The sequence below is a fragment of the Carcharhinus amblyrhynchos genome, unplaced genomic scaffold, assembly GCF_965287045.1.
Source record: "Carcharhinus amblyrhynchos unplaced genomic scaffold, sCarAmb.v2.hapA chromosome_102, whole genome shotgun sequence".
NCBI classification, from domain to species: domain Eukaryota; kingdom Metazoa; phylum Chordata; class Chondrichthyes; order Carcharhiniformes; family Carcharhinidae; genus Carcharhinus; species Carcharhinus amblyrhynchos.
The window spans coordinates 444285-515137 of NW_027649842.1; the positions used below are offsets into that span (position 1 = coordinate 444285).

At 51.7% G+C, this 70853-nt stretch overlaps 2 protein-coding genes across 3 annotated transcripts in view; one reads left to right on the plus strand and one right to left on the minus strand.

Moving 5' to 3' along the window:
* Positions 1–17469: 17469 nt before the first annotated feature.
* On the plus strand, positions 17470–56821 carry LOC145338579 (PDZ domain-containing protein 4-like). 2 transcript variants are annotated; one of them, XM_080182929.1, is made up of 9 exons: positions 17470–17570; positions 44302–44358; positions 45520–45773; positions 46548–46638; positions 50747–50845; positions 51935–51997; positions 52684–52785; positions 54374–54481; positions 55184–56821. In XM_080182929.1, the coding sequence occupies exons 1-9, from the start codon at positions 17523–17525 to the stop codon at positions 56675–56677; spliced, it is 2316 nt and encodes a 771-aa protein (XP_080039055.1). In that variant the 5' UTR covers positions 17470–17522; the 3' UTR covers positions 56678–56821. The 2 variants fall into 2 exon arrangements, with proteins under 2 accessions (XP_080039055.1, XP_080039054.1); XM_080182928.1 differs by having other exon boundaries at positions 17474–17582.
* A 10276-nt stretch (positions 56822–67097) lies between these two features.
* Positions 67098–70853, minus strand: part of LOC145338580 (catechol O-methyltransferase A-like) — a 17550-nt gene continuing 13794 nt past the window's right edge. Inside the window, 1 exon segment of the mRNA XM_080182931.1 lies at positions 67098–67528. Within this exon segment, the coding sequence (XP_080039057.1) occupies positions 67349–67528 (180 nt within the window). The 3' untranslated portion in view covers positions 67098–67348.

A 70853-nucleotide genomic window follows, 5' to 3' on the forward strand; every position in this document is an offset into this window, starting at 1 on the left:
CTCAGGGAGATATCTGTACACTGACTGGTGTCTCTCAGTCCCCTCTCTCTCTCAGGGAGATATCTGTACACTGACTGGTGTCTCTCAGTCCTCTCTCTCTCAGGGAGATATCTGTACACTGACTGGTGTCTCTCAGTCCTCTCTCTCTCAGGGAGATATCTGTACACTGACTGGTGTCTCTCAGTCCCCTCTCTCTCTCTCAGGGAGATGTCTGTACACTGACTGGTGTCTCTCAGTCCCCTCTCTCTCTCAGGGAGATATCTGTACACTGACTGGTGTCTCTCAGTCCCCTCTCTCTCTCAGGGAGATATCTGTACACTGACTGGTGTCTCTCAGTCCTCTCTCTCTCAGGGAGATATCTGTACACTGACTGGTGTCTCTCAGTCCTCTCTCTCTCAGGGAGATATCTGTACACTGACTGGTGTCTCTCAGTCCCCTCTCTCTCTCTCTCTGGGAGATATCTGTACACTGACTGGTGTCTCTCAGTCCTCTCTCTCTCTCTCTCAGGGAGATATCTGTGGCAGTAAGTGTTACCTGAGCAAGTTTAGGAGTGACAGTTTCATGATGGAGTGAAACAGAGTGTGAATAAAAACTGCGCAGGCATGTGTGTACCAATCATGTATTAATAACGCGTTCAGTTTAAAAATGTCAGGATGATGGGCTGGACTGAGTTGTTTTGTTGTGGCTATCAGAGATTGGAACTGGCAGGTAGAGTGAGAGAGAGAGAGAAAGTTCTGGAAAATGTTGGTAGAGATATGGAGAGAGGGAGCGCCGCACTGTGGGAGGGTCGGTGCCGAGGGAGCGCCGCACTGTGGGAGGGTCGGTGCCGAGGGAGCGCCGCACTGTGGGAGGGTCGGTGCCGAGGGAGCGCCGCACTGTGGGAGGGTCGGTGCCGAGGGAGCGCCGCACTGTGGGAGGGTCGGTGCCGAGGGAGCGCCGCACTGTGGGAGGGTCGGTGCCGAGGGAGCGCCGCACTGTGGGAGGGTCGGTGCCGAGGGAGCGCCGCACTGTGGGAGGGTCGGTGCCGAGGGAGCGCCACACTGTGGGAGGGTCGGTGCCGAGGGAGCGCCGCAGTGTGGGAGCGCTGCTGCTCCTGCTGTGTATATACACTGGGGGAGTTCAGAAGTTTTGATGGAATTTTTCAACAAAGGTTCTACTGAACTTGGACAAGACACGAGTTAAACCTCAGCTGGAATACTGAGCACAGTTCTGGGTGTCACACTTGGGAAGAATGTGAACACCTTGGAGGGCACGCGAAAGAGGTTTACAAGAAAGATTCCAGCAATGAGGAACTTCAGTTAGGAGAATGAGATCGGAGAGATTGTGACTGTTGTCCTTGGAGAGCAGAAGGTGATTGGATTGAGATCGTCAATTTCACGGGGGGCGGTGCACAGATTAGAGAGGGAGAAACTGTTCCCGCTTGGAAAAGGATAGAGAATGGGGGGACACACACAGATTTATGAGATTTAGAAAAAGAAGCAAATGTGATGTGAGAGTAAAAACCCTCACCGAGCGAGGGTTTTGGGTCTGGAATGTTCCGCCTGGGAGCCAGGTTCATTCGAGAAGACGTTCAATGATTATCTGGATAAAGGCAATGTGTCGGGGGTGGGGGTGGGGTGGTGGGGGGGGCAGGGGAGTGGCACTATGTCAGCCCACTCATTTGGAGAGATGGTGCAGACAAGATGAGGCACCCCCCCCCCCCTCCCCCCCCTTGTAATTATCAACTCTGCCCTGGGAAAAAGCTTCCAACCCTCGTAATTTTATCAACTTCTGTCCAGTCGCTCCCTCAACCTCCGTCGTTCCAGGGAGAACAGCCCCAGTTTATTCAATCTCTTCTCATAGCTAATACCCTCCCTGGGTAAACCTCTTTCTGTACCCTCTCCAAAAGCCTCCGCGTCCTTCTGTTAGTGTGGTGACCAGAACGGGACACTATATTCCAATGTTTTATACAACTGTAACTATTTACCAACTTTTCTACTGGCTGGCCCATCCCGATGAAGACAAACGTGGTATATTCCTTCTTCACCACCTTCTCCACCAGCGCTGCCGCTTTTAAGGATCTGTGGACCCAGGTGTCTGCGTGTGTCACCAGGGAGCTTTAATCAAACAGAGTTGATTTAAGAATAGTTAACGTGTAGGAAGGAAATTAGTAAGAAGTTTTACCAATTACAAGCAAAAGAAACAGAAAACAACCACAATAACTTATTAACTCTTGATTGAATATTAAAGCTGTTCCAACAAACCAAAACCTTTCGTAGACAAACCCCCTTTCACAGGGTTAATTCAGCATAGATTAAAATCTAACTGGATTGGAAAGTGTATTTAAGAATACAGTTAACGTGTATAGAAAGAAAAAAACTTTTACCAATTACGAACCAGAAAAAAAATCATGGTATTGAATAAATCTTAACAGCTAAATGCGCTGTTCCAACAGAGTCACAGAGGTTTACAGCAGGGAAACAGGCCCTTCGGCCCAACTTGTCCATGCCGCCCTTTTTTTTAAACCTCTAAGCTAGTCTCAATTGCCCACATTTGCCCCATATCCCTCTATACCCATCGTACCCATGTAACTGTCTAAATGTCTTTTATAAGACAATATTGTACCTGCCTCTACTACTACCTCTGGCAGTTTGTTCCAGACACTCACCACCCTCTGTGTGAAAAAAATTGCCCCTCTGAACCCTTTTGTATCTCTTCCCTCTCACCTTAAACCTCTGCCCTCTAGTTTTAGACTCCCCTACCTTTGGGAAAAGATATTGACTATCTAGCTGATCTGTGCCCCTCATTATTTTATAGACCTCTATAAGATCACCCCTCAGCCTCCTACACTCCAGAGAAAAAAGTCCCAGTCTCTCCAGCCTCTCCTTTTAACTCAATCCATCAAGTCCCAGTAACATCCTAGTAAATCTTTTCTGCACTCTTTCTAGTTTAATAATATTCTTTCTATAATAGGGTGACCAGAATTGTACACAGTATTCCAAGTGCGGCCTTACCAATGTCTTGTACAACTTCAACAAGACGTCCCAACTCCTGTATTCAATGTTCTGACCAGTGAAACCAAGCATGCTGAATGCCTTCTTCACCACTCTGTCTCCCTGTGACTCCACTTTCAAGGAGCTATGAACCTGTACAATAAACCTCCGGGCAAACATACAACTGTCTCAGGTTTAGCACAGAAAATACGGATGCTCACGTGGTTTTGGAACTCAGCCATGCTTGCTGTGAATTAGTCCTTTGGATAGGGAATTGAAACTCTGCCTTCTCAGCCTTGAAGCTCCCAGCGCCTCGAAGCGGGATTCTCACTGCGGGAAGGCAAGAAAGACTGCTTTCAACAAAGCAGAGCTCCTAGTACCAGCGAAAGAGACAAAAAACTGCATCCAGCTTGGAGTCAGCAGCCAAAACTGAAAGAAAAGAACTCTTGTGTGAAAAACAAACTGTCCCACCTGACCTGTCAATCATTCTTTCCCCCGAACTATTCAAAAAAGTCGAAAAACTCCAGGATATCACTTTAGGCTGAGAATAATTCATAAAAGGCTTATTATACAACTCTCCAATAATAAAAGATTCCAATACAGACATCACGGTGCCAGTAACAGAAAGAAACAGGGTTCTTTACAAACTGCAGAGATCATGATTTAAAATATACTTCTTAAAGTCACAGTGGAACGTGTGGGACCTTCTCCAAAAGACAAGAATGCGGCACCAACATATCCTCACCTTCCTCATGACAGGGAACACTGAGTCCCTGGAAACCCCTTCCCATCGGAACAGGGCAGCCGGGGGAGGGGCGAACACCATCCCTCTCTCGACATCAGCTCCCCAAACCCGTCAAGTGTCATTTGTACAACTTCTCAGCGAGTCGTCTGGAGATGGAGTGGTTAAACATCCTCAGCACACCTGGGCGGCACAGTGGGTTAGCACTGCTGTCTCACAGCGCCAGGGACCCGGGTTCAATTCCAGCCTTGGGTCACTGTCCACATGGAGTCTGCACGTTGCTCGCTGGAGTGAGGGTTGTACAGAGTAAAGGTAAGCAATTACCTTTGTAAAGATTTTCCCGGGCTTTTTAACGGTATTTCTGCTTTAAAGTGGGCCACGGGGCTTTGTGGGAAGGGATTTTTTTTACCGCGCAAAGTATAAAAGGAGGATTGCTGTAGACAGCGGGCAACGGAGTGAGAGGGAAGCAGAGTGAGCTGTAAGGGCTTTGGATAACAGGGCTAGGGAGAAAAGGGCAAGGTAAGTTTAAATTCTTAACTGTGTTTAGAAATCACTAGGAGACTGAGATGGAGGGGTATGTGATGTGCTGTTTCTGTATGATGTGGGAGCTGGTGGACCCCAAGGTCCTTCCCAGTGACCATGTCTGCAGAAAGTGCTGGTTGCTGGAGGAGCTCCAACTCAAAGTAGACGAGCTGAACTCTGAGCTTCAGACACTGAGGCTCATCAGGGAGAGGGAGTGTAACCTGGACAACGGGGTACAAGAGAGATTCACACCCCCTAGACTGGCTAACTCTGAGGGTCAGGAACAAGAGGGTGCTGCTGGGGGGAGGAAGGGGGAGAGAGGAAGGAGGGGGCAGTGGGGAGGAAGGAGGGGGGAGTGGGGAGGAAGGAGGGGGGAGTGGGGAGGAAGGAGTGGGGAGAAAGGAGGGGGGGACCCAAAGGCCTCAGCCTCTCATCTGCACAATAGGTTTGAGGTTCTTGCTCCCAGTGCGGACAAGAATGAGGGCTGTAAGGTTTATGAGCAAACTGCCCACGGTACAGTGGTGCAGACACAGGACAAAGAGGAAGAAGTAAAGAGGAATGTAGTGGTAATTGGGGATAGTGTAGTTAGGGGTATAGACACTGTCTTTTGTCACAGTGATAAAGAACACAGAAGGGTGTGTTGTCTGCCTGGTGCTCGGGTCCAGGATGTCTCATCTGGGCTGCAGAGGAACCTGGAGTGGGAGGGTGAGAATCCGGTCATTGTGGTACATGTGGGTGCCAACGACATAGGCAAAATGGGAACTAAGGATCTGCAGAGGGAGTATGCAAAGCTGGGAATCAAATTAAAAAGCAGAACCGACAAAGTGGTTATCTCTGGATTACTACCTGAACCACATGCAAATTGGCGCAGGGTAAATAGGATTAAGGAGATGAAATGGGTGGCTCAGGGATTGGTGTGGGAGGAATGGGTTTGAATTTATGGGGCATTGGCACCAGTATTGGGGCAGATGGGACCTGTTCACTTGGGATGGTCTTCGTCTGAACTGTGCTGGGACCAGAGTCCTGGCGAATCGTATAAATAGGACTGTAGACAGGGCTTTAAACTAATTGGGGGGGGGGAGGGTGCAAGGGTAGGAGAAATTACAATGTCTAAAGTAAGAGAGAGGGTACGGGCACAGGAAAATTTTGAGGATGACCCAATAATAAAGGGAGTAGGGGGCATGAGAAAGGTTAGTAGCGTTCCTTCAAATAAGGTCCAGATAAAGGCTGGGATAAAGACACTTTACCTGAATGCACGAAGCATTTGGAACAAAGTGAATGAGCTGGTGGCACAGATCAGCACAAATGGATATGATCTGGTGGCCATTACAGAGACGTGGCTGCAAGGTGACAGGGACTGGGAGCTGAATGTCCAGGGGTATCAAGTGTTTAGGAAGGATAGACGGGAGGAAAAAGGTGGGGGGTGTAGCTCTGCTGATTAAGGATAATATCAGGGCGGTAGTAAGGGAAGATATAGGCTCCAAAGAGCAAAACGTGGAATCGTGGGTGGAGATAAGGAATAGCAAGGGGAGGAAGACACTGGTGGATGTGGTCTATCGGCCCCCAAATAATAACTTGGAGGTGGGACGGGCTATAAACAAGCAAATAAATAAGAACATAAGAAATAGGAGCAGGAGTAGGCCATCTAGCCCCTCGAGCCTGCCCCGCCATTCAATAAGATCACGGCTGATCTGTCGTGTCTCAGTTCCACTTTCCCGCCCTCTCCCCATAACCCTTAATTTCCTCTCTTATCAAAAACCCATCAACCCGCGTCTTAAAAATATTTAGCGAGGCAGCCTCCACCACTTCAACGGGCAGAGAATTCCAGAGATTCACCACCCTTTGAGTGAAGAAGTTCTTCCTCAACTCCGTTCTAAACCGCCCCCCCTTTATCTTGAGGTTGTGCCCCCTAGTCCTACTGTCCTTTCTGAGCGGGAAGAGTCTCTCCACCTCTATCCTATCCATCCCATTCATCATCTTATACGTCTCAATGAGATCTCCCCTCATTCTTCTAAACTCTAACGAGTACAAGCCTAATTTATTCAGCCTCTCCTCATAGCTCAACCCCCTCAACTCCGGTATCAGCCTAGTAAACCTCCTCTGCACTCCCTCCAAGGCCAAAATATCCTTGCGTAAGTACGGCGCCCAAAACTGCACACAGTACTCCAGCTGCAGCCTCAACAATGCCCTATACAGCCGCAGCAAGACCTCCCTACTTTTATATTCAATCCCCCTCGCTATGAAGGCCAGCATCCCATTCGCCTTCCTGACCACCTGCTGCACCTGCAGGCTGGGTTTTTGTGACTCATGCACAAGGACCCCGAGGTCCCTCTGCACCGTCGCCTGCTGCAGTTTTTCGCCACGTAAGTAATAGTCCTTCCTACCATTATTCCTACCAAAGTGGACCACCTCGCACTTGCCAACATTAAATTCCATTTGCCAGTTGCTGGCCCATTCGCCCAGCCTATCTAGATCCTTCTGCAGACTCTCCACACCCTCCGCGCAATTTGCCGTTCCACCAATCTTGGTGTCATCAGCAAATTTCGACACCATACACTCGGTTCCCTCCTCCAGATCATCTATATAAATGGTAAATAGCTGAGGCCCCAGCACCGACCCCTGGGGCACTCCACTAGTCACCAACCGCCAATCCAAATAGCACCCGTTAACCCCCACTCTCTGCCTCCTATTTGACAACCAGTCCTCTATCCACGCTAACACCCTACCCCCAACTCCCTGTCCCCTGACCTTCTGCAATAACATCTTGTGAGGTACCTTGTCAAACGCCTTCTGAAAATCAAGAAACACCACATCCACCGGCTCTCCTCTATCTACCGCACTAGACACATCCTCATAGAACTCCAATAAATAAATGATGTGTGCAGAAACGGAACAGCGATAATTATGGGGGATTTCAATCTGCATGTTGATTGGTTGACCCATGTCGGATGCGTGGGTTTGAGGAAGAGTTCTTGGAATGCTGCCGGGATAGTTTCCTTGAACAGTGTGTGCTGGAGCTGACGAGGGAGCGAGCTATCTTAGATCTGGTGTTATGTAACGAGGCAGGTAGAATTAGGGATCTTGTTGTGAGGGATCGTCTTGGGACGAGCGATCACTGTATGGTTGAGTTTTTGATGCAGATGGAGGATGAGAAAGTAGAGTGCCGGACCTGTGTCCTCTGTTTGAACAGAGGGGAGTACGATAGGATGAGAGAGGAATTGGCAAATGTAGATTGGGGGCGCAGATTGGTTGGTAGGACTGCTGAGGAACAGTGGAGGATCTTTAAGGAGATCTTTTTCGGTGCTCAGCAGAAATATATTCCGATGGTAAAGAAGGAATGCAGGAGAAGGGATAATCAGCTGTGGTTATCGAAGGAAATAAAGGAGAGTATTAAATTAAAAGCTGATGCATTCAGAATGGCTAAAAGTAGTGGGCGATTAGAAGATTGGGAAAGATTTAAAAATGAACAAAGAATGACTAAGAAGTTGATAAAGAAAGGAAGGATAAACTATGAAGCTAAACTAGCTCTAAATATGAAAAAGGACAGTAAGACTTTTACAAATATATAAAGAGAAGGAGGCTGGCTGGAGTGAATGTTGGACCCTTAGAGGACGAGAGGGGGGATTCAGTGGTGGGAGATGAGGAAATGGCTGAGGCCTTAAATAAGTTTTTTGCCTCGGTCTTCACGGAGGAGGACGCGAATAGTTTGCTGGATCTTAAAGATAGAAGGATGGTAGGAGTTGAGGGCCTGAATGCGATTACTGTCACTAGAGAGGTGGTGCTTGATAGACTAACAGGACTGATGGTGGACAAGTCCCCAGGACCGGATGGAATGCATCCCAGGGTTCTGAAGGAAATGGCAGAGGTGATAGTGGATGCCTTAGTGATTATTTACCAAACCTCGCTGGATTCCGGGGAAGTGCCGGAAGATTGGAAAACGGCTAATGTTACGCCGCTGTTTAAAAAAGGTAGCAGGCAAAAGGCAGGGCCAGTTAGTTTAACGTCTGTAGTTGGAAAAATGTTTGAATCCGTCATCAAAGAAGAAATAGCGAGGCACCTGGAAAGGAATGGTTTGATCGAGCAGACGCAGCACGGATTTGTTAAGGGGAAGTCGTGTTTGACAAATTTATTGGAATTCTATGAGGATGTGACTAGTGCGGTAGACAGAGGGGAACCGGTGGATGTGGTGTTTCTCGATTTTCAAAAGGCGTTTGATAAGGTGCCGCACAAAAGGTTGCTTCAGAAAGTTAGGGTGCATGGAGTTGGGGGTAAGGTGTTAGCGTGGATAGAGGATTGGCTGTCTAATAGGAAGCAGAGAGTTGGTATCAATGGGTGCTATTCTGATTGGCGGTTGGTGACTAGTGGAGTGCCGCAGGGATCGGTGCTGGGGCCTCAGCTATTTACCATTTATATAGATGATCTGGAGGAGGGGGCTGAGTGTAGGGTGACGAAATTTGCTGATGACACAAAGATGAGTGGAAAAGCAAATTGCGTGGAGGGTGTGGAAAGTCTGCAGAGGGATCTGGATAGGCTGAGCGAGTGGGCAAAGACCTGGCAGATGGAGTATAATGTTAGCAAGCATGAGGTTATCCACTTTGGCAGAAATAATAGTAGGAGGGATTACTATTTAAAGGGCAAAAAGCTGCAGCATGCTACGGTGCAGAGGGACCTGGGGGTCCTTGTGCACGAGTCGCAAAAACCCAGCCTGCAGGTGCAGCAGGTGATCAAGAAGGCGAATGGGATGCTGGCCTTCATAGCGAGGGGGATAGAATATAAAAGCAGGGAGGTCTTGCTGCAACTGTACAGGGCACTGGTGAGGCCGCAGCTGGAGTACTGTGTGCAGTTTTGGTTGCCGCACTTGCGCAACGATATTTTGGCCTTGGAGGGAGTGCAGAGGAGGTTTACTAGGCTGATACCGGAGATGAGGGGGTTGGTCTATGAAGAGAGACTTAATAGGCTGGGTCTGTACTCGTTGGAGTTTAGAAGGATGAGAGGGGATCTTATAGAGACGTATAAGATAATGAAGGGGGATGGATAGGGTAGAGGTAGAGAGATTCTTCCCGCTTAGAAAGGACAGTAGGACTAGAGGGCACTGCCTCAAGATAAGTGGGGGGCAGTTTAGATCAGAGTTGAGGAGGAACTTCTTCACTCAAAGGGTGGTGAATCTCTGGAATTCTCTGCCTGTTGAAGTGGTGGAGGCTGCCTCGCTAAATATATTTAAGTCACGGGTAGATAGGTTTCTGACAGACAAGGGGATTAAGGGTTATGGGGAGAAAGCGGGAAAGTGGAACTGATCCACTTCAGATCAGCCATGATCTTATTGAATGGCGGGGCAGGCTCGAAGGGCTAGATGGCCTACTCCTGCTCCTATTTCTTATGTTCTTATGTTCTTATTCTCCCCGTGGCTTTGTGGGTTTTCTCCGGGTGCTCCAGTTTCCTCCCACAGCCTGAAAACTGTGCAGGTTAGGTGGATTGGCCATGCTAAATTACCCCATAGTGTCCAAAGACGTGCAGGTTAGGTGGATTAGTGGAGTAAATATCTGGGGTTATGGGGATAGGGCTTGGGTGCGATTGTTGTTGGTGTAGATGATGGGCCGAATGACCTCTTTCTGCACTGTTGGGATGATATGAAATCCACCCATTCACAAACACAAAGGGGTCTGAGGGATGAAACCAATCCAATACCCACAAGCCCCCTCTGCTGAATTGGGGGCCATTCTGTCAATGCTATCACTCATTGGGGCAAGAGGATGGGGGGGGGGTGGGTGAGGCAAGGGGCTGATGGGAATCGATTTGGCTTTACCATTGGTATTGATCCCAATGACTCGGTTGGTCTGGGTCTCTCTGAGTTTTGTCCCTGGACATGAGGCGAGAAGACATCTAGAGGTGGTCCAGGAAAGGTTTTGGCCAGGGGAACTTGCAAACGCACCCATGAAGGAAAAGTTAGTCAAAGCACGTCAAAATTGGAACCTCCAAACAGGGCCATGCTAGTCTCCACAGGGACACCCATAAGACCATAAGACATAGAAGCAGGATTAGGCCACTCGGTCCATCGAGTCTGCTCCCCCATTCAATCATGGCTGATATTTTTCTCATCCCCATTCTCCTGCCTTTTCCCCATAACCCCTGATCCCCTTATTAATCAGGAACCGATCTATCTCTGTCTTAAAGACACTCAGTGACCCGGCCTCCTCTGCGGCAAAGAGTTCCACACGTTCCCCACTCTCTGGCTGAAGAAATTCCTCCTCATCTCTGTTTTAAAGGATCGTCCCTTTACCCTGAGGTTGTTCCCTCTGGTTCTAGTTTTTCCTACTAGTGGAAACATCCTCTCCATGTCCACTCTATCCAGGGCCTCGCAGTATCCTGTAAGTTTCAATAAGATCCCCCCCCTCATCCTTCTAAACTCCCAACGAGTACAGACCCAGAATCTTCAACCCGTTCCTCACACAACAAGCTCTTCATTCCAGGGATCATTCTTGTGAACCTCCTCTGGATCCTTTCCAAGGCCGGCAGATCCTTCCTTAGATACGGGGCCTAAAACTGCTCTCAATTCTCCAAATGGGGTCTGACCCAGAGCCTTATACAGCCTCAGGAGTCCATCCCTGTTCCTGTATTCTAACCCTCTCGACATGAATGCTAACATTGTATTTGTCTTCCTAACTGCCGACTGAACCTGCACGTTAACCTTAAGAGAATCTTGAACAATGATTCCTGAGTCCCTTTGTGTTTCTGATTTCCTGAGCATTTTCCCATTTAGAAAATAGTCTCTGTCTCCATTCCTCTTTCCAAAGTGCAGAACCTCACACTTTTCCACATTGTATTCCATCTGCCCCTTCTTTGCCCACTCTCCTAACCTGTCCAAGTCCTTCTGCAGCCCCCCTGCTTCCTCAATACTACCTGTCCCTCTACATATCTTTGTATCATCTACAAACTTAGTAACAGTTCTTTCAGTTCCTTCCTCTAAATCGTTAGTGTATATTGTGAAAAGTTGTGGTCCCAGCACTGACCCCTGAGGCAGACCACTAGTCACCAGCTGCCATCCTGAGGAAGACCCCTTTATCCCCACTCTCTGCCTTCTGCCAGTCAGCCTCTATCCATGCCAGGATCTTACCCTGAACACCATGGGCACTTATTTAACAGTCTCCTTTGTGGCACCTTGTCAAAGGCCTTCTGGAAATGTAAATAAGTCACATCTACTGGTTCTCCTTTATCTAACTTCCTTGTTGCTTCCTCAAAGATCTCTAACAGATTTGTCAGACAGGACCTCCCCTTGACAAAACCTTGCTGACTCAGTCCTACTTGATCATGCATTTCCAAATACTCTGCAATCTCATCTTTAATAAAGGGCTCTAAAATCTTACCAATGAATGAAGTCAGGCTAACCTATAATTTCCTGTCTGCTGCCTCCCTCCCTTCTCCCAGCGGTGTTACATTCACTACTTTCCAGTCCTCTGGGACCCTCCCTGCCTCCACTGAAAGATTACCACCGATGTCTCCACAATTTCCTCAGCTATCTCTTTTCGAACCCTGGGGTGTAGTCCATCCGCTCCAGGTGATTTATCCACCTTCAGACCTTTCAGTTTCCCCAGAACCTTCTCCTTAGTGATGGTCACTACACCCACCTGTGCCCCCTGACTCTCCTGGAGATCTGGCACCTCACTGGTGTCTTCCACCATGGAGACTGATGCAAAGTAACTGTTCAGTTCCTCTGTCATTGCTTTGATTCCTATTATTATTTCTCCAGCCTCATTTTCCAGTGGTTCAATGGCTATTTTTGCCTCTTTCTCACCTTTTATATATTGAAAAATACTCTTTCTATCTTCTACATTACTAGATAGCTTCCACTCATATTTCATCTTCTCCCCCCCAGCTTATTGCTTTTTTAGTTGTCCTCTGCTCACTTTTAAAGGCTTCCTGTAATCCTCACCACTTTGTGAGCTTTTTCTTTTGCTTTTATACTGTCAAAGAACAAAAAACAAAACAGCCTGGGAAACAGGCCCTTCGGCCCAACGAGCCCGCGGCGCCATTTTAACATTGTGAGTCCCCTCTTCCACCTGTGATCCTTGTCTACGCTTATGGCACTCCACATTGGAAACCAGATTGAGGGGAGACTAATTTAGGGACAATTTGATTACACTAATCAGCCTAAGAGCACATCTTTGGGGTGTGGGAGGAAACTGGAGCACCCGGAGAAAACCCATGCAACCACGGGGAGAATGTGCAAACTCCCGCAGACACCGGCCCAAATCCATGTGTCTGCACAGCAAACAGCGATAGTCACTGAGCTGTCGTCTTGCCCAGCATCTGGTCCAGTTTAAGCACACACTAACGACGTGAAGCACTAGGCTACTCTGGAAACATCCAAGAGCAGCCCTCGTACGACCCACTGCGGGTATGCCCCTTGTTAGACAACAAGGTGGACCAAATCACCTGTGGAGTAAAAGAGAAAAACATCAATAACAAGTCCTCGACTTCCCTCGTCAGCCACTGATGCCTCGTCCTCCCCTTAGCACGTTTCCTCCTCCTTGGGATGAATTTCTGTTGTGCCTCCCGAATAACTCTCAAAAACTCCTGCTATTGCTGTCCTTCCCTGCTCGGCTCCCTTTCCAATCAACACTGGGCCAGCTCCTCCCTCCTGTCTTTGTAGTCACCTTTATTTAATTGTAATTCCATCTAATTCCAGCTTCTCCCTCTCACACTGCAGGGTAAATTCTATCATATTGTGGTCACTGCTCCCGAAGGGTTCCTTCACCTTAAGTTCCCTGATCAAGTCTGCCTCATTACACATCACCAAATCCAGCATTGCCTGTTCCCTGATGGGCTCTGTCACAAGCTGCTCTGAAAAAACCATCTTAGACATTCCACAAATTCCTTTTCTTGGGATCCACTCCCTACCTGATGTTCCCAGTCCACCTGTATATCGAAGTTCCCCATGATTATTGTGATATTGTCTTTTTTAGATGCCTTTTCTATCTTTATTTCCTGCCCCACATCCTGACTACTGCTAGGAGACCCGTATATAACTCCCATCAGGGTCTTCTTACCTTTGCCATTCCTCAACCCTACCCACAGAGATTCTATCCCTTCCTTGCTATCGTTTTTAACTTCATTTCTTACTAAACAACGTAACCTTGTCCCTTTTGCCCACTCGCTAAGACAACACAACAACGTTCTCACGAATCACTCCCCAGAACGGTCCACTTAATACATCACGGGAAAGAGAATTCCCCCTGTCGCATCAAAATGTTGAACAAGAATAGTTCAGAATCAGATCAGACACTCCAGTGAAGTTACCTCAGACCCCGAGTTTTGAGTTTGATTCAGGGTGACCGCAGTGGAGGAAATCCTCCTGTCTACATCAACGGGGATGAAGTAGAAAGGATCGAGAGCTTCAAGTTTTTAGGTGTCCAGATCACCTGTCCTGGTGCCCCCCAATGCCGATACTATAGTTAAGAAAGCCCCACCAATGCCTCTACTTTCTCAGAAGACTGAGGAAATTTGGCATGTCAGCTATGACTCTCACCAACTTTTACAGATGCCCCATAAGACACAGGAGCAGAATTAGGCCACTCGGCCCATCGAGTCTGCTCCCCCATTCAATCATGGCTGATATTTTTCTCATCCCTATTCTCCTGCCTTTTCCCCATAACCCCTGATCTCCCTATTAATCAAGAACCTATCTATCTCTGTCAGTGCCCTGCCCTCCACAGCCTTCTGCAGCAAAGAGTTCCACAGATTCCCCACTCTCTGGCTGGAGAAATTCCTCCTCATCTCTGTTTTAAAGGATCGTCCCTTTAGCCTGAGGTTGTTCCCTCTGGTTCTAGTTTTTCCAACTAGTGGAAACATCCTCTCCACGTCCACTCTATCCAGGGCCCTCCCAGTATCCTGTAAGTTTCAATAAGATCCCCCCTCATCCTTCTAAACTCCAACGAGTACAGACCCAGAGTCCTCAACCGTTCCTCATATGACAAGCTCTTCATTCCATAGAAAGCATTCTTTCTGGTTGTATCACAGCTTGGTCTGGGCTCCTGCTCTGCCCAAGACTGCAAGGAACTACAAAAGGGTCGTGAATGTGGCCCAATCCATCACACAAACCAGTCTCCCATCCTGTCTACACTTCCCGCTGCCTCGGGAAAAGCAGCCAGTATAATTAAGGACCCCACACACCCCTGACATTCTCTCTTCCACCTTCTTCCATGGGGAAAAAGATACAAAAGTCTGAGGTCACGTACCGACTGACTCAAGAACAGCTTCTTCCCTGCTGCCGTCAGACTTTTGAATGGACCTACCTCGCATTAAGCTGATCTTTCTCTACACCCTCGCTGTGACTGTAACACTACGTTCTGCACCCTCTCCTTTCCTTCTCTATGAACGGTATGCTTTGTCTGTATAGTACGCAAGAAACAATACTTTTCACTGTACATTAATACAGGTGACAATAATAAATCAAACCAAATCAAATCAAAAATCAAACCATAATCTGATTCACGCCAGGTATGATACAAGTGACCCACAGGGAAGCTTTTATCAAACAAAGTTTATTTAAGAACACAGTTAGAATATAACAAGAAGAATGAGGATGACTTTAACCAATGATAAGAGTTACAGTGTAACTCCTAACAGCTAGCTACCTCTGTTGTTCCAGTTTAGAGCGATATGCCATAGTCTCACACCCTTCCGCAGAATTAGTTAGAACTAAAACAAGTCTGCTCATATGATGTTGAATTTTAACATTTTTGGACAACGATCCCAACAAGAGTTTTGCAGAGAAATTTATAGCAAAATCCCAGAGAGGCAAACCCTCTCCCAGTTTCCAGACCCCAGAGAGGGGAAAAGTGAGAGATTACACGCCCTAAACTCAAATGCAGCACTGAGACACCAGCACTTAGATAGTAAAACTCCAAGTCCAGAGAGGGGAAAACTCTGCTGTTTCTCTCAGCTCCAAGCAGCTTTTGAAAACAAAATTCAAACTGGACTTCTCCCTGAAGCCTAGCTGTCCCCAGTCATATGATCTGACCTGTCAATAAGCCCCAATCAAGCTCTACTCTGCCGTACCAGGGGAACATAAAAAACAGCAGAACACTGCATTAGTTCAGACTAAAACAAAGGTGAAGTCAATTATACTGCTTCAGTAACAATAAAGAACACGGACTGCAGACAACACGGCACCACCAGAACATCCTCCAGAAAAACACACAATATTGTCACAATATACCCCCTCCCTATCTCTGTAACCTCCTCCAGCCCCTACACCTCCTCCCTATCTGTGTAACCTCCTACAGCCCCTACACCCCCTCCCTATCTCTGCACCCTCCTCCAGCCCCTACCCCCCTCCCTATCTCTGTAACCTCCTCCAGCCCCTACACCCCCTCCCTATCTCTGTAACCTCCTCCAGCCCCTACACCCCCTCCCTATCTCTGTAACCTCCTCCAGCCCCTACCCCCCTCCCTATCTCTGTAACCTCCTCCAGCCCCTACACCCCCTCCCTATCTCTGTAACCTACTCCAGCCCCTACACCCCTCCCTACCTCTGTAATGTCCTCCAGCCCCTACACCCGTCCCTATCTCTGTAACCTCCTCCAGCCTATACAGCCTGTCCTTATCTCTGTAACCCCTTCCAGCGCTGACAAACTTCCCTGTCTCTGTAACCACCTCCAGTCCCTACATCCGCACTGTGGGAGGGTCAGTACCGAGGGAGCGCCGCACTGTGGGAGGGTCAGTACCGAGGGAGCGCCGCACTGTGGGAGTGTCAGTGGCAAGGGAGCACCGCACTGTGGGAGGGTCAGTGCCGAGGGAACGCCGCACTGTGGGAGGGTCAGTGCCGAGGGAGCGCCGCACTGTGGGAGGGTCAGTGCCGAGGGAGCGCCGCACTGTGGGAGGGTCAGTGCCGAGGGAGCGCCGCACTGTGGGAGGGTCAGTGCCGAGGGAGCGCCGCACTGTGGGAGGGTCAGTGCCGAGGGAGCGCCGCACTGTGGGAGGGTCAGTGCCGAGGGAGCGCCGCACTGTGGGAGGGTCAGTGCCGAGGGAGCGCCGCACTGTGGGAGGGTCAGTGCCGAGGGAGCGCCGCACTGTGGGAGGGTCAGTGCCGAGGGAGCGCCGCACTATGGGAGGGTCAGTGCTGATCCCTTCGATAATCTCTCCCTGTGTCAACTTTCTATCTTCATTTCTCTCTCTCCCTCTGTGTCCTTCTTCATCCCTCTCTGTCTCTCTCTCTCTCTCTTTCCCTCTGCCTCTCTTTGTCTCTCTCTGTCTTTGTCTCTCTCTCTCTCTGCCTCACCGTCTTACTCTCTCTGTCTCTCTGTCTCTCTCTCTGTCTCACTGTCTGTCTGTCTGTCTCTCTCTCTGTTTGTCTCTCTGTCTGCCTCTCTCTGTCTCTCTCTCTGTGCCTCTCTCTCTGTCTCTCTCTGTCTTTCTCTGTTTTTCTCTCTCTCTCCATCTCTCTCCATCTGTCTATCTTTCTCTCTCGCTCTCTCTCTTTCTCCCTCTCTCTGTCTTTTTTTTCTCTCTGTCTCTCCCTCTCTCTGTCTCTCTCTTTGTCTGTCTGTCTGTCTCTCTCTCTGTCTGTCTTTCTCTCTCTGTTTTTCTCTCTCTCTCCCTCTCCCTCCCCACTCTCAGTCAGTGTGAGATATGAATTTTCTGATGTTGTTTGCTACAGAGGGAGCTCTCGTCTGTCTGAGGATGGGGGGGTTTGTTGCGGTGGGGAGGGTGTTAGCGTTGCTTGGTGGGTGGGGGGGGGGGTATTCTGGTGGAGCCCACATCAGCAGCAGCCCCCCCCTCTCCCAGCCTGCTAAATATTCAATCAGGGCTCATTAATATGCATGAGACAGTCTCAGTTTGCCAGCCTCTCTCTGTCTCTGGTTCCCTCCCCGTGCTGTGTGTGAGAGCTGGTGTACTGCGGAGTTTTTGTGTGTGTGTGAGAGAGCGGTGCAGACATTGTGAATGGGAGACGGGATTCCGTCTGGCTGGCTGCGAGCGGGAGACGGATTAGTCTGAACCCCTGGGGGGGGAGGGTGGAGGGAGGAGGGGAGGAGGGGGGAGAGGTTCACTCCGGCAGCCCAGGATGAGATTGCGACGGGACACGGAGGATGTCACGGAATCTCGGCGGATCCTGGGGGTCGGGGAGCGGCGGCGATTCCAGTGGGGACCCCTAATCCAGCAGGTGGTCCGGGAGCGCGGGAGCCTGGCCAGGGACTGAGGGGAGGGGGGGGGGGGCTACGGGGAGGGTGATCCGGCTTCGAGCCTCGCTGCTGGGACAGGCTGACGGACCCCCTTCTCTCCGCGACAGCAATGGGATGTAATATGTGCATCGTCGAAAAAACAGAAGAACAATACAAGGTGAAAACTCAGGTAGGGGAGGGAGCGAGGGAGGGGGGGAGGGAGGGGGGGAACGAGGGAGCGAGAGAGGGAGGAAGGGAGATAGGGAGGGAGGGAACGAGGGAGCGAGAGAGGGAGGGAGATAGGGAGAGGGATGGAATGAGGGAGCGAGAGAGGGAGGGAGATAGGGAGAGGGAGGGAACAAGGGAGAGAGGGAGGGAGAGGAAGGGAGATAGGGACAGAGGGAGGGAGAGAGAGAGAGGGAGGGACGGTGGGAGGGACAGAGGGAGGGAGTGAGGGAGGAAGGGAGGGAGAGAGAGAGCGAGGGAGGAGAGAGGGACCGAGGTTGGGAGGGAGGAAAGAGCGAGGTAGGGAGAGAGAGAGGGAGGGAGCCAGAGAGAGGGAAGGAGCAGGGAGGGAGGAGGGGAGAGAGGAAGGGAGGGAGAAGGAAGGAGGGAGGTAGATAATGGAGGGAGGGAGAGGAGGATGGAGAGAGGGAAGGAGGGAGGGAGGCAGGGAGAGGGAAGGAGGTAATGGAGGGAGGAAGGAGGGAGGGATTGAGAGGAGAGGGGGAGAGAGCGAGAGAGAGAGAAGTGAAGAGTCAGAGAGGGGAAGAAGGGCAAGAGATGGAGGGAGAGAATGGAGGGAGGGAGAGAGGGAAGGAAGGATGGAGGAGGGAGGGATGGAGATAATGGAGAGAGGGATGGAGGGAAGGTGAGGAAGGGAGGAGGAAGAGCAGAGGAGGAGGGAGAGAGAGAAAGAGGGGATGATACAGGTAGAGAAGGGAGAAGAAGGGAATGGAGGGAGGGAGAGATGAAGAGCGGGAAAGAGGAAGGGGAAGGGAAAGGGAGGGAGAGAGAGAGGGGAGAAGGGACAGGAGGAGGAGAGAAGGAGAGAAGAAAAGGTGGATGGACAGAGGAGGAGAGAGGGAAAGAGGGAAAAGGAGGGAGAGAGATAGTGAGGGTAGGGAAGGAGAGAGAGGGAGGGAATGAGGAAGATGGAGAGAGAGAGGGACACAGAGGAAAGGAGAGAGGGATGGAGGAACAGGAAATTGAGGAGGGAGGAAAGCAAGTGATGGAAATGGAGTGAACATGAGAGACGGCAGGAATGATGGAGGGAGAGTGCGGGAGGGAGATTGGTTGAGGGAACAGTGATATCGAGGGAAAGGTTTGAAGAGGGAATCTGTGTGAACTTCCTCAGCATATCGCACCCCCTCAGTAATTCCCTGAAACCCCTCACAAACACTCAAAGGAGCGCAGTGAAGTGTTGTATCGAAAAAAATCAGCAGACAATTCATGCAAAGCAAGATCCCAGAAACAGCAATATGACAGTTACCCAGTTCAGTGTTTACAGTGATGTTTACAAAGAGAAAACTGCCGACACCAGAAAACCAGGAGAACCTGATGCTGACCCTCCCACAGTGCGGCACTCCCTCAGCACCGACCCTCCCACAGTGCGGCACTCCCTCAGCACTGACCCTCCCACAGTGCGGCGCTCCCTCAGCACCGACCCTCCCACAGTGCGGCGCTCCCTCAGCACCGACCCTCCCACAGTGCGGTGCTCCCTCAGCACCGACCCTCCCACAGTGCGGCGCTCCCTCAGCACTGACCCTCTGACAGTGCGGCGCTCCCTCAGCACTGACCCTCCCACAGTGCAGCGCTCCCTCAGCACTGACCCTCCCACAGTGCGGCGCTCCCTCAGCACTGACCCTCTGACAGTGCGGCGCTCCCTCAGCACTGACCCTCTGACAGTGCGGCGCTCCCTCAGCACTGACCCTCCCACAGTGCGGCGCTCCCTCAGCACCGACCCTCCCACAGTGCGGCGCTCCCTCGGCACCGACCCTCCCACAGTGCGGCGCTCCCTCAGCACCGACCCTCCCACAGTGCGGCGCTCCCTCAGCACCGACCCTCCCACAGTGCGGCGCTCCCTCGGCACCGACCCTCCCACAGTGCGGTGCTCCCTCAGCACTGAGCCTCCCACAGTGCGGCGCTCCCTCAGAACTGACCCTCCCACAGTGCGGCGCTCCCTCAGCACCGACCCTCCCACAGTGCGGCGCTCCCTCAGCACTGACCCTCCCACAGTGCGGTGCTCCCTCAGCACTGAGCCTCCCACAGTGCGGCGCTCCCTCAGCACTGACCCTCCCACAGTGCAGCGCTCCCTCAGCACTGACCCTCCCACAGTGCGGCGCTCCTTCAGCACCGACCCTCCCACAGTGCGGCTCTCCCTCAGCACCGACCCTCCCACAGTGCGGCGCTCCCTCAGCACCGACCCTCCCACAGTGCGGCGCTCCCTCGGCACCGACCCTCCCACAGTGCGGAGCTTTACTCTGTATCTAACCCTGTGCTGTCCCTGTCCTGGGAGTGTTTGATGGGGACAGTGTAGAGGGAGCTTTACTCTGTATCTAATCCCGTGCTGTACCTGTCCTGGGAGTGTTTGATGGGGGGGACAGTGTAGAGGGAGCTCTACTCTGTATCTAACCCTGTGCTGTACCTGTCCTGGGAGTGTTTGATGGGGGGACAGTGTAGAGGGAGCTTTACTCTGTATCTAACCCCGTGCTGTACCTGTCCTGGGAGGGTTTGATGGGCGACATACAATCAGACAGTCATAGAGGTTTACAGCGTGGAAACAGGCCCTTCGGCCCAACTTGTCCATGCTGCCCCCTTTTTTGAAACCCTTAAGCTAATCCCAATTGCTAGCATTTGGCCCATATCCCTCTATACCCATCCTACCCATGCAACCATCTAAATGTTTTTTAAAAGATAAAATTGTACCCACCTCTACTACTACCTCAGGCAGCTTGTTCCAGACACTCACCACCCTCTGTGTGAAAAATTGTGCCTCTGGACACTTTTGTATCTCTCCCCTCTCACCTTAAACCTATACCGTCTAGTTTTAGACCCCCCTACATTTGGGGAAAGATATTGACTATCTAGCTGATCTGTGCCCCTCATTATTTTATAGAGTCTATAAGATCACCCCTCAGGCTCCTTCACTCCAGAGAGAAAAGTCCCAGTCTATCCAGCCTCTCCTTATAACTCAATCCATCAAGTCCCGGGAGCATCCTAGTAAATCTTTTCCGCGCTCTTTCTAGTTTAATAATATCCTTTCTATAATAGGGTGACCAGAACTGTACACAGTATTCCAAGTGTGGCCTTACCAATGTCTTGTACAACTTCAACAAGACATCCCAACTCCTGTATTCAATGTTCTGATTGATGAAACCAAGCATGCCGAATGCCTTCTTCACCACTCTGTCCACCTGTGACTCCACTTTCAAGGAGCTATGAACCTGTACCCCGAGATCTCCTTGTTCTGTAACTCTCCCCTACCATTAACTGAGTAAGTCCTGCCCTGGTTCAATCTACCAAAATGCATCACCTCGCATTTATCTAAATTAAACTCCATCTGCCATTCGTCAGCCCACTGGCCCAACTGATCAAGATCCCATTGCAATTGGGGATAACTTTCTTCACTGTCCACCATGCCACCAATCTTAGTGTCCTTTCAAACTTACTAACCATGCCTCCTATATTCTCATCCAAATCATTAATATAAATGACAAATAACAGTGGGCCCAGCACTGATCCCTGAGGCACACCACTGGTCACAGGCCTCCAGTTTGAAAAACAACTCTCTACAATCACCCTCCGGCTTCTGTTAAGAAGCCAGTTGCGTATCGTTCAGCTATCTCACCCTGTGACATTCAGTGTCCGTGAGGGTCCGTGCAGAGGAAGCTTTACTCTGTATCTAACCCCATGCTGTTCCTGTCCTGGGAGTGTTTGATGGGGGACAGTGTAGAGGGAGCTTTACTCTGTATCTAACCCTGTGCTGTACCTGCCCTGGGAGTGTTTGATGGGGGACAGTGTAGAGGGAGCTTTACTCTGTATCTAACCCCGTGCTGTACCTGTCCTGGGAGTGTTTGATGGGGGACAGTGTAGAGGGAGCTTTACTCTGTATCTAACCCCGTGCTGTACCTGTCCTGGGAGTGTTTGATGGGGGGGACAGTGTAGAGGGAGCTTTACTCTGTATCTAACCCCGTGCTGTACCTGTCCTGGGAGTGTTTGATGGGGGGACAGTGTAGAGGGAGCTTTACTCTGTATCTAACCCCGTGCTGTACCTGTCCTGGGAGTGTTTGATGGGGGGACAGTGTAGAGGGAGCTTTACTCTGTATCTAACCCCGTGCTGTACCTGTCCTGGGAGTGTTTGATGGGGACAGTGTAGAGGGAGCTTTACTCTGTATCTAACCCTGTGCCATACCTGTCTTAGGAGTGTTTAAAAGCATTCTGTAAGATTCTTTTGTGGAATATTAGGATGCTGGAACCTGGATGCCCTGTTGGTAGAATGAAAATTGGATAACTATTTGGAAAGTGTAAACTTGCTCAGGGAGGGGGCAGTATTTCTTAAGTCAAAGATTGGCCCAGTGCCAATCTGTGTAATTTCACAGACTGATGTGAGATTGTGAACTGTGAGTTAGTGCTGAGGGAGCACCGCACTGTGGGAGTGTCAGTGCTGAGGGAGCGCCGTACTGTGGGAGGGTCAGTGCTGAGGGAGCGCCACACTGTGGGAGGGTCAGTGCTGAGGGAGCACCGCACTGTGGGAGTGTCAGTGCTGAGGGAGCGCCGTACTGTGGGAGGGTCAGTGCTGAGGGAGCGCCGCACTGTGGGAGGGTCAGTGCTGAGGGAGCGCCGCACTGTGGGAGGGTCAGTGCTGAGGGAGCGCCACACTGTGGGAGGGTCAGTGCTGAGGGAGCACCGCACTGTGGGAGGGTCAGTACTGAGGGAGCGCCGCACTGTGGGAGGGTCGGTGCTGAGGGAGCGCCGCACTGTGGGAGGGTTAGTACTGAGGGAGCGCCGTACTGTGGGAGGGTCGGTGCTGAGGGAGCGCCGCACTGTGGGAGGGTCAGTACTGAGGGAGCGCCGCACTGTGGGAGGGTCAGTACTGAGGGAGCGCCGCTCTGTGGGAGGGTCAGTGCCAAGGGAGCGCCGCACTGTGGGAGGGTCAGTGCTGAGGGAGCGCTGCACTGTGGGAGGGTCAGTGATGAGGGAGCGCCGCACTGTGGGAGGGTCAGTGCTGAGGGAGCGCCGCACTGTGGGAGGGTCAGTGATGAGGGAGCGCCGCACTGTGGGAGGGTCAGTGCTGAGGGAGCACCGCACTGTGGGAACGTCAGTGATGAGGGAGCGCCGCACTGTGGGAGGGTCAGGGCTGAGGGAGCGCCGCACTGTGGGAGGGTCAGTGCTGAGGGAGCGCCGCACTGTGGAAGGGTCAGGGCTGAGGGAGCGCCATACTGTGGGAGGGTCAGTGATGAGGGAGCGCCGCACTGTGGGAGGGTCAGGGCTGAGGGAGCGCCATACTGTGGGAGGGTCAGTGCTGAGGGAGCGCCGCACTGTGGGAAGGTCAGGGCTGAGGGAGCGCCGCACTGTGGGAGTGTCAGTGCTGAGGGAGCGCCGCACTGTGGGAGGGTCAGTGATGAGGGAGCGCCGCACTGTGGGAGGGTCAGTGCTGAGGGAGCACCGCACTGTGGGAACGTCAGTGATGAGGGAGCGCCGCACTGTGGGAGGGTCAGGGCTGAGGGAGCGCCGCACTGTGGGAGGGTCAGTGCTGAGGGAGCGCCGCACTGTGGAAGGGTCAGGGCTGAGGGAGCGCCGCACTGTGGGAAGGTCAGGGCTGAGGGAGCGCCGCACTGTGGGAAGGTCAGGGCTGAGGGAGCGCCGTACTGTGGGAGGGTCAATGTTGAGTGACCATCGCACAGTCTGAGCACTGCTCTGTGATGTCCTGAAGTTGGGATAGGTGTTACAGAAATGCAAACTTTTCTTCCTGCAGACATCTATCATTCCAGGCAGGAGTCAGTGGAATGGGCACTGGGGCGAATTCTCCCTCCCAACCCCATCCCCAGCCCAGGGTGGTTCCCAGCATTGCCTCAGATCAGCAGCAAGTCTATCACAGCCAGGGGAGCAGTCGGAGTTGGGTACAGTGGGAGTGGGGTACAGTGGGAGTTGGGTACAGTGGGAGTGGGGTACAGTGGGAGTGGGGTACAGTGGGAGTGGGGTACAGTGTAAATGGGGTACTGTGGAGGTGGGGTACTGTGTGAGTGGGGCATGGTGTGAGTGGGGCACAGTGGGAGTGGGTTTGGTGTGTGAGTGGGGTACGGTGTGTGAGTGGGGCTGGTCTGTAAGTGGGGTACAGTGGGTATGGGGTTGGTGTGTGAGTGGGGTTGGTGTGTGAGTGGGGTTGGTGTGTGAGTGGGGTTGGTGTGTGAGTGGGGTACAGTGGGTATGGGGTTGGTGTGTGAGTGGGGTTGGTGTGTGAGTGGGGTACAGTCTGAGTGGGGTACAGTCTGAGTGGGGTACAGTCTGAGTGGGGTACAGTGTGAGTGGGGTGCTGTGTGAGTGGGGTTGGTGTGCAGCCAGAGAGGATGAGGGTGCAGTAACAGGGGCTGTTCCTGGAGCAGTGTGCCAGTCATGTCAATGTGTTTGCTGTGTCCTCAGTGTCAGATTTGCTTTAATTCACTCCACTCGCTGATCAGTAATGATGACTGCAGTAACACACAGGTTAAGAGAGAGAGATACTGCAGCACAAATCACACAAAGAAAAGCTCTCCCTCTGTGTCTCTCTCTATCTATCTCTGTCTCTCATTTTCTGTCTCTGTCTCCCTCTCCCTCTCTCTTACTCTCTATCTCTCTCTGTCTCTCTCTCTCTGTCTCTTCGTGCTTCTCTCTCTCTCTCTTTATCTCTCTGTCTCTCACTCTCTCTCTCTCTCTCTCATAGAACTATAGAACCATAGAAAACTACAGTCTTTTGGCCCTTCTTGTCTGTGCTGAACCATTTTTCTGCCTAGTCCCACTGACCTGCACCTGGACCATATCCCTCCACACCCCTCTCATCCATGAACCTGTCCAAGTTTTTCTTAAATGTTAAAAGTGACCCCGCATTTACCTCTCTGTCTCCCCCTCTCTGTCTCTCTCCCTGTCTCTGTCTCTCTCCCTGTCTCTGTCTCTCTCCCTCTCTCTGTCTCTGTCTCTGTCTCTCTCTCTGTCTCTCTCTCTCTCTGTCTCTCACTGTTTTTCTCTCTCTGTCTCTCTCTCTCTCTCTGTTTTTCTCTCTGTCTCTCTTTCTGTCTCTCTCTCTCCCTGTCTCTCTCTATCTGTCTCTCTGTCTGTCTCTCTCTCTCTCTGGCTGTCTCTCTCTCTCTCTGTCTCTCTCCGTCTCGCTGTGTTGGAGCACACTCAGATGAGTATTTATTCTGTGAGGCGATGTGGGGGTTATTGGCAAGGTCAGTCAGTGTGGGTGTTAGTGAAGCAAATGGGATTTTACAACGATTGGCAATGATTGTCACGGTCAGTGTTACTGAGATGAGATTCCAGTTCCCAATTTAATTCCATTTCAATTCCACCAACCGGTGTGGGGAGATCGGAACCCATCACCCCCACCCCCCACTCCCACCCCCTCCCCAAGACCCACACTGGGAGCACCGTGCACAGTTCCAGTCTCCATATCCCTCGGTTAGACCCACACTGGGAGCACCGTGCACAGTTCCAGTCTCCATATCCCTCGGTTAGACCCACACTGGGAGCACTGTGCACAGTTCCAGTCTCCGTATCCCTCGGTTAGACCCACACTGGGAGCACCGTGCACAGTTCCAGTCTCCATATCCCTCGGTTAGACCCACACTGGGAGCACTATGCACAGTTCCAGTCTCCGTATCCCTTGGTTAGACCCACACTGGGAGCACCGTGCACAGTTCCAGTCTCCATATCCCTCAGTTAGACCCACACTGGGAGCACTATGCACAGTTCCAGTCTCCATATCCCTCGGTTAGACCCACACTGGGAGCACTATGCACAGTTCCAGTCTCCGTATCCCTCGGTTAGACCCACACTGGGAGCACTATGCACAGTTCCAGTCTCCATATCCCTCGGTTAGACCCACACTGGGAGCACTATGCACAGTTCCAGTCTCCGTATCCCTCGGTTAGACCCACACTGGGAGCACTATGCACAGTTCCAGTCTCCATATCCCTCGGTTAGACCCACACTGGGAGCACTATGCACAGTTCCAGTCTCCATATCCCTCGGTTAGACCCACACTGGGAGCACTATGCACAGTTCCAGTCTCCGTATCCCTCAGTTAGACCCACACTGGGAGCACTATGCACAGTTCCAGTCTCCGTATCCCTCGGTTAGACCCACACTGGGAGCACTATGCACAGTTCCAGTCTCCATATCCCTCAGTTAGACCCACACTGGGAGCACTATGCACAGTTCCAGTCTCCATATCCCTCGGTTAGACCCACACTGGGAGCACTGTGCACAGTTCCAGTCTCCATATCCCTCAGTTAGACCCACACTGGGAGCACTATGCACAGTTCCAGTCTCCATATCCCTCGGTTAGACCCACACTGGGAGCACTGTGCACAGTTCCAGTCTCCGTATCCCTCGGTCAGACCAACACTGGGAGCACTATGCACAGTTCCAGTCTCCATATCCCTCAGTTAGACCCACACTGGGAGCACTATGCACAGTTCCAGTCTCCATATCCCTCGGTTAGACCCACACTGGGAGCACTATGCACAGTTCCAGTCTCCGTATCCCTCGGTCAGACCAACACTGGGAGCACTGTGCACAGTTCTAGTCTCCGTATCCTTTTCAGAAAAGTTAATGGGGATGAAATGTGACAGTTTGCAAGGACTGGAAGTGAGGGAGTGGTGGAAGGATAGCTCTGTTAATGAACGATGGTTTTCCCTCAGTAGAGTACAATGTGCTCAGTTTGGGAACGCAGGATGGTGACGCACTCTGAGTAGACTGGGGAAGTGTGAAAGGAGGACAGACACTGGGGGATTTATATACCCATAGGACAACACTCATCCTTTTCCATGACTATCCAAAAGTTTCCAAAATTGTGGTCATTTAATTGTGTTACCACTTTATCCGGCAGCTCATTCCACACTCCCACCACTCTCTGCGTGAAGAATTCCCCCTTAATATTTCCTTTAAACTTTTCTCCTTTCACCCTTAACCCATGCCCTCTGGTTTTTTTTCTCCCCTAGCCTCAGTGGAAAAAGCCTGCTTGCATTCACTCTATCTATACCCATCAAAATCTTATACACCTCTATCAAATCTCCCCTCATTCTTCTACGCTCCAGGGAATAGAGTCCTAACCTATTCAATCTCTCTTCGTAACTCAGCTTCTCAAGTCCCGGCAACATCCTTGTGAACCTTCTCTGCACTCTTTCAACCTTATTAATATCCTTCCTGTAACTAGGTGACCAAAACTGCACACAATACTCTACATTCAGCCTCACCAATGTCTTATATAACCTCACCATAACATTCCAACTCTTATACTCAATACTTTGATTTATAAAGGCCAATGTACCAAAAGCACTCTTTACAACCCTATCTACCTGTGACACCACTTTTAGGGAATTATGTATCTGTCTTCCCAAATCTCTCTGTTCTACTGCACTCTTCAGTATCCTACCATTTACCTTGTATGTTCTACCTTGGTTTGTCCTTCCAAAGTGCAATACCTCACACGTGTCTGCATTAAACTCCATCTGCCATTTTTCAGCCCATTTTTCTAGCTGGTCCAAATCCCTCTGCAAGCTTTGAAAACCTTCCTCACTGTCCACTACTCCTCCAATCTTTGTATCATCTTTCTTCCTGTCATTGATTTGTTTCCGACTATTACTTCTCCAGTCTCATTTTCCAGTGGTCCAATAGCTATTTTTGCCTCTCTTACCTTTTTAAATATTGAAAAAACCTCTTCCTACCTTCTTCTATATTACTAGCTACCTTACATTTATATTTCATCTCCCCCACCCCGCCACTTATTGCTTTTTTAGTTGTCCTCTGCTCACTTTTAAAGCCTACCTAATCCTCTGGTTTCCCACTAATCCTTGCCACTTTGTATGCTTTCTCTTTTGCTTTCATGCTGTCCTTGACTTCCCACAACACCAGGTTAAAGTCCAACAGGTTTATTCGGTAGTGCAAGCCACTAGCTTTCGGAGTGCTGCCCCTTCATCAGGTGAGTGGGAGTTGTGTTCACAAACAGGGCAAATAAAAACACAAACTCAATTTACAGAATAATGGTTCGAATGCGAGAGTTTACAGGTAGCTACACGACAGTGCAGAGTTGCTGAGCAGAGACTGATAACCAAGTTCCACACACATGAGGACGGCCTCAACCGGGATCTTGTGTTCATGTCGCACTATCTGTCACCCCCATGACTTGCCTGAGCTTGCAAAATCTCACTTACTATCCTGTCTGGAGACAATACACATCTCTTTAACCTGTGCTTAACCCTCTCTCCACTCACATTGTCTGTGTCTTTAAGATGCGATTACCTGTAAAGACTCGCATTCCAACCATTATTTTGTAAATTGAGTTTGTGTTTTTATTTGCCCTGTTTGTGAACAGAACTCCCACTCACCTGATGAAGGGGCAGCGCTCTGAAAGCTCGTGCTTCCAAATAAACCTGTTGGACTTTAACCTGGTGTTGCGAGACTTCTTACTGTGTTTACCCCAGTCCAACGCCGGCATCTCCATATCTTGACTTTCCTCATCCTGATGCCTCATCCTCCCCTTAGCATGTTTCCTCCTCCTTGGGATGAATTTCTGTTGTGCCTCCTGAATAACTCTCAAAACTCTCCTGCTATTGCTGTCCTTCCCTGCTCGGCTCCCTTTCCAATCAACACTGGGCCAGCTCCTCCCTCCTGTCTTTGTAGTCACCTTTATTTAATTGTAATTCCATCTAATTCCAGCTTCTCCCTCTCACACTGCAGGGTAAATTCTATCATATTGTGGTCACTGCTCCCGAAGGGTTCCTTCACCTTCAGTTCCCTAATCAAGTCTGCCTCATTACACATCACCAAATCCAGCATTGCCTGTTCCCTGATGGGCTCTGTCACAAGCTGCTCTGAAAAAACCATCTTAGACATTCCACAAATTCCTTTTCTTGGGATCCACTCCCTACCTGATGTTCCCAGTCCACCTGCATATCGAAGTTCCCCATGATTTTTGTGATATTGTCTTTTTTAAATGCCTTTTCTATCTTTATTTCCTGCCCCACATCCTAACTACTGCTAGGAGACCCGTATATAACTCCCATCAGGGTCTTCTTACCTCTGCCATTCCTCAACTCTACCCACAGAGATTCTATCCCTTCTGACCCTATATCACTTCTTGCTATCGATTTAACTTCATTCCTTACTGACAATGCAATCCCACTGCCTTTGCCTATCTGCCTGTCCTTCTGATAGGACACATACCCTTGGATATTTAGATCCCAGCCCTGATCCCTTTACAGCCCTGATATTGTCTTCATGAGTTAAGATAAATTAATGGCCTCATAGTGATGGGGCCCTGAGGCAGAGTCATAGAAATTTTCAGCATGGAAACAGGCCCTTCAGCCCAACTTGTCCATGCCGCCCCTTTTTTTCTGTAAAACTCCTAAGCTAATCCCAATTGCCCACATTTTCCCCACATCCCTCTTTACCCATCTTACCCATGTAACTGTCTAAATGCTTTTTAAAAGATAAAATTGTACCCGTCTCTACTACTGCCTCTGGCAGCTCGTTCCAGGCACTCACCACCCTCTGTGTGAAAAATTTGCCCCTCTGGACACTTTTGTATCTCTCCCCTCTCACCTTAAACCTGTGCCCTCTAGTTTTAGACTCCCCTACATTTGGGGGAAAAGATATTGACTATCCAGCTGATCTGTGCCCCTCATTATTTTATAGATCTCTATAAGATCACCCCTCAGCCTCCTACACGCCAGAGAAAAAGTCCCAGTCTATCCAGCCTCTCCTTATAACTCAATCCATCAAGTCCCAGGAGCATCCTAGTAAATCTTTTCTGCACTCTTTCTAGTTTAATAATATCCTTTCTATAATAGGGTGACCAGAACTGTACACAGTATTCCAAGTGTGGCCTTACCAATGTCTTGTACAACTTCAATAAGACGTCCCAACTCCTGTATTCAATGTTCTGACCGATGAAACCAAGCATGCCGAATGCCTTCTTCACCACTCTGTCCACCTGTGACTCCACTTTCAAGGAGCTATGAACCTGTACCCCGAGATCTCTTTGTTCTGTAACTCTCCCCTACCATTAACTGAGTAAGTCCTGCCCTGGTTCAATCTACCAAAATGCATCACCTCACAACTGTCTAAATTAAACTCCATCTGCCATTCGTCAGCCCACTGGCCCAACTGATCAAGATCCCGTTGCAATTGGAGATAACTTTCTTCACTGTCCACTATGCCACCAATCTTAGTGTCTTTTCAAACTTACTAACCGCGCCTCCTATATTCTCATCCAAATCATTAATATAAATGACAATAACAGTGTGCCCAGCACTGATCCCTGAGGCACACCGCTGGTCACAGGCCTCCAGTTTGAAAAACAATTCTCTACAACCATCCTCTGGCTTCTGTCAAGAAGCCAATTTTGTATCCATTTAGATACTTCACTCTGGATCCCGTGAGATTTAACCTGAGAAATCGCTGAGGTACCAGCGATCATAACACGACTGGATTTTACATACAGTTAAAAGGGGAGAAGAGTGGGTCTATGACTAGTGTTATCAACTTAAACAATGGCAGTTGTGAATGTGGAATTAGCTAAAGTGAACTGGTGAAAGGATGGATGGACAGAGATGTAGTGTTCGATATTTCAGGGTATATCACAGAATACACAGAATAGAAACATCCCAACGACTTGGGGTGGAGGGGGAGACAGATGGAGTTGAATCCCAACAAGTGTGAGGTGCTGTATTTTGGGGGGTAATTTTTCATTCATTCATTTGTTGGCCATTGGTATCGCTGGCTGGGCCAGCATTTATTACCCATCCCTAGTTGCCCTTGGAGGGCAGTTGAGAGTCACCCACATTGCTGTGGCTCTTGAGTCACATGTAGGCCAGACCGGGTAAGGACAACAGATTTCCTTCCCTAAAGGAACCAGATGGGTTTTTCCGACAATGGGCCATCAGGAGATTTTTAATTCCAGATTTTTTTTATTGGGTTCAAATTCCACCATCTGCCATGGTGGGATTCGAACTCGGATCCCCAGAACATTTGCTGAGCTGATTAATAGTCTCATGATAATACCACGAGGCCATCACCTCTCCTTATTATCGAAATGGTGAGAGACTGCAGATTTCTGAGGTGCAGAGGGATCTGGGTGGCCTAGTGCGTGAATCACAAAAGGTTAGCATACAGGGACAGCAAGTAATTAGAAACTAGAAGCAGGAGGAGGCCATTCAGCCCTTCGAGCCTGCTCTGCCGTTCGTTGGACAGGAGGCTGGTTTGCGTGATGGGCTGGACTGCATTCACGACCCTTTGCAGTTCCTTGCAGTCTTGGGCAGAGCAGGAGCCCAGACCAAGCTGTGATACAACCAGAAAGAATGTTTTCTATGGTGCATCTGTAAAAGTTGCAGAGAGAGGCGTAGCTGATGTGCCAAATTTCCTTAGTCTTTTGAGAAAGTAGAGGCGTTGGTAGAGTTTCTTAACTATCATGTTGGCGTGGGGGGGACCAGGACAGGTTGTTGGTGATTTTTCCTGAGAGTTAGAATGTCTCAGTTCTGGGATCATTCCTGTGAATCGGTGTATGTGGCTTTGTCAGTGCCTTGATATCCTATCGAACAGCATCACTCAGGGTAACCGCGATCTACAGCAGGGCAGGGGGCAGAGGGCAGATTTAATCAGTTTCAATGATTGTAGCTGCAGTCAACACAGAGAGAAATGAGCTGAGAGATATTGATCTGTACTTTTACTCATGGGAGTTCCTGTTCAGATATAAAACACTGCAGGTGCAAATCTGTGTGTGTGTGTCTCAGTGTCAGCTCCTGTACGGTCCGTGTGTGTGTCTCAGTGTCAGCCCCTGTACGGTCCGTGTGTGTGTCTCAGTGTCAGCTCCTGTACGGTCCGTGTGTGTGTCTCAGTGTCAGCCCCTGTACGGTCCGTGTGTGTGTCTCAGTGTCAGCTCCTGTACGGTCCGTGTGTGTGTCTCAGTGTCAGCTCCTGTATGGTGTGTGTGTGTGTGTCTCAGTGTCAGCTCCTGTACGGTCTGTGTGTGTGTCTCAGTGTCAGCTCCTGTATGGTCCGTGTGTGTCTCAGTGTCAGCTCCTGTATGGTCCGTGTGTGTCTCAGTGTCAACTCCTGTATGGTGTGTGTGTGTGTCAGTGTCAGCTCCTGTACAGTCCGTGTGTGTGTCTCAGTGTCAGCTCCTGTACGGTCCGTGTGTGTGTCTCAGTGTCAGCTCCTGTACAGTCCGTGTGTGTGTCTCAGTGTCAGCTCCTGTACGGTCCGTGTGTGTGTCTCAGTGTCAGCTCCTGTACAGTCCGTGTGTGTGTCTCAGTGTCAGCTCCTGTACGGTCCGTGTGTGTGTGTCAGTGTCAACTCCTGTACGGTCCGTGTGTGTGTCTCAGTGTCAGCTCCTGTAAGGTCTGTGTGTGTCTCAGTGTCAGCCCCTGTACGGTCCGTGTGTGTGTCTCAGTGTCAGCTCCTGTAAGGTCTGTGTGTGTCTCAGTGTCAGCCCCTGTACGGTCCGTGTGTGTGTGTCAGTGTCAGCTCCTGTACGGTCCGTGTGTGTGTGTCTCAGTGTCAGCTCCTGTACAGTCCGTGTGTGTGTCTCAGTGTCAGCCCCTGTACGGTCCGTGTGTGTGTCTCAGTGTCAGCTCCTGTACGGTCCGTGTGTGTCTCAGTGTCAGCTCCTGTACGGTCCGTGTGTGTGTGTCAGTGTCAGCTCCTGTACGGTCTGTGTGTGTCTCAGTGTCAGCTCCTGTACGGTCTGTGTGTGTCTCAGTGTCAGCTCCTGTACGGTCCGTGTGTCTCAGTGTCAGCTCCTGTACGGTCCGTGTGTGTGTCAGTGTCAGCTCCTGTACGGTCCGTGTGTGTGTGTCAGTGTCAACTCCTGTACGGTCCGTGTGTGTGTCTCAGTGTCAGCTCCTGTACGGTCCGTGTGTGTCTCAGTGTCAGCTCCTGTACGGTCCGTGTGTGTCTCAGTGTCAGCTCCTGTACGGTCCGTGTGTGTCTCAGTGTCAGCCCCTGTACGGTCCGTGTGTGTCTCAGTGTCAGCTCCTGTACGGTCCGTGTGTGTCTCAGTGTCAGCTCCTGTACGGTCCGTGTGTGTGTCTCAGTGTCAGCTCCTGTACGGTCCGTGTGTGTGTCTCAGTGTCAGCTCCTGTACAGTCCATGTGTGTGTGTCAGTGTCAGCTCCTGTACAGTCCATGTGTGTGTGTCAGTGTCAGCTCCTGTACGGTCCGTGTGTGTGTCTCAGTGTCAGCTCCTGTACGGTCTGTGTGTGTGTGTCAGTGTCAGCTCCTGTACAGTCCATGTGTGTGTGTCAGTGTCAGCTCCTGTACAGTCCATGTGTGTGTGTCAGTGTCAGCTCCTGTACGGTCCGTGTGTGTGTCTCAGTGTCAGCTCCTGTACAGTCCGTGTGTGTGTCTCAGTGTCAGCTCCTGTACAGTCCGTGTGTGTGTCTCAGTGTCAGCTCCTGTACGGTCCGTGTGTGTGTGTCAGTGTCAGCTCCTGTACAGTCCGTGTGTGTGTCTCAGTGTCAGCTCCTGTACAGTCTGTGTGTGTGTCAGTGTCAGCTCCTGTACGGTCCGTGTGTGTCTCAGTGTCAGCTCCTGTACGGTCCGTGTGTGTGTGTCAGTGTCAGCTCCTGTACGGTCCGTGTGTGTGTCTCAGTGTCAGCTCCTGTATAGTCCGTGTGTGTGTCTCAGTGTCAGCTCCTGTACGGTCCGTGTGTGTGTCTCAGTGTCAGCTCCTGTACGGTCCGTGTGTGTGTCTCAGTGTCAGCTCCTGTACGGTCCGTGTGTGTGTCTCAGTGTCAGCTCCTGTACAGTCCGTGTGTGTGTCTCAGTGTCAGCTCCTGTACAGTCTGTGTGTGTGTCAGTGTCAGCTCCTGTACGGTCCGTGTGTGTCTCAGTGTCAGCTCCTGTACGGTCCGTGTGTGTGTGTCAGTGTCAGCTCCTGTACGGTCCGTGTGTGTGTCTCAGTGTCAGCTCCTGTATAGTCCGTGTGTGTGTCTCAGTGTCAGCTCCTGTACAGTCTGTGTGTGTTTCAGTGTCAGCTCTTGTACGGTCCGTGTGTGTGTCTCAGTGTCAGCTCCTGTACGGTCCGTGTGTGTGTCTCAGTGTCAGCCCCTGTACGGTCCGTGTGTGTCTCAGTGTCAGCACCTGTACAGTCCGTGTGTGTCTCAGTGTCAGCTCCTGTACGGTCCGTGTGTGTGTCTCAGTGTCAGCTCCTGTACGGTCCGTGTGTGTGTCTCAGTGTCAGCTCCTGTACAGTCTGTGTGTGTTTCAGTGTCAGCTCTTGTACGGTCCGTGTGTGTGTCTCAGTGTCAGCTCCTGTACGGTCCGTGTGTGTGTCTCAGTGTCAGCCCCTGTACGGTCCGTGTGTGTCTCAGTGTCAGCACCTGTACAGTCCGTGTGTGTCTCAGTGTCAGCTCCTGTATAGTCCGTGTGTGTGTCTCAGTGTCAGCTCCTGTACGGTCCGTGTGTGTCTCAGTGTCAGCACCTGTACAGTCCGTGTGTGTCTCAGTGTCAGCCCCTGTACGGTCCGTGTGTGTGTCAGTGTCAGCTCCTGTACGGTCCGTGTGTGTGTCTCAGTGTCAGCTCCTGTACGGTCCGTGTGTGTGTCTCAGTGTCAGCCCCTGTACGGTCCGTGTGTGTGTCTCAGTGTCAGCTCCTGTATAGTCCGTGTGTGTGTCTCAGTGTCAGCTCCTGTACAGTCTGTGTGTGTTTCAGTATCAGCTCTTGTACGGTCCGTGTGTGTGTCTCAGTGTCAGCTCCTGTACGGTCCGTGTGTGTGTCTCAGTGTCAGCCCCTGTACGGTCTGTGTGTGTGTCTCAGTGTCAGCCCCTGTACGGTCTGTGTGTGTGTCTCAGTGTCAGCCCCTGTACGGTCTGTGTGTGTGTCTCAGTGTCAGCTCCTGTACGGTCCGTGTGTGTGTCTCAGTGTCAGCTCCTGTACGGTCCGTGTGTGTCTCAGTGTCAGCTCCTGTACGGTCCGTGTGTGTGTCTCAGTGTCAGCTCTTGTATGGTCCGTGTACCTTGATGTAAAGAAACTACAAAAGGTCATGAATGTAGCCCAATCTATCACACAAACCAGCCTCCCATCCATTGACTCTGTCTACACTTCCCGCTGCCTTGGAAAAGCAGCCAGTATAATTAAGGACCCCACACACTCCGGACATTCTCTCTTCCACCTTCTTCCATCAGGAAAAAGGTACAAAAGTCTGAGGTCACGAACCAACCGACCCAAGAACAGCTTCTTCCCTGCTGCTGTCAGACTATTGAATGGACCTACCTCACATTAAGTTGATCTTTCTCTACACCCTAGCTATGACTATAACACTGCATTCTGCACCTTCTTCTCTCCTTCTCTATGAACAGTATGCTTTGTCTGTATACTGCACAAGAAACAATACTTTTCACTGTACGTGGTGTTGACCCAGGGACCCTACCTCACCAGCGGGGGACCAATTGCCACCCTGTCACTGGGCTGAATAGGGCACATTCGCTACTGCAGTGCATGCTGGGATATCAGGGCCTCCATTGAGGTCCATTAAGAGAAAGAGTGATGGAGACAGACAGAGAGCAAGTGGTCACTTCTCTCTCTGCCAATCCTGGCAGTAATGAGCCTGGCTTAGGGAGAGATCAGTCCTTGGACAGATCATGGACAATGCTCATTGGGTAAAACTCTCCTAGTGATCAAAGAATCATGCGTTCTTGCAGAGACAGGGAGGCCCTGGGGATAAGATCACTCAGTGCGGCCTCCTCCAACTGCTCAGAGCTCCCACAGCACCGTGAGAATAATATGAAAGGAGGGATCCTGTTTAATAGCAGGTTGGAGATATTCGCATTGACATGGTTTCACACTTGAACAAATTGATTGATCAATGAACATAGGGACCTGCTCACTCTGTCTGTCACCACACTCTCCCCAGTAACCGCTGTCCTCAACAGAAGATAATACATTCAACACTGACTTTCAATTCCTCAGATTCCAAAGTGTAGGAGACGGAGGTTACTTCACCGTGTCACTGACAGTAAGAAACAGAACAAATCTCCCTCTATCCTGTCCCCTATCAAACACTCCCAGGACAGGTACAGCACGGGGTTAGATACAGAGTAAAGCTCCCTCAACACTGTCCCTCATCAAACACTCCCAGAACAGGTACAGCACGGGGTTAGATACAGAGTAAAACTCCCTCTACACTGTCCCCCATCAAACACTCCCAGGACAGGTACAACACGGGGTTAGATACAGAGTAAAGCTCCCTCCACACTGTCCCCCATCAAACACTCCCAGGACAGGTACAGAATCCTTAATTTGATTTGACTTTTTCTTCTCACATGTATTGGTTTACAGTGACAAGTATTGTTTCTTGCGCACTATACAGACAAAGCATACCGTTCATAGAGTACATAGGGGAGAAGAAAAGGAGAGGGTGCAGAATGTCGCATTACAGTCACAGCTAGCGTGTAGAGAAATATCAACTTAATGTGAAGTAGGTCCATTCAAAAGTCTGACAGCAGCAGGGAAAGAGTTGTATGTGACCTCAGACTTTTGTATCTATTTCCCAATGAAAGAAGGTGGAAGAGAGAATGCCCGGGGTGTGTGGGATCCTTGATTACGCTGGCTGCTTTTCTCAGGCAGAGCAGGAGCCCCAGACCAAGCTGTGATACAACCAGAAAGAATGCTTTCTATGGGCCATCTGTAAAAGTCAGTGAGAGTCGTAGCTGACATGACAAATTTCCTTAGTCTTCTGAGAAAGTAGATGCGTAAGTGGAGCTTTCTTAACTACAGTGTCGGCATGGGGGGGACCAGGACAGGTTGTTGGTGATCTGGACACCTAAAAACTTGAAGTTCTTGATCCTTTCTACTTCATCCCCATTGATGTAGACAGGGGCATGTTCTCCTTTACACTTCCTGAAGTCGATAACAATTTCCTTTGTTTTGTTGACATTGAGGGAGAGATTATTGTCACCGCACCAGTTCACCAGATTCTCTATCTCATTCCTGTACTCTGTCTCGTCATTGTTTGAGATTAAACCCACTGTGTTGGTGTCATCAGCAAGCTTGCTAAAGAACTGCCTGGAAATGTGTTGGAAACAGGTTCAATGGAGATATTCAAGAGGGCACTAGATGACTACCTGAACAGAACAATGTGCAGGGGTTACAGGGGGAAGGCAGGGGAACAGTACTAATGCATGATGCTTGCTTGGAGAGACTGCACAGACAAGATGGGCCAAATGGCCTCGGTCTGCGCTCTATCGATTCTGAGAATCCGTGACAATGAGCCAGATACTGGAGACTGAAATATGAAATATTCACAGGCTGTGTGTGTTTCAGACAGACCTGTCCTCCTCCTGTACAGAGCGAGAGACAGACATCTCACAGGAGAAGGGCTGGGCGCCCAGGCCTTTTGAAGTTTATCTTTCAAATGGAAATGTGAATTCGCTCGCTGACAGGGCAGTACTGAGAGCTGTCTGCCTCTCGCGCCCTCTCCTCACTCCCCTGTCATTGCTCTGTCAAATCCAAACCACTCCCTGATTCACCATGCATGCCCCAACACTCCAACCCACCAGAGAAACGTAGAAACGAGAAACAGGAGAAGGCCATTTGGCCCTTCGAGCTGCTCCCTCGTTCATTTTGATCATGGCTGATCATCAAATTCAATATCCTGATCCCCCCCCCAATATCCCTCGATCCCTTTAGCCCCAAGAACGATATCTAATTTCTTCCTGAAATCACACAACATTTTGGCCTCAACTACTTTCTGTGGGAGTGAATTCCACACATTCCCCACCCTCTGGGTGAAGAAATTTCTCCTCACCTCAGTTCTAAAAGGTTTCCCCCTTATCCTCAAACTCTGACCCCTAGTTCTGGACTCCCCCCACCATCGGAAACATTCTTTCTGAATCTACCCTGTCTAACCCTGTTAGAATTTTATAAGTTTCTATCAGATCCCCTCTCACTCTTCTAAACTCCAGTGAATATAATCCTAACCGACTCAGTCTCTCCTCATATGACAGACCTGCCATCCCAGGAATCATCCTGGTAAACCTTTGCTGTGCTCCCTCTATAGCAAGGACATCCTTCCTCAGATAAGGAGACCAAAACTGTACACAATACTCCAGGTGTGGCCTCACCAAGGCCCTGTACAATTGCAGTAAAACATCCCTATCCCTGTACTCAAATCCTCTCGCTATGAGGCCAACATACCATTTGCCTTCTTTACTGCCTGCTGTACCTGTTTAGGATTCCACTCAGAGCCCTATCTGGGTTCAATTCTCTGCTCCACTCTGTACCTCAGGATGGACCTTTCCTCTCCTTCGGAGAGACCAGGGCTATCCCAATAATGGGGATGGGCAGGGGGGTGAGTGTAAGGGTCACACAGACAAGGCTTCCTCCCCTCAAGTGTCGAGGATTGAGGGGGTGGTCTGATCGAGGGGGGTTTAAGATGATTAAAGGATTCAATAGGGTCGACAGAGAGAAACTATTTCCCCTGGGGGTTCAGAACGAGGGGATGGGGGGGGAAGTTAAAATGAGAGGCCAGCCATTCTGGGAGGGGGTGCGGGTGCGGAATGTCAGGAAGCGCTTCCTCACACAAAGGGGGAATGGGAATCCGGAACTCACTCTCTCCCCGAAATAAAGCTGTTGAGACTGGAGGGGGTGATTGGAAATTCCAAACCCCAGAGTGAGGGGTTTCTGTTGGGTAAAGAGGGGGGTGATTGAGGGTTACTGAACTGAGGCGAGGAAACGGAGTTAGGATAGGAGGTGAATGGCCTCCTCCTGTTCCTGCATAACAAGCTCAAGAGGGGCTGAATGGCCTCCTCCTCATCCTGTAAACCAGTCAGTTATGAATTCGGGACGATAAGGGATTCCTTAGTTGCTTTCTGGCTGACAGTTGGGTTAGGACAGTAACTGATCCTGTGTTTATACATATGGGAGCGCCACACTGCGGGAGGGTCGGTGCTGAGGGAGCGCCGCACTGTGGGAGGTTCAGCGCTGAGGGAGCGCCGCACTGTGGGAGGGTCGGTGCCGAGGAAGCTCCGCACTGTGGGAGGGTCAGTGCCGAGGGAGCGCCGCACTGTGGAAGGGTCAGTGCCGAGGGAGCGCCGCACTGTGGGAGGGTCAGTGCCGAGGGAGCGCCGCACTGTGGGAGGGTCAGGGCCGAGGGAGCGCCGCACTGTGGGAGGGTCAGTGCCGAGGTAGCGCCGCACTGTGGGAGGGTCAGTGCCGAGGGAGCGCCGCACTGTGGGAGGGTCAGTGCTGAGGGAGTGCCGCACTGTGGGAGGGTCAGTGCCGAGGGAGCGCCGCACTGCGGGAGGGTCAGTGCCGAGGGAGCGCCGCACTGCGGGAGGGTCAGTGCCGAGGGAGCACTGCACTGCGGGAGGGTCAGTGCCAAGGGAGCGCCGCACTGCGGGAGGGTCGGTGCCGAGGCAGCGCCGCACTGTGGGAGGGTCAGTGCCGAGGGAGCGCCGCACTGTGGGAGGGTCAGTGCTGCGGGAGCGCCGCACTGTAATTCTTTGATGGACTGTTGCTTGCTCCTCATTGTTGAGGTGTTGTGTGGAGTACACATGTCAACAGTTACAGGTATCTAATCTGAAAGCTATCAGTAATTAAGAGTCGCTTGCTGCTATGGGTCTGGAGGTGAGGGATTCCCAGACAGGGTAACGGTGGGGGCGGAGGGTGGGTGGGGATTTCCTTCAATTGGAGCTGGAGCGGGTCCCTCCATCTTCACCAACTGAGATGAGATTTTGATTCCACAGTTATTTAATGACCTGGATTTCAATTCCTGCCCCCCCACAGTGAGTGACACCAGGATCACCAGGATTAACACAAAGTGGTACTGATAGGGACAGCTCTCAGATTCATTGCAAAGAAAGCTCAGATCTGACGTGCCAGAACTGATATCCTTCCACACTGTGCGAGGGAAATATTCTGTGCATTAATTTTGCATTGAAGCTTCCTTTGTTCTGTGCAGTGTTGGAATTCCACAGAGAGTACAGAATCTGTTCGAGTGAGCGATTAGACACAGCCTCAGTGAAGCCGCCTCTCTCCAATCTTGCCTTTGTTCCCTGTTCTTTAATCTCCGCCGCCTGACAGAAACCAGCAAATATATCGACCCATTGCATCCAACTCGAGGCTATCGCTGAGATAGCTCCCTGCACACCATCTCCATCAGACACTCCCAGGACAGGTACAGCACGGGGTTAGATACAGAGTAAAGTTCCCTCTACACTGTCCCCCATCAAACACTCCCAGGACAGGTACAGCACGGAGTTAGATACAGAGTAAAGCTCCCACTACACTGTCCCCCATCAAACACTCCCAGGACAGGTACAGCACGGGGTTAGATACAGAGTAAAGCTCCCTCTACACTGTCCCCCCATCAAACACTCCCAGGACAGGTACAGCACGGGGTTAGATACAGAGTAAAGCTCCCTCTACACTGTCCCCCCATCAAACACTCCCAGGACAGGTACAGCACGGAGTTAGATACAGAGTAAAGCTCCCTCTACACTGTCCCCCCATCAAACACTCCCAGGACAGGTACAGCACGGGGTTAGATACAGAGTAAAGCTCCCACTACACTGTCCCCCATCAAACACTCCCAGGACAGGTACAGCTCGGGGTTAGATACAGAGTAAAGCTCCCTCTACACTGTCCCCCATCAAACACAGTAAGAAGTCTCACAACACCAGGTTAAAGTCCAACAGGATTATTTGGTTGCATAAGCCACTAGCTTTCAGAGCGCTGCCCCTTCATCAGGTGAGTGGGGAGTTCTGTTCACAAACAAGGCATATAAAGACACAAACTCAATTTACAGAATAATGATTAGAATGTGAGTCTTTACTGGCAATCAAGTCTTCAAGGTACAGTGAAGGTGAGTGGAGAGAGGGTTAAGCACAGGTTAAAGAGATGTGTATTGTCTCCAGACAGGACAGTTAGTGAGATTTTGCAAGCCCAGGCAAGTCATGGGGGTTACAGATAGTGGGACACGAACCCAAGATACCGGTTGAGGCCGTCCTCATGTGTGCGGAACTTGGCTATCAGTCTCTGCTCAGTGACTCTGCACTGTCGTGTGTTGTGAAGGCTGCCTTGGAGAACGCTTACCCGAAGGTCAGAGGCCAAATGTCCGTGACCGCTGAAGTGTTCCCCAACAGGAAGAGAACAGTCTTGCCTGGTGATTGCCATGCGGTGTTCATTCATCCGTTGTCGTAGTGTCTGCATGGTCTCCCCAATGTACCATGCCTCGGGACATCCTTTCCTGCAGCGTTGCAAGATATGTACCATGTACCTGGTGGATGGTGTTCTCACGTGAGATGATGGTATGTGTCGATGATCCGGCATGTCTTGCAGAGGTTGCGGTAGCAGGGTTGTGTGGTATTGTGGTCACTGTTCTCCTGAAGGCTGGGTAGTTTGCTGTGGACAATGATCTGTTTGAGGTTGTGCGGTTGTTTGAAGGCAAGAAGTGGGGGTGTGGGGATGGCCTTGGTGAGATGTTCATCTTCATCAATGACATGTTGAAGGCTCCAGAGAAGATGTCGTAGCTTCTCCGCCCCGGGGAAGTACTGGACGATGAAGGGTACTCTGTCCACCGTGTTTGGCTTCTGAGGAGGTCGGTGTGGTTTTTCGCTGTGGTGTGTCGGAACTGTCGATCGATGAGTCAAGCTCCATATCCTGTTCTTATGAGGGCATCTTTCAGCGTCTGGAGGTGTCTATTGCGATCCCCCTAATCTGAGCAGCTCCTGTGTATACAGAGGGCTTGTCCGTAGCGGATGGCTTCTTTAACGTGTTTAGGGTGGAAGCTGGAGAAGTGGAGCATTGTGAGATTGTCTGTGGGTTTGCGGTACAGTGAGGTGCTGAGGTGACCGTCCTTAATGGAGGTGCGTGTGTCCAAGAATGCAGCCGATTCCGGAGAGTAGTCCATGGTGAGTCTGATGGTGTGATGAAACTTGTTGACGTCATCACATAGTTGTTTCAGTGATTGTTCACCATGAGTCCAAAGGAAAAAAATGCCATCGATCTATCTAGTGTATAGCATCGGTTGAAGGTCCTGTGCGGTGGAGGTCTTGTTCGAACCTGTGCATGAAGATGTTGGCATATTGAGGTGCAAATTTGGTCCCCATGGCTGTTCCCGTGTGTCTGGATGAAGAACTGGTTGTTGAAGGTGAAGACATTGTGGTCCAGGATGAAGTGGATGAGTTGTAAAATTGCATCTGGGAATTGGCAGTTGTCGGCGTTGAGTACTGAGGCAGTTGCAGCAATGCCATCGTTATGGGGGGTGTTGGTGTAGAGCGCCGAGATATCCATTGTAATGAGGAGTGTCCCTGGTTCAAATGCTCCATGTGTGCTGAGTTTCTGTAGGAAGTCTGTAGTGTTGCAAGAGAAGTACATATCGACACAAGTCTGAAAGCTTGTGGTTTGTGCTACCAAATAAACCTGTTGGACTTCAGTCTGGTGTTGGGAGACTTCTTACTGTGTTTACCTCAGTCCAAAGCCAGCATCTCCACATCATGGCGCCCATCAAACACTCCCAGGACAGGTACAGCACAGGGTTAAACACAGAGTAAAGCTCCCTCTACACTGTCCCCCATCAAACACTCCCAGGACAGGTACAGCACGGGGTTAGATATAGAGTAAAGCTCCCTCTACACTGTCCCCCCATCAAACACTCCCAGGACAGGGACAGCGCGGGGTTAGATACAGAGTAAAGCTCCCTCTACACTGTCCCCCATCAAACATTCCCAGGACAGGTACAGCACGGGGTTAGATACAGAGTAAAGTTCCCTCTACACTGTCCCCATCAAACACTCCCAGGACAGGTACAGCACGGGGTTAGATACAGAGTAAAGCTCCCTCTACACTGTCCCCATCAAACACTCCCAGGACAGGGACAGCACGGGGTTAGATACAGAGTAAAGCTCCCTCTACACTGTCCCCATCAAACACTGCCAGGACAGGGACAGCACGGGGTTAGATACAGAGTAAAGCTCCCTCTACACTGTCCCCCATCAAACACTCCCAGGACAGGTACAGCACGGGGTTAGATACAGAGTAAAGCTCCCTCTACACTGTCCCCCATCAAACACTCCCAGGACAGGGACAGCACGGGGTTAGGTACAGAGTAAAGCTCCCTCTACACTGTCCCCCATCAAACACTCCCAGGACAGGTACAGCAGTGAGGGTGTGTATGAGGGGAGGCTGGTGTTTTGTTAATGAGTGTGGGGTTTGTTGGCTGCCTGTCTGCCTCTGTCTCCTTCCCGTCCCTGCGGTCACTGCTGATGTGTCCTAGTTCTCGCTGTCACGTGCCGGTTTGTCTTGTCGGATCCTCCGGAGGATGACTGACCTCAGCGTGACCAATAATAAAAAAAAATTCCTCGATTCCTGTTGCTGTGGCAACGGTATGTTCCATTAAAGCAGCAGGCCTCCCCTCCCCCACTCCGCATCGCTTTGTGAGTTAGCTCCGCACTCTCATCCCCGCAGGCTCCCTCGGCAGGGGAGGGGCGTTCCGAGGCTGCCTTCATCTCCTCAATGAATGAATGAAGGAAGCCCTCCCCCCCCACCCCCGTCTCATTCCCCAGCCCCTCAGCCTCCCCGCTCCATTCCCACCCCACCTCACTCACCTCGACTGGCTGAGTTTAAACCTATTTATCAGTGCCACAAGTAGGCTTACGTTGACACCGCAATGAAGTTACTGTGAAAATCCCCTCATTGGGGTAACACTGAGGAGAATTTAGCACGGCCAATGCACCCTAACCGGCACATCTCTTGGACTGTGGGAGGAAACCGGAGCACCCGGTGGAAACCCACGCAGACACGGGGAGAACATGCAAACTCCACACAGACAGTGACCCGAGCCGGGAATCGAACCTGGGTCCCTGGCACTGTGCGACAGCAGTGCTAACCCACTGTGCCACCGTACCAGCTATGAGGGTTGAACACAGTGGGTTAGCACTGTTGCCTCACAGTGCCAGGGACCCGGGTTCGATTCCTGGCTTGGGTCACTGTCTGTGCAGAGTCTACATGTTCTCCCCGTGTCTGCGTGGGTTTCCTCTGGATGAACATAAGAAATGGGAGCAGGATTAGGCCATCTAGCCCCTCGAGCCTGCCCTGCCATTCAATAAGATCATGGCCGATCTGATAGTGGATCAGTTCCACTTACCTGCCTGCTCCCCATAGCTCTTAATTCCCTTGTCTATTAGAAATCTATCTACCCATGACTTAAACACATTTAACGAGGTAGCCTCCACTGCTTCAATGGGCAGAGAATTCCAAAGATTCACCACCCCCTGAGAGAAGTAGTTCCTCCTCAACTCTGTTCCAAACTGACTCCCCCTTATTTTGAGGCTGTCCTCCGGTTTCCTCCCACAGTCTGAAAGACGTGCTGGTTGGGGGCATTGGCCGTGCTAAATTCTCCCCCAGTGTAACCCGAACAGGAGAGTGGCGACTTGGGGGTTTTCACAGTAACTTCATTGCAGTGTTAATGTAAGCCTTACTTGTGACACTAATAAATAAACTTGAATTATAACATTCGGGGACATGGGACAAGTTCAGGGATTAGCATCACTTTAGTGGTGGTTATTGTGGGTATGGACTCGATGGGCTGAAGGGCCTTGTCTGCAGTCTGTGTCTCTGACAGGATTTGGGAGCTCGGGCCATTCCTCTGCTGACTGGCAGCCCCACCTCCAGCAGAATAATTATCCCATTCTCTCTCTTTCTTCCCTACAGGGCTCGACTGGACTGAGGCACGGGGGGTTAGGACGCAGACCCACTAGCCCACACACAGTGAGTACACACTCTGGGAGTGCGGGGGGGATGGGTGGGGGAGGGGGGAGTATGTGGCTGAGGAGGGATGTCACTCCTCCTGCTCTGAGAGATAATACATCGTGAGAAACTGTACAGGGAGAGGGTGGGGCAACGTGGCGCCCTTCCCCTGGTGTCCCTGCACCGTGGGGCCCTCCCCATGGTGTCCCTGCACCGTGGGGCCCTCCCCATGGTGTCCCTGCACCGTGGGGCCCTCCCCCTGGTGTCCCTGCACCGTGGGGCCCTCCCCATGGTGTCCCTGCACCGTGGGGCCCTCCCCCTGGTGTCCCTGCACCGTGGGGCCCTCCCCCTGGTGTCCCTGCACCGTGGGGCCCTCCCCCTGGTGTCCCTGCACCGTGGGGCCCTCCCCCTGGTGTCCCTGCACCGTGGGGCCCTCCCCCTGGTGTCCCTGCACCGTGGGGCCCTCCCCCTGGTGTCCCTGCACCGTGGGGCCCTCCCCCTGTATTTCTGCATGTGGGGATCTCCCTTGTCTCCTTGCCCTTGGGGACGTTCCCCAGTGTCCCTGCGCATGGGGACCTCCCCCAGTCTCTCTGCGTGTGGGGACCTCCCCCAGTGCCCCTGTACGTGGGGACCACCCCCGGTGCCCCTGCGCATGGGAATCTCCCCCAGCGCCCCTGAGTGTGGGGAGCTCCCCCGGTGTCCCTGAGGGTGGGGACCTCCCCCAGCACCCCTGTGCGTGGGGACCTCCCCCGGCGCCCCTGTGCGTGGGGACCTCCCCCGGCGCCCCTGCACATAGGGACATCCCCCAGCACCCCTGCGTGTGGGGGCCTCCCTCGGCGTCCCTGCACATAGGGACATCCCCCGGCACCCCTGCGCACGGGGACCTCCCGCGGCCCCCCCTGCATGTGGGGACCTCCCCCGGCCCCCCCTGCACATCGGGACATCCCCCGGCGCCCCTGCGTGTGGGGACCCCCCCCTCCCGCACTCCTGTGCGTGGGGACCTCCCCCGGCACCCCTGTGCGTGGGGACCTCCCCCGGCGCCCCTGTGCGTGGGGACCTCCCCCGGCGCCCCTGTGCGTGGGGACCTCCCCTCGGCGCCCCTGTGTGTGGGAACCTCCCCCGGTGTCGAGAGAAGTGCTACAGAATCTCTGAGTTTGCTCAGATGTCCGTGTTCTCTCCAAGGTGCTGGACAAAGAGGTTTGCAAAGTGAGCCAGGAGCAGTACACCGATGTCCTCAGGCCTGCCCGGGACCCTCTGGTGATCCAGGTCTTGCGGCGCAGTCCCAGAGGAAAGATTCCCACCTCAATCCAGGACCTGCAACTCGTCGACAATGGCACCCAGACCGAGATCACCTTTGAACACATCATGGCCCTTAGCAAGGTGCAGCCACCGTCTCCCCCAGTCGTCCAGCTAGAGCCCTATGCCCTGTCCGAAATGTGAGTATCGACAAATGCCACACAAGCCAGAAACGTACAGAGCCATCCCATACCTGAATATCAGAGATTGTGCACAGTGATCCTTACCCTGCTGAATAGACACAGGCTGTGTACAATGATCCTTACCCTGCTGAATAGACACAGACTGTGTACAATGATACTTACCCTGCTGAATAGACACAGACTGTGCACAGTGATCCTTACCCTGCTGAATAGACACAGACTGTGTACAATGATCCTTATCCTGCTGAATAGACACAGACTGTGTACAATGATACTTACCCTGCTGAATAGACACAGACTGTGTACAATGATACTTACCCTGCTGAATAGACACAGACTGTGCACAGTGATCCTTACCCTGCTGAATAGACACAGACTGTGCACAGTGATCCTTACCCTGCTGAATAGACACAGACTGTGCACAGTGATCCTTACCCTGTTGAATAGACACAGACTGTGTACAGTGATCCTTACCCTGCTGAATAAACACAGACTGTGCACAGTGATCCTTACCCTGCTGAATAAACACAGACTGTGCACAGTGATCCTTACCCTGCTGAATAAACACAGACTGTACAATGATCCTTACCCTGCTGAATAGACACAGACTGTGCACAGTGATCCTTACCCTGCTGAATAGACAGTGAGTCTATACTTTCCCTGAACCCTCTGTGTTAACACCTTTCTCCCAGGGTTAGTTTTGATCTGCTTTGCGTGCTTAACCTCTCTCCCCGCAGCCTAATTGTTGACAGTTTCTCTTTGTCCCTGTAGCCCCCCCATTGGGAACGATTTTTATGACCCCAATGACTACCTGGACAGTGGGCATCATGAAGTGGATCGGACAGAGGAACTGGAGTACGAGGTGGGTGCGCACTCCGCTATCCATTTTAACATCCCCCGCCTCGTATCCGCTGGAGTTTAGAAGAGTGAGAGGCAACCTTTACAACCCGGAGGGAGTTTCTCGACATGGTGGATGGGGAGAATATCTTTCCTCTTGTGGGAATCTTGAACTAGGATTTGATTTATTATTGCCACATGTATTGCGACAGTGAAAAGTATTGTTTCTCACGCACTATACAGACAAAGCAGCCCGTTCATAGAGAAGGGGTCTCTGTTTAGAAATAATATAAAAACTAGAAGCAGGAGGAGGCCATTCGGTCCTTCGAGCTGCTCCCCATTCGTTTTGATCATGGCTGATCATCAAATTCAACATCCTGATCCCCCCCCCATATCCCTCGATCCCTTTAGCCCCAAGAACGATATCTAATTTCTTCCTGAAATCACATAACGTTTTGGCCTCAACTACTTTCTGTGGGAGTGAATTCCACACATTCCCCACCCTCTGGGTGAAGAAATTTCTCCTCACCTCAGTTCTAAAAGGTTTACCCCTTATCCTCAAACTCTGACCCCTAGTTCTGGACTCCCCCCACCATCGGGAACATTCTTTCTGAATCTACCCTGTCTAACCCTGTTAGAATTTTATAAGTTTCTATCAGATCCCCTCTCACTCTTCTAAACTCCAGTGAATATAATCCTAACCCACTCAGTCTCTCCTCATATGACAGACCTGCCATCCCAGGAATCAGCCTGGTAAACCTTTGCTGCGCTCCCTCTATAGCAAGGACATCCTTCCTCAGATAAGGAGACCAAAACTGTACACAATACTCCAGGTGTGGCCTCACCAAGGCCCTGTACAATTGCAGTAAAACATCCCTATCCCTGTACTCAAATCCTCTCGCTATGAAGGCCAACATACCATTTCCCTTCTTTACTGCCTGCTGTACCTGCACGCTTACTTTCAGTGACTGATACACAAGGACTCCAAGGTCTCGCTGAGTATCTGCCTCTCTCAATTTACACCAAATAATAATCTGTCTTCCTCTTACTGCTCCCAAAGTGGATAACCTCACATTTATCCACATTATACTGCATCTGCCATGCAGATTCCACACACTCAGCCCGTCCAAATCACACTGAAACATCTCTGTATCCTCCTCACAGCTCACCCTCCCACCCAACGTTGTATTATTCGTAAAGTTGGAGATAATACATTCAGTTCCCTCTTTCAAATCATTCATATATAATGTGAGCAGTTGGGGTCCCAGTACAGATCCCTGCAAAACCCCACTGGTCACTGACAGAAAAAGACCCATTTATTCCTACTCATTGTTTTCCTGGATGATAAACCAGTTTTCTATCCATCTCAATAGGCCAATCACACAAACTGCCCCCAGAAAGGGGCGGCCCATTTAAGAGGGAGATGAGGAGAAATGTTTTCTCTCGGAGGGTGTGGAGTCTCCAGAACTCTTTTCCTCACGAGGTGGTGGGATTGAAGTCTAGGAATATTTATCCAGGCGGAATGGATAGATTCAGGATTAACGAGGCAGGGGAGTGTGTGATAGGTCAGTGACCGTGAGGTCAGTGGGAATGTGGGTTGGGGTTACACTCAGATCAAGCTGTGACCTTATCAAACAGGGCAGCAGGTTTTGAGGGGCAGAGTGGCCTTCTCCAGCTCCTAATTCAAATGATCAAGGCTCGCCAGAGGAATGTTCGAATGTCGCTGCAGAGTGGTGTCGTCGAAACTTTTCATCCAACACTCATCAGGACGAACACAACAGCACCAAATTTCAGACAATCGCAACAATTTTTTCCACGGGAGAAAAAGGTTCTGATTGGCTGGCAAGTCACCCCGATGGGCCAAGGCACTACCATGGCGACAGCACTGGGGGCAACTACTGGCTCAGGGTGACAAAAGGGAAATTTACAAAGCTTGACACTGTACCTTTTGCTTGCAGAGTTTGTGTGTCACCTCGAACATGTATAAATGAGCCACATTACGAGTTCCATAAGATCATAAGACATAGGAGCAGAATTAGGCCACTCAGCCCATCGAGTCTGCTCCGCCATTCAATCATAGCTGATATTTTTCTCATCCCCATTCTCCTGCCTTTTCCCCATAATCCCTGATCCCCTTATTAATCAAGAACCTATCTACCTCTGTCTTAAAGACACTCAGTGCCCTGGCCTCCACAACCTTCTGCAGCAAAGAGTTCCACACATTCCCCACTCTCTGGCTGAAGAAATTCCTCCTCATCTCTGTTTTCAAAGATCGTCCCTTTAGCCTGAGGTTGTTCCCTCTGGTTCTACTTTTTCCTACTAGTAGAAACATCCTCTCCACGTCCACTCCATCCGGGCCTCGCAGTATCCTGTAAGTTTCAATAAGATCCCCCCCTCATCCTTCTAAACTCCAACGAGCACAGACCCAGAGTCCTCAACCGTTCCTCAAACTCTTCATTCCAGGGATTATTCTTGTGAACCTCCTCTGGACCCTTTCCAAGGCCAGCACATCCTTCCTTAGATACGGAGCCCAAAACTGCTCACAATACTTCAGATGGGGTCTGACCAGAGCCTTATACAGCCTCGGAAGTACATCCCTGCTCTTGTATTCTAGCCCTCTCTACATGAATGCTAACATTGCATTTACTTTCCTAACTGCCGACTAAACCTGCACGTTAACCTTAAGAGAATCTTGAACAATGATTCCTGAGTCCCTTTGTGTTTCTGATTTCCTAAGCATTTTCCCACTTTGAAAATAGTCTATGCCTTAATTCCTGGTATAATCTGACTTGTTATCTACAATCAGTTGTTAGTGCGGCTATTAATGCACTCAGGATTATTCAGAAGGTGTGTCCCATTTCCGGAATCAGGCCAACAGCAGGCATATTGTTCCAGACTTTTCCACCTCTTAAACATTACTATTGTATCTGCTTCTACCAGCTCCTCTGGCAACGTGTTCCAGGTTCGTAACCCCCTCCCCCCAGTGTAAAAAACTTGCCTCTCACATCTCCTTTAAACGTTCCCCCTTTTATCTTCAATCTATCTCCCCAGTAACTAACATTGCTACCCTGGCAAAAAAGACTCCAGCTATCCATTCTGACCATGCCAATCATAATTTTGGAATATGTTTCAGACCACCCCGCAGGCTTCAATGTTCGAGTAAAAACAATTCAGGTTTGTTTAGGGAGGGAATTCCGGAGCTCAGGGCCCCCCACGCCAACATCTGAAGGCACGGCCACCAGTGGCGGAGCGATGGGAATCGGGGGATGCTCAAGAGGCCGGAATTGGAGGAACGCAGAGATCTCGGAGGGTCGCAGGAAGTTACAAAGAGAAGGGTGCAGGGGCTGGAGGAGGTTACAGAGATAGGGAGGGGGTGTAGGGGCTGGAGGAGGCTGCAGGAGGTTACAGAGGTGGGGGGGGTGTAGGGGCTGGAGGAGGTTACAGAGATAGGGAGGGGTGTAGGGGGCTGGAGGCAGTTATAGAGATAGGGAGGGGTGTAGGGGCTGGAGAAGGTTACAGAGAAAGGAAGAGGTGTAGGAAGCTGGAGGAGGTTACAGAGATAGGGAGGGTTGGAGGGGGTTAGAGTGGGCGTAGAGGGGAAATAAAGATGTGTATTTCTAAATTACGCTCAGCAAGGGGTGTGGGGAAAGCCTTGTGGATATCCTGAGGTTGGACATTGCAGGGATCGTGTTGAAACTTACAGGATTCTGTAAGATAGACGTGGAGAGAATGTTTCCACTGGGAGGAAAAATTAGAACCAGAGGGGACAACCTCAGGCTAAAGGGACGATCCTTTAAAACAGAGATGAGGAGGAATTTCTTCACCCAGAGAGTGGGGAATGTGTGGAACTCTTTGCCACAGAGGAGGCCGGGTCACTGAGTGTCTTTAAGACAGAGATAGATATGTTCCTGATTAATAAGGGGATCAGGGGTTATGGGGAAAAGGCAGGAGAATGGGGATGAGAAAAATATCAGCCATGATTGAATGGGGGAGCAGACTCGATGGGCCGAGTGGCCTAATCCTGCTTCTATGTCTTATGGTCTTACGGAGCTATAGACATTGTGAGTTGATCTGGGGGGGAGGAGTCGGTGCTGACGGCATGGTGTTATTTCTCTGGCTCTTTCTGTGTACAGGAAGTGGAGCTTTATAAACAGAGTCACCAGGAGAAGTTGGGACTGACCGTGTGTTACCGGACAGATGATGAGAATGACACAGGAATCTACGTGGGAGAGGTAAGGAGACAGGGCCCCCTGGTGGGGAGGGGGGCATTGCAATCGATCTTTCATAGAGCCAGCAGAGTTAATATGGGCAGAATGGACTCAGCTTACGGCCTCGGATTATAAAAAGAATATCGAGACAATAAGGGGCAAAATAGATTGAGACAGATGTATGAGAGCAGCGAGGTCGTGTACCCAGCCCCGCTCAATGTCACTGATGACAGTGAACACCTCCCCCTTAACCTCTTCTGCTTCCACCTTCTCTCTCTTGTTACAATGCAGAAGTTGATATCCATTTGAGAAGCCATGCTGAATCCCCCAAAGAGGAATCCCTCACCTCGTAATCTGTTAAAAGTGTGTGGGAAGATGTGAACTGTCCTTCAGTAACGTTTAGTGGGTAACGAACAGAAATACCCCACTTAACCATTTATTTATTCAACTAATCGGGAACTTTAACTAAACAAGTAGCATATCGATTAAAATAAGGTTCTACTGGAATGCTGTTCAAATAAATACAAGGATCATTCATTACCCTAAAAAGATAATAACAGAAATTTAGTCACTCTCAAAACAATATACAACCAGGTGTTTTGGCTTTAGAAAGCCTTTGGAGTTTTTCTGTTGACTCCACTGTCTGTAAGCTCTTTCTGATTTTGGTACCCTTCGTTAGACAGATGGAGAGTTCTGTTAAGAGATACTCTAAGCTGGCAGGGAGCCGCTCTTGCCCTCTCTGGGTGTTGAGAGGTGGCAGCTCTTCAGTTGAGCTGCAGGCAGAGAGTTGAGTTCCTCTTTATAACCCTGATGACCTAATCACTTTTCCTACACCAGGATTGGTCTGATGTTGTGAACAACAGCAAATTCAAATTGGATAGGTTCCTGACAGCAGAGTGTCTTCTTTAAACTGATAGGCTGTCAAAATTCAAAAGCCAGCCAAGCCTGTTACCAAGGCAAACCTGATGCTTGTTCTTCGTTACAAATGTTGCAGTTTGTGAACCATTCCTCTCCACAATTGACTAGAAATCGAGGGACTGTAGCAGTTATACTTAACACTGACTCAATCATCACAGCTAACAGATTAAAACGCAGCAATGTATTGACCCACAGATTAACCCGACTGGGATCGCAGCAAAGGATGGCCGGATTCGAACAGGAGACCGTATCATTCAGGTAAAACAGAGCAGCTGAGTAAGCTTTACTCAGTATCTAACCCCGCGCTGTACCTGTCCTGGGAGTGTTTGATGGGGACAGTGTAGAGGGAGCTTTACTCTGTATCTAACCCCGTGCTGTACCTGTCCTGGGAGTGTTTGATGGGGGACAGTGTAGAGGGAGCTTTACTCTGTATCTAACCCCGTGCTGTACCTGTCCTGGGAGTGTTTGATGGGGGGACAGTGTAGAGGGAGCTTTACTCTGTATCTAACCCCGTGCTGTACCTGTCCTGGGAGTGTTTGATGGGGACAGTGTAGAGGGAGCTTTACTCTGTATCTAACCCCGTGCTGTACCTGTCCTGGGAGTGTTTGATGGGGGGACAGTGTAGAGGTAGCTTTACTCTGTATCTAACCCCGTGCTGTACCTGTCCTGGGAGTGTTTGATGGGGGGACAGTGTAGAGGGAGCTTTACTCTGTATCTAACCCCGTGCTGTACCTGTCCTGGGAGTGTTTGATGGGGGGACAGTGTAGAGGGAGCTTTACTCTGTATCTAACCCCGTGCTGTACCTGTCCTGGGAGTGTTTGATGGGGGACAGTGTAGAGGGAGCTTTACTCTGTATTTAACCCCATGCTGTACCTGTCCTGGGAGTGTTTGATGGGGGGACAGTGTGTCAACTTCTGAGCAGAGTCTACGTGTCTTTGTTACAGATCAATGGGGTGGAGGTTCAGAACAGGGAGGAGGCCGTTGCGATCCTGACGCGTGAGGACAGCACCAATGTCTCCTTATTATTAGCACGGCCAGAGATGGAGGTAAGTGGATTGCTGTCTGATATACACCAGCCTGTTGCTGAAATATACCCCTCACATACCTCAGTGGGCAGTGACAGACTGTTACAGCATCGGGTTTGAGTTCAATGTTTGATTTGTCTGAATTCACGCTTTGTCCTCCTATCCCACACCAGGGAATGGAGAGAATTCTCTGTAACCTCCTCCAGCCCCTACACCCCCTCCCTATCTCTGTAACCTCCTCCAGCCCCTACACCCCCTCCCTATCTCTGTAACCTCCTCCAGCCCCTACACCCCCTCCCTATCTCTGTAACCTCCTCCAGCCCCCTACATCCCGTCCCTATCTCTGTAACCTCCTCCAGCTCCTACACCCCTCCCTATCTCTGTAACCTCCTCCAGCCCCTACACCCCCTCCCTATCTCTGTAACCTCCTCCAGCCCCTACATCCCCTCCCTATTTCTGTAACCCCCTCCAGCCCCATACACCCCCTCCCTATCTCTGTAACCTCCTCCAGTCCCTACACCCCCTCCCTATCTCTGTAACCTCCTCCAGCCCCTACATCCCCTCCCTATTTCTGTAACCCCCTCCAGCCCCATACACCCCCTCCCTATCTCTGTAACCCCCTCCAGCCCCATACACCCCCTCCCTATCTCTGTAACCTCCTCCAGCCCCTACATCCCCTCCCTATCTCTGTAACCTCCTCCAGCTCCCTACACCCCGTCCCTATCTCTGTAACCTCCTCCAGCTCCTACACCCCCTCCCTATCTCTGTAACCTCCTCCAGCCCCTACTCCCCTCCCTATCTCTGTAACCTCTTCCAGACAGAGACACAGAGAGAGAGAGCAAGTTTAAGCTTGATGATTATTTATTAGTGTCACAAGTAGGCTAACATTAACACTGCAATGAAGTCACTGTGAAAATCCCCTAGTTGCCACACTCCTGTTCAGGTTACACTGAGGGAGAATTTAGCACAGCCAACACACCCTAACCAGCACGTCTTTCGGCCTATGGGAGGAAACCCATGCAGAGACGGGGAGAATGTGTAGACTCCACACAGACAGCGACCCAAACCAGGAATCGAACCCAGGTTCCTGGTGCTGTGAGGCAGCAGGGCTAACCCACTGTGCCACCATGCCGGCCCTGTGTCAGATCTTTCACAGTACACTCCCTTGTCAAACTCCTCCTACCAAAGTGCATCACCTCACACTTTCCCAGTGATTGGTGGAAGGTTTAGGGGTGCAGTGAGATGTTAAAGAAGTATTGTCACACAGCGGGTTGTTGGGGCGGTGGAGGGGGGAGTTGTGGTGTGGGGTGTGGGTCTGGACCTCTCTGTCCAAAAGAGTTGCGGAGGTAGCAAACCCTTTGATAATTTAAAGGGATGGCCACTCTTGTGGCGTGCAGGGGGGCTTTGGACCGAGTGGCCATCAGGCATGCCTATTCACCAGCGGTGCTCGGACTTGAGGATGAGCCAGTGGGAGGTGTTCACCCCTGCTCCCAGAGGATATGGGGGGAGCAGTGGGAAGGATCCCTGGTTGGTGGGTTGGGAACCGGGTCTGCAGTAGACAATAACACCTTGTGTAATATTCCTAAACCCAGCCTCTCTGCTCCCACAGCTGGAGGAGGGTTGGATGGAAGACAGGAATGAGGCAATGGACATCCCGACTCGAGAGGAAACCGAAGAGATACCTGCACGTGTCAGCAAAGCCAGTCCAGCACAACACGTGAGTCTCAGAGGTGGAAACTTAACCCAATACCCACCCCCGCATATTCCCGTGCGACACTCAGAAAGTCAGTGCTGAGGGAGCGCCGCATTGTGGGAGGGTCGGTGCTGAGGGAGCACCACACTGTAGGAGGATCAGTGCCGAGGGAGCGCCGCACTGTGGGAGGGTCAGTGCCGAGGGAGCGCCGCACTGTGGGAGGGTCAGCGCTGAGACAGCGCCGCACTGTGGGAGGGTCAGTGCTGAGACAGCGCCGCACTGTGGGAGGGTCAGTGCTGAGACAGCGCCGCACTGTGGGAGGGTCGGTGCTGAGGGAGCGCCGCAATGTGGGAGGGTCGGTGCCGAGGGAGCAACGCACTGTGAGAGGGTCGGTGCCGAGGGAGCGCCACACTGTGGGAGGGTCAGTGCCAAGGGAGCACTGCACTGTGGGAGGGTCAGTGCCGAGGGAGCGCCGCACTGTGGGAGGGTCAGTGCCGAGGGAGCGCCGCACTGTGGGAGGATCAGTGCCGAGGGAGCGCCGCACTGTGGGAGGATCAGTGCCGAGGGAGCGCCGCACTGTGGGAGGATCAGTGCCGAGGGAGCGCCGCACTGTGGGAGGATCAGTGCCGAGGGAGCGCCGCACTGTGGGAGGGTCAGTGCCGAGGGAGCGCCACACTGTGGGAGGATCAGTGCTGAGGATATTGACAGTGAATTGTTTCCTTGCAGAAGATGAAAGAGGATCAGAAGAATGCGGTGGACTCGGGGAACTTGCTGAGTAACAGCCAGGAACTGGACAGTGGGGTGGGCCGTACGGACGAGAGCACCAGGAATGATGAAAGCTCGGAGCACGACATTCTGGGCGATGACCAGACCAGCACGACCACCACCAACACCTCGAACACCACCCCGGGCAGCCTGCGGCGGTTCCAGCCCCGCAAGAGTGAGGGAGCCACCATCCGGGCGCGCGATTTCCACCTCAGCACGGACTCGCTGGCCGGAGCGGACCTGCTGGTGTCCGACCTCCCCGGACTGACCGAGGAGGAGTGCGAGCGTTACCGCGAACTGCTGGAGATCAAGTGTCACCTGGAGAACGGCAACGGGGCTGGCGGCCTGGGCTACCAGCGCAGCCGGGCACTGGACGTCAACCGCAACGAAGGCGTGGGGCGCCTGGCCGGCATGTTGCAGGAGGAGTTGTGTCACCTGGAGTTCAAGTGTCGCAATGTGCTGCGGGCACAGAAGATGCAGCAACTGCGGGAACGCTGTATGAAAGCCTGGCTGGCCGGCGAGGGGGGCCCGTTCGACGCCAGCGGCCCCGGGACGGGTACTGACCCCCTGCGGCACGGCCTGTGCGACATCACGGAGCTGCCCGAGCGATCGGACAAGGACAGCACCAGCGCCTACAACACCGGCGAGAGTTGCCGCAGCACGCCGCTGCTGGCTGAGCCGGCCCCCGAGGACCGGCGGGCAGCGGTCAACGCCAACCTCAACCTCCGGCACGGCAGCCCGGCCAAATTCCGCAGCCTGCCCCGCGAGGGGGTGGGCCGGCGCCCGGCCGAGGAGAGGGGGCCCCGCCGGGGGCCCAAGGGGGGCGGCGCGGCCGGCGGCGAGGGGAGCCCCTACCTCTCGCGTTGCCACCGTTCGCCTGGCCGGCAGGGGCACCTGTCCGAGAGGTACCGCAGCTGCGTCCAGCTGGTGCCAACGCCCGCCCAGGCCGGGCCGGAGTACGGCCAGGGGGCGGCGGCGGGGGGCAAGGGCGGCGAGGCCCGCATGGAGTGGAAGGTCAAGGTTCGCAGCGATGGCACCCGCTACGTGGCCAAGCGACCCGTCCGCGACAGGCTCCTGAAGGCGCGCGCCATGAAGATCCGCGAGGAGCGCAGCGGCATGACCACGGACGATGACGCGGTCAGCGAGCTGAAGATGGGCCGTTACTGGAGCCGGGAGGAGCGGAAGCAGCACCTGGCCCGGGCCCGCGAGCAGCGCAAACGGAGGGAGTTCATGATGCAGAGCAGGCTGGACTGCCTGCGGGAACAGCACGCTGCCTCCGGGGACGGCCGCTCAGAGCTCAGCATCATCGCCCTGAGCCACAAGAAGTGCGCCAAGCGCCGGAACCGCAAGATCCTGGACAACTGGATGACCATCCAGGAGATGCTGGCACACGGCACACGGACTGCAGATGGCAAGAGGGTCTATAACCCACTGCTGTCTGTCACCACCGTCTAACGGGAAGGCCGGCGGGGAGGGGGGAGGCCACGAGGGGGCCGGTGGGGGTTCCATGAGGGAGCCGGGGGCTCAGGTTGGTGGATTGGGAGGTGTGACTGTGAACCCCATGCTTGGGGACAAGAGGAGGAAGAAGAAATGCTCCAATTCTCAGCGGGGCACTGTTGCCCCACACCCCCCCCCCCCCCCCTCACTCCCCACCTCCCCCCGCCCCCCATCCCGAGCCTACAGCAACCACCTCGGGGCTAACACTCCCAGTGGTGGAGAGAGAGGGAGAGCAAGACAGAGAGAGGGAGCGTGGCACCCAGCGAGACCCACCAAAGACCAAAACTGCCCCTGCTTTTACCACCCTCCCACCGCCCCCCCCACCACCGTCTAGGCGCCCAGCACTCATTGGGAGTCGCAGCCTGCTACAGACCGCGTCCCGTTCCGTGCGATGTCTCCCCGTCCCCTGCCCCCCCTCACCCCCTTTTCCTTCCTCGGCCACCCAGAACTTTCGACACGGACCGTGAGACTTTCGGAGTGGGGCAGTGGTGCGTGTGTGTGGGCAGAAACCTGGGGAGGGGATGGGGAAGGGAGGGGGAGGGAGGTTTCCGTGTGTTTAGTAGGGCCAGGTGGGGGGTGGGGAACAGGTCATTAGCAGAGGAGAAGCTGCAGCATTTGCCCTGACATGGGACAGGGAATCTCACCAGGCCGGGTTAGAGCACCAGATTCCCGGGACAGTGAGATCCCAATGTGAGATCTTCAAACTCGGGTTTGACTGATAGACTCTGGTCCAGTGATGGGGGCCACCACCCACTGTGCCTCAAAACCCCCTCATCTCTGTCTCATCGAGACGAGAAGCAGGAGGAGGCCATTCGGCCCTTCGAGCCTGCTCCACCATTCATTTTGATCATGGCTGTTCATCAAATTCAATATCCTGACCCCTCCCCTTCCCCCCATATCCCTCAAGCCCCAAGAGCCAACATAGGATCCCTACAGTGCAGGGGGAGGCCATTCGGCCCATCGAGCCTGCACCAACTACAATCCAACCAAAGCCCTACCCCCATAACACTCTGTATTTTCCCTGCTAATCATCCTGACACTAAGGGGCAATTTAGCATGGCTAATCTACCTAACCTACACATCTTTGGTAACTAAGGGGCAATTTAGCATGGCCAATCCACCTAACCTATGCATCTTTGGAGTGTGGGAGGAAACCGGAGCATCCGGAGGAAACCCACGCAGACACGGGGAGAATGTGCAGACTCCGTACAGACAGTGACCCAAGCCGGGAATTGAACCCGGGTCCCTGACACTGTGAGGCAGCAGTGCTAACCCACTATGCCAGCGTGTTGCCCCGTATCTAACTCCTCAAAATCATACAACATTTTTGCCTCAACTACTTTCTGTGGGAGTGAATTCCACACATTCCCCACCCTCTGGGTGAAGAAATTTCTCCTCACCTCAGTTCTAAAAGGTTTCCCCCTTATCCTCAAACTCTGACCCCTAGTTCTGGACTCCCCCCACCATCGGGAACATTCTTTCTGAATCTACCCTGTCTAACCCTGTTAGAATTTTATAAGTTTCTATCAGATCCCCTCTCACTCTTCGAAACTCCTGTGAATATAATCCTAACCGACTTAGTCTCTCCTCATATGACAGACCTGCCATCCCAGGAATCAGCCTGGTAAACCTTTGCTGTACTCCCTCTGTAACATCCTTCCCTCAGATAAGGAGACCAAAACTGCACACAACACTCCAGCTGTGGCCTCACCAACATCCTGTACAATTGCAGCAAGACATCCCCGCTCCTGCGCTCAAATCCTCTCGCCAATGTTGACCAGTCCAGTTTGCTCTCGAGAAGGTGGCAGTGCACCTCCTTCTGTAACCTCCTCTTGGTGGAGGGGTTTGTGGTGGGGTCAGGGAAGGGGCTTGAGATACAGCGTAACGTCCCATGTTTACTGGCAATGAGACAGCTTCATATCCACATGAGTTAAAGGCGGGATATTCTGTTTACAGATTAAGATGGATCGCGAGTGTCAATGAGAGTTTTTTCTTAACTTAATGTGTAGTTCTGAACACTGAATGTTTTCAGTTCTGTTTGAGACCCCCGGATTTACGAACACCACATGCAATCCTCTTGAATCCTAACCCCTGACAAGCTCTCCAATATCCTCCACCGACTTGAGTTCCTTACTCTACTATCTTGGGGGGAGGAGGCAATGATGTAGACGCCTCTCCCCCTCCCAGAAATGTTGCCAAAATTGTCCTGCGTTCTCGGGGCTCTTCTCACAATGTGCCAATCTTTAGTTCTGTCCGGGAAAAGGACAGCAGGGGGAAACTGGAGCTGACCTATCCTGCTGTCGTCCACTCTTGCCCTCGCTCCCACCTCCCACCCTGGCTTTTATTCCTGCACTAATCCTGTCTTTCCCAAGAGATGCACCCATTGCAAGATAAAGTGGGAAAAGGGCTGAGATGTGAGAGAGCTGACCCCACCCCATCCACACCTCGCCGGACAGGAATCCAGCCTGGAATGTCGAGACCAAACTCTCACATCCATGGTCCAGGGTGAAGTCTCCAGTCCAGGGGTGAGTCCACGGTCGCTAGACCCTGCTGTGTGGGACAATGGATTGTCTGCAAACCACCGGACACACAACCCGGATCATCCCACACTGGGAAAACGTTCCGGGAATACTTGAATTTGGTGTTGGGCTGGCTCGGTCAGCTCCTGCCCTGGGGAGGGTGGCAGTATCCCTGTCTCTGTCTCCACTTACCGTCACCCACCAGACCCAGTGCTAGCGAACCTTATCATCTAACAACCTAGCACCAATGCTTCTACCCACTGCTCCCCATCAACCCCACTGACCCCCTACTGCCCTCATCGACCCCACTGACCCCCTACTGCCCTCATCGACCCCACTGACCCCCTACTGCTCTCATCGACCCCACTATCCCCGCGCTGGCCCCATCAACCCCACTGACCCCCTACTGCCCTCATCGACCCCACTGACCCCCTACTGCTCTCATCGACCCCACTATCCCCGCGCTGCCCCCATCAACCCCACTGACGCCCTACTGCCCCCATCGACCCCAGTGTCCCCCATCGACCCCACTGACTCCCTACTGTCCCCATCAACCCTACTGACCCCCCACTGACCCCCTACTTTCCCCACTGACCTCACTGCCCCCCACTCAACCCCTCCACTGCTTCCATCAACCCACTGTCCCCTCACTGCCCCCATCAACCCTACTGTCCCCCACTCACTCTCGCACTGAACCCCATCGGCCCCCCGACCCCTCACTGACCCCATCAATCCTACTGACCTCTCACTTACCCCATCGACCCCACTGACCCCCTACTAACCCCATCAACCCCACTGACCCCTTACTGACCCCATCAACCCAATGATCCCCATCAAACCCAATGAACTCCTACTGACACCAAAGTGACTCCCCTTCAACCCCACTGACCCCCCATCAGCCCCTTCAACCCCAATGACCCCCATCGACCCCACTGAACCCCCACTGACTCGCCCATTGACCCCTCTGACCCCCATCGACTCCATTGACCCCATCCACCCTATTGACCCCCCTACTGACCTCCCCACTGACCCCAAAGTGACTCCCCATTGACCCCACTGAACTCCAATCACCCCTCTGACCCCCATAAACCCCAGTGACTCCCCCACTGCTGCCATTGACCCCACCTGCCCTCCATTGTCAGCCCACTGACCTCCCCATCAGGCCTACTGCCCCCTCACTGCACCCCATCAACCTCACTGACCCCCATCGGCCCAATGACCTCCCACTAATGCCCCCCCCCCAACTGACCCCCATCAATCTAATCAATCCCAGTCTCAATGAAGAGGAATTGGTGCCCTAGAAGCCAATCCTCTCCCAGTCCAATGCCAGCCTCTGGGGACCATGTGGGTGAAGAGGGGCGAGGAGTGGGTGGGGGAGTTATTGAACCCAACTGGAGTGTTCATCTCACAGAAGGACCCTTAGCCCTTGCACACCCCCCTCCCACCCTGCCCCACACACCCTTCCCTGTAGCCGGGGCTGGGGAGGGAGTGAGAGTGTGGCCGGATGCTGTGGTGTTGCGGGGGCGGGGAGGAGGGGGAAATGCGATCTGCTTTCCTTCTGTTTTTTGGTTCTGGAATTTCCTGTAATCTTTGTGTTTTTCATGATGTGACGCCCAGTGCATGCGTGAGAACCTGTCCAAATTGCTGAGATCTGTTGATGTTTTTGTCAAGGTCTGATGTGTCTCCTTGTGGTGTTGTGTAAGCTGCTTGTTCCCAGTGTTGTTCTTCCCTTTTCTAGCTGAGTTTCCAAGACCCAACCTGACATGTTTTCCACAATAAATTATGTTTTATACTGAACGAGGGAGTGATGGCTGCTCTCTGTTCACGGAAAGTCCAACTAGGTGCTGGGGGAACGGCTCCACTCCCTTCCCCCCTCCTTCCTTCTCCCTCCCTCATTCTCCCCCTCCTAGCACTGCTGCCTCACAGCATCAGGGACCTGGGTCTGATTCCTAGCTTGGGTCACCATCTGTGCAGAGTCTGTACGTTCTCCTCGTGTCTGCATGGGTTTCCTCCGGGTGCTCTGGTTTCCTCCCACAGTTCGAAAGACGTACTGATAAGTGGATTGGCCACGCTAAATTGCCCCTTAGTGTCCAAAGACGTTCTGGTTAGGAGCATTGGCCATGTTAAATTCTCCCTCAGTGTACCAGAACAGGCGCTGGAGTGTGGCAATTCGGGGGATTTCACAGTAACTTCATTGCAGTGTTAATGTCAGCCTACTTGTGACTAATAAATTAACTTAAACTCCTTTCCTCACTCCTCCCTCCCCATCACTGCCACACCAAGTCATTCAGATCAATCAGTCATCATCCAGTGTGGTTCCACCCTGCGTAGCAACGAAGAGCAGGCAGCCTCCAGAGTTTGTTCACCTCGATTGGCCCCAGAGGGATGAGGATTCGGCCATTCCATCTTCGACTGGAGAGGTTCAATCAAATTCTTGCTCTGGAACACTCCACATTTCACAACCTCTCCATGGAATCCCTACAGTGCAGAAGGAAGCCGTTCGGTCCATTGAGTCTGCACTAACTCTGAAAGAGCATCTTACCAAGGACCCCCCCCCACACCCCCTTTGCCTGCGCCCTATCCCCATATCCCGTGTATTTAGCATGGCCAATCCATCTAACCTGCACATCTTTGGACACTAAAGGGCAATTTAGCATGGCCAATCCACCTAACCTGCACATCTTTGGACACTAAGGGGCAATTTAGCATGGCCAATCCACCTAACCTGCACATCTTTGGACACTAAGGGGCAATTTAGCATGGCCAATCCACCTAACCTGCACATCTTTGGACACTAAGGGACAATTTAGCATGGCCAATCCACCTAACCCGCACATCTTTGGACACTAAAGGGCAATTTAGCATGGCCAATCCACGTACCCTGCACATCTTTGGACACTAAGGGGCAATTTAGCCTAGCCAATCCCCCTAACCTGCACATCTCTGGACACTAAGGGTGAATTTAGCATGGCCAATCCACCTAACCTGCACATCTTTGGACACCAAGGGTCAATTTAGCATAGCCAATCCACCTGCACATCTTTGGACACTAAGTGTCTGCATTTCCTCATTATCACCACTGGTGTCCATGCCTTCAGCTGCATGAATCCTCATCAAAATTTGCTCCCCAAAGTCTCCCTGTTGCTCTCTGTCTCTTTCATTCTCTGTATTTCTCTGTCTCCCTTTGTCTCCCTCTCTGCATTTCTCTCTGTGTCTCTGTCTCTGTCACTCTCTCTGTATTTCTCTCTCTCTCTGTCTATGTGTTTCTCTCTCTCTCTGTGACTCTGTCTCTGTCTCTCTCGCTATGTGCCTCCCTCTCTCTGCCTCCCTGTTTAAGGTGCTTTTTAAAGCCAATCTCTTTGAGGATGTTGCTGGTTGCCTGTCCCGGGGGTTTTCCCTCTGTGTCCCTGGTGTCAGTTCCTGTTGGGTGATATTCCCATGAGTTCCCCCAATGAAGGGATGTTGTATAAATGTAAGAGTGTCTCAGTCACATCCAATCACTCTGGGATCACTCTTCCTCATGTGCCTTGTGCATTTCAAATCTCGCAAGATCTCAAGACCACGCCCACCACCTCAACCCCCTCACCCACCTTTGACAGAGGCACCCTAGCCTGCAACATCCATCCCATTGGGCAGGTCAACTTTGGCAGCTCCATCTGGGAGGGAGGGATTGACCAGGAAGCCTTGGGTTGAGATTAGAGAAGGGCATCTTCGATATTGTTCCTTCAGTGTGCCCCATTGCCAATTAACTGCTGACCAGGAGGCAGCACAGTGGCACAGTGGGTTAGCACTGCTGCCTCACAGCGCCAGGGACCCGGGTTTGATTCCCAGCAGCACGGTAGCACAGTGGTTAGCACTGCTGCCTCACAGCGCCAGGGACCCGGGTTCGATTCCCGGCAGCACGGTGGCACAGTGGTTAGCACTGCTGCCTCACAGCACCAGGGATCCGGGTTCGATTCCTGGCTTGGGTCACTGTCGGTACGGAGTCTGTACATTCTCCCTGTGTCTGCATGGGTTTCCTCCCACACCCTGAAAGACGTGCTTGTTAGGGTGCATTGGCCGTGCTAAATTCTCCCTCAGTGTACCCCAATGGGAGTGTGGCAACTAAGGGCTTTTCACAGTAACTTCATTGCAGTGTTAATGGAAGCCAACTGGTGACACTAATAAATAAGCTTTAAGCTTACTGTGTGATGCGAAAGTCAGAAGCATCGGATGGTCACAGCTTAGAGGAAGGCTATTTGACCCATTCCTTCTGTGCCAGCCTTCCAAAAGAGTATTCCACTCCCCTGACTTTTCCCTTAGCCCTGCCAAATGTTCCTCTTAAGATAATGATTCAAATCTCCTTTGGATTCGGAGCTGGTGGTGTATCAGGATTGTCACTGGACTAGTAATCCAAAAGCTCAGGTTGATGCATTCGTTGGGACCAGGGGGTGAGGGAGGAAGTGAGGCGGAGAGGTGAGGTGGGGAGGGCTGGCGTGGGATGGGGACACAGGTTCAAATCCCAGGCCATCTGGTGAAATTTACATTCATCAATGCTGGAGCTACTCCCAGTAATGATGACCGTGGTTTTTAAAAATATCCCCATCTGGTTCTCTGATGACTCCAAGCGCCCCATTCGAAGGCCAGTTCAAAGTCATGTGTGCTGGTGGGTAAGATTGGAGTCGCATCATGATATTGTTCATCACGAGGGGGGAATGGGTTATAAATATCGGGAGATTTTGCTTTAGTTGTCTGGGGGGTAGTTGGTGAGACCACATCTGGAGTATTGTGGAAGTATTGGTCTCCTTATTTAAAGAAAGTCGTGAATGTGTTGGGAGTGGTCAGAGAAGGTTTCCCAGACTAACACCACGCATGGACTGGTTGTCATAGAATCCCTACAGTGCAGGAGGAGGCCATTTGGCTCACTAAGCCTGCACCCGCCACAATCCTAGGCCCTATCCCTGTAACCACACATATAAGAACATAAGAAATAGGAGCAGGAGTAGGCCATCTAGCCCTTCGAGCCTGCCCCGCCATTCAATAAGATCATTGCTGATCTGTCGTGTCTCAGTTCCACATTTACCCTGCTAATATCCCTCAGACAAAGGGACAATTTAGCATGGCCAATCCACTCTAACCTGCACATTTTTAGACACCAAGGGACAATTTAGCATGGTCAATCCAACTAACCTGCACATTTTTGGACACAAAGGAGCAATTTAGCATGGCCAATCCCCTTAACCTGCACATCTTTGGACACTAAGAGGCAATTTAGCATGGCCAATCCACCTAACCTGCACACCTTTGGACTGTGGGAAGAAACCGGAGCACCCGGAGGAAACCCAGGAAGACACTGGGAGACACTGACCTGAGTCTGGAATTGAACCCGGGTCCCTGGTGCTGTGCTATCCACTGTGCCTGTTGTGTGATGAGGAAAGGTTGGAGAGGCCGGGCTTGTATCCAGTGGAGTTTAGAAGCCAACTTGATCAAGAACTTTAAGCTACGGGATGAATGTTTAAAAATAAGGGGTTGCCTGTTTCAGAGGGAGATGAGGAGAAATGTTTCCTCTCGGAGAATGCAGAGTCTCTGGAACACTCTTCCTCACAAAGTGGTGGGAGCAAAGACTAGGAATATTATCCAGACAGAGGTGGATAGGTTCCGGATTAACGAGGGGAGTGATGGGTTACCGTGGGATCAGCAGGGATGTGGGATTGGAGTTACACTCAGATATAGCTATGATCTTTATGGAATGGGCAGCCGGGCTGGAGGGGCCGAATGGCTGACTCCTGCTCCAAATTCAAATTGCTCGTGTGACGCAGACAGGCTTTCCTTCACTGAAGGGGACAAGCAGAAAGGGCACAGGAAGCAGTTCCACTGTGATGTTCGAAAGATGATTGGATTCCTCGCTGGTTAGGGTACATTGGCCGTGCTAAATTCTCCCTCAGTGTACCCAAATTGGTGCCGGAGTGTGGCAACTAGGGAATTTTCATTGCAGTGTTAATGCACAGCACTTTACAGCATAAAAATGACCTCTTTCTGTCCTATGGGATATATTCCTCCTGTTTTTCATTCATCTGTCCCAAACTACTTCCTGTGTAGGAGAGAGAGGGGGAGTGTGTGTGTTTGTGTATATGTGTGCACGTGCCTCCCTTTCCTCTCTTTGTATTTCTCTCTCTCTGTCTCTCTCTTTCTGTCTGTGGCTCTCTCTCTCTGCTGTGTCTCTGTCTCTCTCTCTGTCTGTGTCTCTGTCGCTCTCTCTCTCTGTCTGTGTCTCTGTCGCTCTCTCTCTGTGTCTCTCTCTCGCTCCCTGGGGTGGGCGTAGGGGATGGCGTAAGTGTGTTGGAGGGGGGGTTGTTGGATTGTAATCACTGTGACAGCCTCTCTGTTCTCCCCTCCTGATGGGGCTGAGTGACTGACCTACATTCCAATCAGCCCCACTCCCCCCCACACACTGCTGCTGCGTTCACCCTCTTAAAGGAGCAGTCCCAGCCCCTCACTAACAGTAGCAAGGCAGGGGCAGGGATAAGGCGCTGGTTGATGATTCTCAGAGCAGCCTGGGTCGTTGTGTGTGTGTGTGTATTTTTCTCTCTCTCTGTCTGTCTCAATGAGCTGGGAATTAAATCAGTCACCACCACCACTGGGTTGGGGGGGAAAATGTGTATATGTGTGTGTGTGTGAGAGAGAGAGAGAGAGTGCATGTGAGAGAGGGAGAGCGAGTGTGAGTGCAGGGGAGAGCAGGTGGGTGGGGGATGTGTGCGTGGGTGGGGGAGAGTGCATGGATAGGGGAGTGTGCTTGGGTGGGGGGAGAGTGCGTGGGTGGGGGCAGAGTGCGTGGGTAGGGAGAGTGTGGAAGGTGGGGGTGTGCATGGGTGGGGAGAGAGTGCGTGGGAGGTGGGAGTGTGCATGGGTGGGGAAGAGACAGTGTGTGAGTATGAGAGTTTTTTTATTTCATTCCTGGGACCTGGGTATCGCTGGCTGGGCCAGCATTTATTGCCCATCCCTAGTTGCCCCTTGGATGGCAGTTGAGAGTCACCCACATTGCTGTGTCTCTGGAGTCACAAGTAGGCCAGACCGGGGTAAGGATGGCAGATTTCCTTCCCTAAAGGAACCAGATGGGTTTTTCCGACAATGGGACATCAGTAGATTCTTAATTCCAGATATTTTTTATTGAATTCAAATTCCACCATCTGCCATGGTGGGATTCGAACCCGGGTCCCCCAGAACATTAGCTGAGTTTCTGGATTAATAGTCTAGCAATAATACAACAGACCATCGCCTCCCCTTGGGAGGTGTGTGTGTGTGTGTGTGTGTGTGAGAGTGAGAGCATATGTGTATGTGTGTGTGTGAGCAAGCCCGCACACGTGTGTGTGTATATATGTGTGTGAGCGTATATACGTGCGTGTGAGCGTGTGCGTGTGAATGTAGCTGGAGGAAACCCACACAAACACGGGGAGAACGTGCAGACTCCACATTGACAGTGACCCAAGCTGGGGATCGAACCTGGGTCCCTGGCACCGTGAGGCAGCAGTGCTAACCGCTGTGCCACCCTGCCACCCCTTATGTTCTCTGACACCAGTAAGAATGTGGGAAATTGCATTGCACTAGCACCTTGCAGCACCCAGCAAGTGCCCCTGAACCGCCCCTCCGCCACACTTGCTGATGTACCTCCCCATGAGGACACATTGACACAACCAGGAAGCATTGCAGCCAACTGGTGCAGAGCAAGATCCTTCATTGACTGGTGTTGGGCTGAGGGGCAAATATTGGCCCTGAGGCTACCCGGGGAAAACCCCCTTCCTTCCCCGCCAATGCTGGCAACCTCTCCCATCACCTCCTGCCCCTCCCAGCCCCTTCCCTCCCCCCCACCCCCCAGCCTCCACTCTATGGCCCTGGGACGGTTTTGCTGGGTGGGCGGACGAGAGTTCTGGTTGAGTGTCCTGCCGCGTCAATCAGCCCCTGGCAGAGGGTGAGCTACGAGTCCATACCCCCGGGGGGGCGGGGGAATCGCACCAAAAGAGAAAACACTCTGGGACACCACATTCCTCATCTTGCTTTATGTCCAGCTGCACGCGGTCTCGGTCAGTGGAACACAGGCAGTGGTGTGGGCCCCTCCAGCCTTGGCCAGGCGCACTCAGCCCAGGAACACGGATCGCTCCAGGCCGTCCTCCACCTGTGTGTACTCCAGGTGGGCAGGGTGGTACTCGCTCCTGTAGCGGGGGCTGCCTCGGATGTACTCCAGGTACTCGGGCGCTCCGGGACAGATCACATTGTCAGCCAGAAGGACGGTGCCAGGCCGAAGGAGGTCACAGCTCTGCAGTGGAGGGGGAGAGAGAGAGGGAAGGAGGAAGGGACGGAGAGAGAGAAGTGGGTGGTAGAAAGAGAAAAGAATTAGACAAGGGAAAATTCTGTCTGTGTGTGTGTGTCTCTCTCTCTCTCTCTCTCTCCCCCCCCTTATGTCCTTCTCTGTCTCTCCTCCCAGGGTCTGGGAAATCAGTCATGAGGAAAGATTATACGTAACAATCACAGAATCTATAGAATCCTGACAGTACAGAGGGAGGCCATTTAGCCTATTGAGTCTGTACTGACCACAACCTCACCTAGGTCCTTTCTCTGTAAACCTCTTTTACCCTAACTAATCCCCCTGATATTAAGGGTCAATTTAACATGGTCAATCCACCTAAGCCACACATCTTTGGACACTAAGGGGCAATTTAGCATGGCCAATCCACCTAACCTACACACCTTTGGACACTAAGGGGCAATTTAGCACGGCTAATCTACCTAACCTGCACACCTTTGGATGTGGGAGGAATCCGGAGGAAACCCATGCGGACACGGGGAGGATGAGCAAACTCCATACAGACAGTGACCCAAGCGAACAATCAAACCCGGGTCCCTGGCACTGTGAGGCAGCAATGCTAACCACTGTGCCACCGTGCCACCCCCGTCGGACATTCACAGTGAATGGTGCGGCGTTATGGAGTATTGTGGGACAGAGGGACCTCGGAGTTCGGCTGTACGGTTCTCTAAAGGTGGAGTCACAGATAGACAGCACAGTGAAGGCTTTTGGTGTGCTGGCCTTCATCAGTCAGGGCATCGAGTAGAGAAGTTGGGAAGTTATGTTGCTGTTGTACAGGATGTTGGTGAGGCCGCACCTGGAGTATTGTGTTCAGTTTGGCTGCCTTCCCATAGGAAAGGCGTTATTAACCTGGAGAGAGTGCAGAAGGGATTTACAAGGATGTTGCCAGGACTCAAGGGACTGAGTCATAGGGAGAGATTGGACAGGCTAGGACTATTTTCTTTGGAGTGTGGGAGACTGAGGGGTGATCTTATAGAGATATACAAGATCATGAGAGGCATGGATAGGATGAATGCACTCTGTCTTTTTCCCAGGGTTGGGGAATCAAGGACATAGATTTCAGTTAAGAGGGAAAAAAATTACTGGGAACCTGGGGAAGAACTTTTTTACACAGAGGGTGGCACGTATGTGGAATGAGCTACTGGAGGAGGTGGTTGAAGCAGGAACATTAACAACACTTAAAAGGCATTTGGACAGATATATGGATGGGAAAAGTTTAGAAGAATATGGGCTAAATGCAGGCAAATGGGGTTGGCTTAGATGGACTTTTTGGTCAGCATAGACCAGTTTGGACCGAAGGGTCTGTCTCCATGCTGTAGATTCAATGATTCTGTGATACTATAAGATCGTATTTATAAATGATCTGGAAGAAAATGTGGGTTGTCTGATTAGTAAGTTTGCAGATGACATGAAGATTGGTCGAGTTGCTGATAGTGCTGGGAATTGACAGACGATACAACAGGATACAGATAGATTGGAGACTTGGGCACAGAAATGACCGATGGAGTTTGATCCAGATAAATGTGAGGTGATGCATTTTGGAGGATCAGATTTAAGCGTGAATTATACTGTAAATGGCAGAAACCTGAGGAGCATTAACATACAGAGGGATCTGGGCGTACAGGTCCACAGTTCCTGAAAAGTGGCAACACAGGTGGCCAAGGTGATTAAGAAGGCATACGGCATGCTTCATCAGCCGGGGCATTGGGTACAAGAGTTGAGAAATCATGTTGCAGCTATGTAAAACCTTGGTTAGGTCGCATTTGGAGGATTGCACGCAGTTCTGGTCACCGCACTACCAGAAGGACATGGAAGCTTTGGAGAGAGTGTAAAGAAGGTTCACCAGGATGTTGCCTGATCACGAGGGTATTGGCTATGAGGACAGGTTGGACAAACTAGGGGTGTTTTCACTGGAAAGACGGAGGCTGAGGGGGTACCTGGTCTATAAAATGATGAGAGGCACAGACAGGGTGGATAGTCAGAGGCTTTTCCCCAGGGTGGAAGTGTCAATTACACAGAGGGGCACAGGTTCAAGGTGAGAGGGAGAAAGTTTAAGGGAGATGTGTGGGGGATGTTTTTCACACAGAGAGAGGTGGGTGCCTGGAATACGCTGCCAGAGGAGGTTTTTGTTTAAGTTTATTTATTGGTGTCTCATTAACACTGCAGTGAAGTTACTGTGAAAATCCCCGAGTCACTACATTCCGGTGCCTGTTTGGGTACACTGAGGGAGAATTTAGCATGGCCAATGCACCCTAACCATCGGTTCTGTTCTGTACTGTATGGATTCTAAACGAGCGCGTCTTTCAGACCATGGGAAGAAACTGGAGCACCCGGAGGAAACCCACGCAGACACAGGGAGAATGTGCAAACTCCACACAGACAGTGACCCAAGCTGGGAATCAAATCTGAGCCCCGGTGCAGTGAGGCAGCAGTGCTAACCACTGTGCCACCAAGGTGGAAGCAAGCACATTAGCAACGTTTCAGAGGCATCTGGATGGGGACATGGATAGGGAGGGTATAGAGGGATACGGACTGAGTAAGGGCAGAAGGTAGTTTTGGTTAAGTTCAGGCATCATAAGTGGCACGGGCTTGGAGGGGCCGAAGGGCCTGTTCCTGCACTGGACTTCTCTCTGTTTATTATAGAGGATGAGGTTGTCTTCCATGGAGCAGAGAAAGCTGAGAAAGGACCCGATCAAAGTGTATAAAATTATGAGGGACAGAGATAGGTTGGATAAGAACAAACTTTCCCCCTAAGTAGAGGGTTCAGTAACCAGGACACACATTTAAGGAGATTTGCGGAGAAGGCTTTTCACGCAAAGGGGAGTGGGAGTCTGGAACTTGCTGCCTGAAAGGACGAGAGAAGCAGGAAACCTCACAACATTTATGTGGGTTCACTAATGTCCTTCAGGGAAGGAAATCTGCCCAGTCTGGCTTGCACGTAACTCCAGAGCCACAGCAGTGTGGGAGACTCTCAACTGCCCTCCAAGGGCAACAAGGGATGGGCAATAAATGACCCATTGTGTCATTTGCACAATGAACAGGGGTTTGATGGCCAGGGCAGACACAATGGGTCAAATGGCCTCTCCCTGCGCTGTCAAACATTCTGATGCTGGAGCTTTAGGAAAGCGAGGGTCAGTAGGTGCTCACGCAGGAACACAAGGCAGCAAACACAAACGTACACAGGAAGATCCTGGCTGCCGAAGGGTTAACCGCAATAAACAAATTCCACTGCTGATCGATCAACGCACACACAAGGAAGCTGAGGATATCATGGAAA

What these genes read in the sequence shown, in the direction of transcription:
- LOC145338579 (XM_080182928.1), top strand. Translation starts at nt 17,523, where the DNA reads ATGGGATGTAATATGTGCATCGTCGAAAAAACAGAAGAACAATACAAG. An exon ending in AATACAAGGTGAAAACTCAG is followed by an intron (nt 17,583 to 44,301) that starts GTAGGGGAGGGA and finishes TCTTCCCTACAG; the next exon opens with GGCTCGACTGGACTGAGGCA. An exon ending in GACCCACTAGCCCACACACA is followed by an intron (nt 44,359 to 45,519) that starts GTGAGTACACAC and finishes GTTCTCTCCAAG; the next exon opens with GTGCTGGACAAAGAGGTTTG.